General features: G+C 38.7%; 1 long non-coding RNA gene across 1 annotated transcript; it reads right to left on the bottom strand.

Annotated features, from left to right (window-relative positions):
- Positions 1-29,920: 29,920 nt before the first annotated feature.
- LOC133244246 (uncharacterized) lies at positions 29,921-58,913 on the bottom strand. Its single transcript, XR_009735341.1, has 3 exons — positions 58,686-58,913; positions 43,359-43,520; positions 29,921-30,080 (listed from the first exon to the last, which is right to left on the bottom strand). It is a non-coding gene; the product is annotated as an uncharacterized LOC133244246 (long non-coding RNA).
- Between the last annotated feature and the right edge of the window lie 13,176 nt (positions 58,914-72,089).

Below are 72,089 nucleotides of genomic sequence, written 5' to 3'. Positions count from 1 at the left end.
GAACACAATGGTCATAGCAAACACCCTCTTCCAACAACATAAGAGAAGACTCTACACATGGACATCACTAGATGGTCAACACCAAAATCAGATTGATTATATTCTTTTCAGCCAAAGATGGGAAAGCTCTATACAGTCAGCAAAAACAAGACCAGGAGCTGACTGTGGTTCAGATCATGAATGCCTTATTGCCAAATTCAGACTTAAATTGAAGAAAGTAGGGAAAACCACTAGACCATTCAGGTATGACCTAAATCAAATCCCTTATGATTATACAGTGGAAGTGAGAAATAGATTTAAGGGACTCTATCTGATAGACAGAGTACCTGATGAACTATGGACGGAGGTTCGTGACATTGTACAGGAGACAGGGATCAAGACCATCCCCATGGAAAAGAAATGCAAAAAAGCAAAATGGCTGTCTGGGGAGGCCTTACAAATAGCTGTGAAAAGAAGAGAAGCAAAAGCAAAGGAGAAAAGGAAAGATATAAGCATCTGAAAGCAGAGTTTCAAAGAATAGCAAGAGGAGATAAGAAAGCCTTCCTCAGCGATCAATGCAAAGAAATAGAGGGAAACAACAGAATGAGAAAGACTAGAGATCTCTTCAAGAAAATTAGAGATACCAAGGGAACATTTCATGCAAAGATGGGCTCGATAAAGGACCGAAATGGTATGGACCTAACAGAAGCAGAAGATATTAAGAAGAGGTGGCAAGAATACACAGAAGAACTATATAAAAAAGATCTTCATGACCCAGATAATCACAATGGTGTGATCACTGACCTAGAGCCAGACATCCTGGAATGTGAAGTCAAGTGGGCCTTAGAAAACATCACTATGAACAAAGCTAGTGGAGGTGATGGAATTCCAGTTGAGCTCTTTCAAATCCTGAAAGATGATGCTGTGAAAGTGCTGCATTCAATATGCCAGCAAATTGGGAAAACTCAGCAGTGGCCACAGGACTAAAAAGGTCAGTTTTCATTCCAATCCCAAAGAAAAGCAATGCCAAAGAATGCTCAAACTACTGCACAATTGCACTCATCTCACACACTAGTAAAATAATGCTCAAAATTCTCCAAGCCAGGCTTCAGCAATATGTGAACCATGAAATTCCAGTTGTTCAAGCTGGTTTTAGAAAAGGCAGAGGAACCAGAGATCAAATTGCCAACATCTGCTTGATCATCAAAAAAGAAAGAGAGTTCCAGAAAAAGATCTATTTCTGCTTTATTGACCCTACTAAAGCCTTTGACTGTGTAGATCACAATAAACTGTGGAAAATTCTGAAAGAGATGGGAATATCAGACCACCTGATCTGCCACTTGAGAAACCTATATGCAGGTCAGGAAGCAACAGTTAGAACTGGACATGGAACAACAGACTAGTTCCAAATAGGAAAAGGACTACATCAAGGCTGTATATTGTCACCCTGCTTATTTAACTTATATGCAGAGTACATCATGAGAAACCCTGGGCTGGAAGAAGCACAGACTGGAATCAAGATTGCCGGGAGAAATATCAATAACCTCAGATATGCAGATGACACCACCCTTATGGCAGAAAGTGAAGAGGAACTAAAAAGCCTCTTGATGAAAGTGAAAGAGGAAAGTGAAAAAGTTGGCTTAAAGCTCAACATTCAGAAAATGAAGATCATGGCATGCACTCCAGGGCAAATAGATGGGGAAACAGTGTAAACAGTGGCTGAATTTATTTTTGGGGGCTCCAAAATCACTGCTAATGGTGATTGCAGCCATGAAATTAAAAGACTCTTACTCCTTGGAAGGAGTTATGACCAACCTAGATAGCATATTAAAAATTAGAGATATTACTTTGCCAACAAATGTTTGTCTAGTTAAGGCTATGGTTTTTCCAGTAGTCATGTATGGATGTGAGTTGGACTGTGAAGAAAGCTGAGTGCCAAAGAATTCATGCTTTTGAACTGTGGAGCTGGAGAAGACCTTCCGAGTCCTTTGGACTGCAAGGAGATCCAACCAGTCCATCCTAAAGGAGACCAGTCCTGGGTGTTCATTGGAAGGACTGATGCTGAGGCTGAAACCCCAATACTTTGGCCACTTCATGCGAAGAGTTGACTCATTGGAAAAGACCCTGATGCTAGGAAAGATTGAAGCCAGGAGGAGAAGGGGACGACTGAGGATGAGATGGCTGGATGGCATTACTGACTCTATGAACATGAGTTTGGGTGAATTCCAGGAGCTGGTGTTGGACAGGAAGGCCTGGTGTGCTGCGATTCATGGGGTCGCAGAGTCAGACACGACTGAGCGACTGAACTGAACTGAACATTTTTATTGAGTTATCAAACACAACATATAGCTGAGATGAGAAAAATCATATCTAAACTGTCCATGAGAGCAATGTCGATAAAAATAGCAAAAAATAGTTTAAATTGTAAGTAGTATTTCACTTCTGACCTTGAGAGAGGAGGTGGGTCCAAACTCAGTACCTAGAAAACTGACAAAATGCATAAAACAATAGATTTTAGAAACTGAACACTGAGCAACACAGGACTATTATTCCTGAGAATAAGAAAATGAAATGAGATGTATGATGACCTCAGGTCTCTACCTGGAAAGTTTCCAGATCATTGTGCAGGGGAGAGAGAACTCAGGAGACACCAGCATTCGCACAAAAAGGGGAAGATGGGTAGCAGCATTTAGGGAGTCCAAAGAAACAAGAACTTTCAAGGCATAGTATGAAAAAAGGAGGGATATACAGAGTAATAGTTTCAGGAATCTGCAGTCTTTTCGAGTATTTAAGGCTTTCCTGGTAGCTCAGTTGGTAAAGAATCCACCTGCAATGCAGGAGACCCCAGTTTGATTCCTGGGTTGGGAAGATCTGCTGGAGAAGGTATAGGCTACTCACTCCAGTATTGTTGGGCTCCCCTGGTGGTTCAGCTGGTAAAGAATTTCCCTCCAATATGGGAGACCTGGATTCAATCCCTGGGTTGGGAAGAATCCCTGGAGAAGAGGATGGCTACACACTCTAGTATTCTGGCCTGGAGAATTCTGTAGACTGTATAGTCCATGGAGTCACAGAGTTGGACATGACTGAACGACTTTCACCTAAGTGTTTAATGAATGCCAGTTTTCACATGGACTTCCCAGGTGGCTCAGTGGTAAAGAATCTGCCTGCCAATGCAGGAAACACAGGACACTCAGGTTCAGTCTCTGCGAGGGGAAGATTCCTTGAAGGAGAAAATGGCAACCCACTCCAGTATTCTTGCCTGGAGAACACCATGGACAGAGGAGCCTGGGGGCTACAGTCCATAGCGTAGCAAAGTGTCTGACATGACTGAGCAACTGAGCACACAAGCAATTTTCACATGTATAAACTATATGAAGTCAAGCAAAAAACAATTTTTATAAAAATAATTAGAGAGCAGATACAAAACAAATAATTGCTAGAGCTTACACAAAGCAAGAAACCACTCAAATCTCCACGAGCCAGTCTGGGGAGACCTCACTGACTATATGGGACATTCACTTGAGAACTCAGAGAGTGACAATTTATTAGCAGGGCTAAACTTGGCCAGAAATAAACCCTATTCTGGACCTACACTAAAATAAAAACAAGACTCAAAAAAATCAAACTAATATCAGGTAAATTGCTTTTTCTTAAAAGAAATACAATATCCAGCACAATGGTTTGACTTTCAACCAAACATTACTAGACATAAGGAGTAACAGAAAAAAATTGACTCATAACCAGGAAAGACATCAACTGATGACAGTATAATCAGAAATGAAAAGAGATAATTGAAGTAGCACGAAAGATATTGATCAATATGCTCAAAGAATTAAAGAAAAACATAATGTGGAGAAAAATAGATTTTACAAAGACCCAAATGGAGCTACTAGAGATGGAATATAAAATCTGAATTAAAATTTCTCTATTATGTAGAACACAACAGATACTTCAGAAGAAAAATATCAGTGAACTTAAAAAAAAAGTAGCAATAGAAACTTTTCAAATGAGTATCAAAATTTAAAAACTTTGAACAATGACAACAAACCCAAAACTTCAAGAACCTATGAGACAATATGCTCTAACATAAATATAACTAGTCAAAGGAAAGGAGAATGTGAGGTCAGAAAAACAAAAAAAATTTGAAGTAGTGGCTAAAATTTTTTCAAGTTTTATGACAAGATAAACTTAGAAATTTATTGGACTTGGAGGGTATTATGCTAAATGAAGTAAGTCAGAGAAAGACAAATACTGTATGGTATCACTTATAGTAGCATCTAAAAATAAAACAAACTAGTGAATATAACAAAAACGAAGCAGACTCGCAGATATAGAGAATAAACTAGTGGTTATCAGTGGGGAGAGGGAAGAAGGAAGGATAAGAAAGGGGTAGGGATTAAGAGGTGCAAACTATTATATATAAAATAAATAAACTACAAGGATATATTGTACACTATGGAATACAAATAATATTTTATAATAACTATAAGTGGAATATAGCCTTTTAAGATTATGAATCACCATGTTGTCTACTTGAAACATATAGTATTGTATATCAACTATACCTCAATAAAAAAAAATTTAAGATCCAAGAGGCATATTGAACTCTAAGAAGAATGAACACAAAGAAAAACAAACTAAGTGACACATAATCAAATTCCTGAAAACCATTAATAAGGGGAAACTCTTAAAACGACCAATACAAAAGATATATTATACACAGAGGAAAAAATATTTCTTAGAATCTCAGCAATCCAGAAAAAAATGAAATTGTATTTTTAAATTGCTAAATAATAAAGGCTAATGTATGGATACAGTATTGAATAAAACTTTTAAAATATTTGAAAGTAAAGATGAAATAAAGAATTTTTCAGATGATAAACAAAAGCTGAGACAATTTGTCAACTGATCTTCTCTTCAAAAAATACTACAGAAGTTTCTTGAAACTGAAAGCAAGTATTACCAGATGGAAAACTGGAGCTACAAAGTGGAATAAAGAGAGACAGAAATAGTAAACATGTGGGCAAACACAGAAGACTCTTATTTCCTTATTTAAAAAATTTCTCCAAAAGGTAACTGATTGATTAAAGCCAAAAATAATACCAATGCTTTTGTGGAATTTGTGACATATTTTTAAAAATATGAGAAAAATAGCATAAAAGCATACAAAGAAGAGATGATATTAAACTATTGTAAGATTTCTATATTCCACATAATGAGGTATAATATTTGAAGGTAGACTGTAACAAATTAAATATACACCTTTTAAATCCTAGAGGAACGACTAAAAGTATAAAACAAAGAGATACATCTGATGAACCAATAGTGGAAATAAGATATTCATAAAAATGCTCAAACTAAAACAAAAGACAGAAAAAGAAAAATATATATATAAGTAGAACAAACAAAAGAAGTAACAAGGTTGCAGATTTAAACATAACCATGTCAATCATATTTTCACTAAATGTAAAAGGAAAAAACACTGCAATTAAAAGAAAGTGGTTGTTAGGCTAAAAAGTAAGCACAGCCCATCTATATGCAGTCTATACAGCATGACTTGAAGTATAGATACAGATATACATAGAAACAGATATAGACACAACTGCAAAGAGATATACTATGTAAACACTCATCATAAGAAAACTAGAGTGGCTATATTAAAACATTCAATGTATACTTCAGGATAAGAAATAATACTACAGAGAAAGATATTTTATAATAATGAGACATTAACAATCTTAAATGTACATTTGAACACTGTGCTTCAAATATCTGTAGAAAAACATGACAAAACTGAAGAAAGGAATAAATAAATCCACAATTGTAGACATTTCAACATTCTTACTCAGTAATTGATAAAACAAATAGAAAATCAATAGAAATATAAATGATTTAAAAACATTGTCAACCAACTTAGTTAACTGTCATTCATAGAACACTTCACCAACAGCTGATAAGTAAGTATAGATTTTTTTTCAAGAGGACATGGAATATTCCCCAAAATAGAACTATGCTAGGCTATAAAACCAGTCTCAATTATTAAAGTAGTGGAATAATACAGATTATGTTCCCTTACCATGATGCAATTATTTACAAATTAATATCAGAAAGTTATCTCTAAAATCCCAAAATAATAGAAAATTAAATACCACACTTGAATATTGTACCTGAAATCCTAGTTAATGCAACAAAATATAAATAATTAAATGTTACATGTGCACTAGACAAAACCAAATTGTCATTATTTATAAACTATATGATTGCAAACAGATAACTTTAGATAAATTAATCATTAGACTAATATAATAATTCATCAAGATTCCTGTTTATAATGTTAACATACAAAATTCAAAAGCATTTCTATGCAGTCATGAACAATTATAATATTTAATAAAAATTAAGAGTTTCATAAAAAAAAAAAACCCAGGAAATCAAAAATTTTCAAGTTAACTTCCTAGTAAGAAATCATAGAATTTACAAGCTGATGCTAAAATTCATTTGTGTGAGAAAAGGACCAAGAATAGCTAAAACAATCTGAAGAACAAGCTATAGTTACTTGGTCACTATAAACAAACCTATTATATTTCAATAATAATTCAGAAAATATAATATTGAGACAATGATAAATAGACAAACTGAATAGAAAAGAAAGTCCAGAAACAGACCTATGTATATACAAAAATTAATATATATCTGTGATGACATTGCAAATAACTAACAAAAGGATTGCCTGTTATATATATATCATACAATATGCAAACTATAATTGGATCACTGACTCACATTACACACAGAAATTCAATCTGAAATTAATAATTTCCTAATTTGTATTTGGGAGCAGAGTTGCACAGCAGAAGAGAGAACTCCAGAAAAACATCTACTTCTGCTTTATTGACTATACCAAAGCCTTTGACTGTGGGGATCACAATAAACTGTGGAAAATTCTTAAAGAGATGGGAATACCAGACCACTTGACCTGCCTCTTGATAAATCTGTATGCAGGTCAGGAATCAACAGTTAGAACTGGACATGGAACAACAGACTGGTTCCAAATAGGGAAAGAAGTATGTCAAGGCTATATGCTGTCATCCTGCTTATTTAATTTATATGCAAAGTACATCATGAGAAATGCTGGGCTGGATGAATCACAAGCTGGAATCAACATTGCCAGGAGAAATATCAATAACCTCAGATATGCAGATGACACCACCCTTATGGCAGAAAGCAAAGAAGAACTAAAGAGCCTCTTGATGACAGTGAAAGAGGAGAGTGAAAGGGTTGGCTTAAAACTCAACATTCAGAAAACTAAGATCATGGCATCTGGTCCCATCACTTCATGGCAAATAGATGAGGAAACAGTGGAAATAGTGACAGACTTTATTATTTGGGCTCCAAAATCACTGCAGATGGTGATTGCAGTCAGGAAATTAAAAGACTCCTGCTCTTTGGAAGAAAAGTTATGACCAATCTAGATAGTATATTAAAAAGCAGAGACATTACTTTGCCAACAAAGGTCCGTCTAGTCAAAGCTATGGATTTTTCTTTCTTTTTTTTTTTAAATTTTATTTTATTTTTAAACTTTACATAATTGTATTAGTTTTGCCAAATATCAAAATGAATCCATCACAGGTATACATGTGCTCCCCATCCTGAACCCTCCTCCCTCCTCCCTCCCCATACCATCCCTCTGGGTCGTTCCAGTGCACTAGCCCCAAGCATCCCGTATCGTGCATTGAACCTGGACTGGCATCTCGTTTCATACATGATATTTTACATGTTTCAATGCCATTCTCCCAAATCTTCCCACCCTCTCCCTCTCCCACAGATTCCATAAGACTGTTCCATACATCAGCGTCACTTTTGCTGTCTCGTACACAGGATTATTGTTATCATCTTTCTAAATTCCATATATATGCATTAGTATACTGTATTGGTGTTTTTCCTTCTGGCTTACTTCACTCTGTATAATAGGCTCCAGTTTCATCCACCTCATTAGAACTGATTCAAATGTATTCTTTTTAATGGCTGAGTAATACTCCATTGTGTATATGTACCACTGCTTTCTTATCCATTCATCTGCTGATGGACATCTAGGTTGCTTCCATGTCCTGGCTATTATAAACAGTGCTGCGATGAACATTGGGGTACACGTGTCTCTTTCCCTTCTGCTTTCCTCAGTGTGTATGCCCAGCAGTGGGATTGCTGGATCATAAGGCAGTTCTATTTCCAGTTTTTTAAGGAATCTCCACACTCTTCTCCATAGTGGCTGTACTAGTTTGCATTCCCACCAACAGTGTAAGAGGGTTCCCTTTCTTCCACACCCTCTCCAACATTTATTATTTGTAGACTTTTGGATCGCAGCCATTCTGACTGGTGTGAAATGGTACCTCATAGTGGTCTTGATTTGCATTTCTCTGATAATGAGTGATGTTGAGCATCTTTTCATGTGTTTGTTAGCCATCTGTATGTCTTCTTTGGAGAAATGTCTATTTAGTTCTTTGGCCCATTTTTTGATTGCGTCATTTATTTTTCTGGAATTGAGCTGCAGGAGTTGCTTGTATATTTTTGAGATTAGTTGTTTGTCAGTTGCTTCATTTGCTATTATTTTCTCCCATTCTGAAGGCTGTCTTTTCACCTTGCTGATAGTTTCCTTTGATGTGCAGAAGCTTTTAAGGTTAATTAGGTCCCATTTGTTTATTTTTGCTTTTATTTCCGATATTCTGGGAGGTGGGTCATAGAGGATCCTGCTGTGATGTATGTCAGAGAGTGTTTTGCCTATGTTCTCCTCTAGGAGTTTTGTAGTTTCTGGTCTTATGTTTAGATCTTTAATCCATTTTGAGTTTATTTTTGCATGTATGGATGTGACAGTTGTACTTAAAGGAAACTGAGTGCTGAAGAATTGATGCTTTTGAACTGTGGTGTTGGAGAAGACTCTTGAGAGTCCTTGGACAGCATGGAGACCCAACCAGTCCATCCTAATGAAAATCAGTCCTGAATATTCATTGGAAAGACAGATGAAGCCAAAACTCCAATACTTTTGCCACCTGATGAGAAGAGTTGACTCATTAGAAAAGACCCTGATGCTGGGAAAGATTGAAGGCTAGAGGAAAAGGGGACAACAGAGGATGAGATGGTTGGATGGCATCACCGACTCAATGGACATGAGTTTGAGTAAGCTCCAGGAGTTGGTGATGAACAGGGAAGCCTGGTATGCTGCAGCCCATGGGGTCGCAAAGAGTCGGACATGACTGAAAGACTGAACTGAACTGAATTTGTATTTGATTTGCAAAATATTACATATTTAGAACAAGATAAGACTGGACAGAATTTCTTAAACATGATGTAAGATAATACAAACCATGAAAAAAAGTATTAACAAATGTGATCACATTCAGTTCAGTTCAGTCGCTCAGTCGTATCCAACTCTTTGCAACCCCATGAATCGCAGCATGCCAGGCCTCCCTGTCCATCACCAACTCCCGGAGTTCACTCAGACTCACGTCCATTGAGTCAGTGATGCCATCCAGCCATCTCATCCTCTGGCGTCCCCTTCTCCTGCCCTCAATCCCTCCCAGCATCAGAGTCTTTTCCAATGAGTCAACTCTTTACATGAGGTGGCCAAAGTACTGGAATTTCAGCTTTAGCATCATTCCTTCCAAAGAAATCCCAGGGCTGATCTCCTTCAGAATGGACTGGTTGGATCTCCTTGCAGTCCAAGGGACTCTCAAGAGTCTTCTCCAACACTACAGTTCAAAAGCATCAATTCTTTGGCATTCAGCTTTCTTGACAGTCCAACTCTCACATCCATACGTGACCACTGGAAAAGCCATAGCCTTGACTAGACAGACCTTAGGCAGCAAAGTAATGTCTCTGCTTTTCAATATGCTATCTAGGTTGGTCATAACTTTTCTTCCAAGGAGTAAGCATCTTTTAATTTCATGGCTGCAGTCACCATCCGCTGTGATTGGAGACCCCAAAAATAAAGTCTGACACTGTTTCCACTGTTTCCCCATCTATTTCCCATGAAGTTTCAAATGTTTAAAATAAAAATCCTCAAGTAAATTATAAAAGAGTCCTAACCAAAGTTGGAACCATTTGAGCTATAAAATAAAGTAACATTGAATTATAATCTAAATTATAACATTAATATTCTTAAGTCCATCTGATATTAAAAATAAATTAAATAAATAAATGCATGGGGGAGAACAGACAAATATCCAGTGCAAAAGAATTTCACATTATTTATGTATAAATTCTGTCCTTTCAGAGATGGAATCTAACCTCCCGCTTCTTAAGTGTTGACTGCCTATAGTGACTTCCTTCCAAACAGGAGAGAGCATGGAAATGGAAAAAAATTAATTACTTGACAATGGAGAACCTGACACACACTGCCTTAGTCAGGTGACTGGTGCTGACATTAACAATTATAAGTTATGTTGATAGTATGCAACTTTTGCATGTGATGTGATGAAAATGGTACTTTTTGTGATTTTCCTGCCTAGTATAACCATTTGCAAAACATCATGTAAATTCCAACTGACAAATGCTTGATCAGTACTCAAAACTATTATGGTCATCAAAAACAAAGAACCACCACTACCAACAAAAAGCCCTGGGAAATCATCATAGCCAAGACAATCCTAAAAAGATGCAGTGACTAAATTAACACCCTGGATGGGATCCTGGAACTGAAAAAAGGACATTAGTGAGAAATTTGAATTTGCTTAATGATAACATGCAGTATTAGTTCATTAATTTTGACAAGTGTACCATACTAATATAATAATAAGAGAAACTGATTGTGGGATATAAAGGAATTTTCTATACAATATTTATAACTTTTTTGTGAGCCTGAAACTGTTCTTATATAAAAATTTTCCTAAAGAAATAAGATAGCCATACTCTAGGAGAAAATTTTTTCAACATGTAAAATAGATAAAAATTAATATTGAGGCTATTTAAAATGTGATAAATCAATAAGTAAAAAGCATAAAATCCAAGAGAAAACTTGGAAAAAATTATAAACTGTCAATTCACAGAATAGGCAACCCTAATGGCCATGTACTTAAAAAAACCTCAACCTCATAATTCAAAAGGGAAATACAAATTTAAATTACAATGTGATAAAATTGTACATGCACCAATGATTTAAAATTTAAAAATCTGACAATGCAGAAAAGGAGACGGAAGGATGGTGAGTCTCATGTTCTAACTATAGAGTGAAAATTGGGTCACATATTCTGGAAATCTACTTAATAATATTTAACAATGCTGAAGATACATCATACTTTGCAACCCAAGTATTCACCTTAAAGTACATATAGTGGAGCAGTTTTCTTCCCACTGAAGTATACATACAGCTAGGGTTATATAATGACATCATGAGGAATATGTAGGCATAGACAGTTTTATGGGAGCCAACATTAAGATCTTCAATATCCATGGTACCCTTTTTAGAAATAGGTGTCCTCAGAAGAGAGGTCTGCCTATTCTCTTTAAATACTCTTAGGTTCCTACACACTTATCCTTTTCAATAAGAAAGAATACCTCTCTCTTTTTTGAACCTTGCAGTTGTGGACTGCCCAAAGAGACATTTCAAGAATGCATGGCTCATAAGCAAAAGTCCTGGGACTGCAAGCAGTAACCTTGGTTAAAAAACTTTGAAGGGAGCAATGGCTTTTTTATCCCAGTAACCAAACAAGGCAAAGCCCTTTGCCTTTATATTTTCATCTATTCTTTTTTCTTTTCACCTATCTTAGAAATAGAATTCCAAAGTGAACTGGTTGTCATGGAGATGAGTATAAAGCATGTTTATTTGAATTGAAAAATAAAGTCATATATTTCTGACAGAAAATAAGTCTGATAACTGTTTGTTTTGACAACAAAGACCCATTTGCCTTTTTAGTTAAATAATAGACAATTCCTACAAATCACATTAGCCAAATCTGCTCCAAGGTTTTGACCAAAATGTATTTAAAGCACAAATACAACTTAGACTATGATGAAATTTATATATCCTCTGTAACTCTTAACTTTGGATTAAAAAAAACATAGATGTTCACTTAAAAATGTGCTGAGTGATATATAGTTTTCAAACAAACTAAGTGTCTATCAAAAGAAAACCAGATCAATGAATTCTGGCATATTCACACAATGTATAATAAAAAGTTAAAATGAATGAATAGATTTACAACTATCTTCAGCTACATCAAAACTGTGACTTGGAAAAATAAATAAAGCTACAAAATACATTCTTTGAATATCCTGTCAATTAGTATTTATTGAGAAGTTGTTATATTACAGGCATCATTTCAAGTGCTAGGGATAGAGTATCAAGAGAACAAAAATTTCTACTCTTAATAAGACTCGAATTTTCTTTGAGGAGGAAGACAAACAACCAATTAATAAGCAAAAAAACATGTCAACAAGTACACATGATTCTAGAACTATCAAGAGATGGGAAGGCTGGGAAGTAGGATAGAGAGTACCGGCATAGACAGAATGGGTTGAGGCACCAGGGGAGTAAATCAGTTCAGTTCAGTTCAGTCACTCAGTTGTGTCTGACTCTGTGATCCCATGGACTGCAGCATGCCAGACTTCCTTGTCCATCACCAACTCCTGGAGCTTACTCAAACTCATGTCCATTGAGTCGGTGATGCCTTCCAACCATCTCATCCTCTGTTGTCCCCTTCTCCTCCTGGCTTCAATCTTCCCCAACATCAGGGTGTTTTCCAATGAGTCAGTTCTTCCCATCAGGTGGCCAAAGATCTGGAGTTTCAGCTTCAGCATCAGACCTTCCAATGAATATTCAGGACTGATTTCCTTTAGAATGGACTGGTTGGGTCTCCTTGCTGTCCAAGGGACTCTCAAGAGTCTTCTCCAACACCACAGTTCAAAAGCATCAGTTCTTCAGAGCTCAGCTCTCTTTATAGTCCAACTCTCACATCCATACATGACTACTGGAAAAAACTATAGCCTTGATTGGATGGACATTTGTTGGCAAAGTGATGTCTCTGCTTTTTAATATGCTGTCTAGTTTGGTCATAGCTTTTCTTCCAAGGAGCAAGAGTCTTTTACTTTCATGGCTGCAGTCACCATCTTCAGTAATTTTGGAGCCCCAAAACATTTCAACTATAAATGCCTGAAATTAGAAAGCTTCTAAATTAAACAACAAAAAGCTATAGGTGTAGCAGCAGGCTTCCCAGATGGCTCAGTGTAAAGAATCCACCTGCTATGCAGGAGACCCCAGTTTGATTCTTGGGTTGGGAAGATCCCCTGAAGAATGGATAGGCCACCCACTCCAGTATTCTTGGGCTTCCCTGGTGGCTTAGATGGTAAAGAAGCCACCTGCAATGTGGGAGACCTGGGTTTGATCCCTGGTTGGGAAGATCCCCTGGAGAAGGGCATGGCAACCCACTCTTGTATTCTTCCCTGGAGAATTCCATGGACAGAAGAACCTGGTGGGCTACAGTCCACAGAGTCACAAAGAGTTGGACATGGCTAAGCGATTAAGCACAGCACAGCACACATATTTGTGAATATAATTTAACGTATGAAAATATGCATGTAAAAGATGACCAAATTCATAATTGTAGTAATCAATGAGTAGACAGATAGGTGGCTTCAACTGTATACATATTTTAATTTAAACAAAAGATGTAATATTGAGGGAACTTCCCTGATGGTCCAGTGGTTAAGACTCCACACTTGCAATGCAGGGAGCATAGGTTCAATTACTGGTGGGGGAACTAAGACACTACATGCTGCATGACATGGCCTAAATAAATGGATGTTTCAAAAAAACATGGGCAGAATTTAAAAAGAAAGTTATAATATGGTTTCTGCCTTCAAGAAACTTTCAATTCACTCATGAAAAAGACTGGCATACATTAGAAAGTAAAGATACTTGAGACTGAGAATGTACTGGATTTTGTTGTTGTTCAGTTACTAAGTTCTGTCCAACACTATGCAACCCCATGAACTACAGCACTCCAAGCTCCTCTGACCTCCACTATTTCCTAAGTTTGCTCAAATTCATGCTGCTGAGCCAATGATGCCATCCAATCATCTCACCCTCTGTCACCCCCTTCTCCTGCCCTTGATGTTTCCCAGCATCAGAGTCTTTTCCAGTGAGTCAGCTCTTCACATCAGGTAGCCAAAGTATTGTAACTTCAGTTTTAGCATTAGTCCTTCCACTCAATATTCAGGACTGATTTCCTTTAAGATTGACTGGTTTGATTGCCTTAGAGTCCAAGGGACTCTGAAGAGTCTTCTCTAGCACCACAGTATGAAAGCATCATTTCTTTGCCACACAGCCTTCTTTATGGTCCAACTCTCACATCCATGCATGACTACTAGAAAAACCATAGCCTTGACTATATGGACCTTTGTCAATCAAGTAAAGTCTATGCTTTTTAAAAAAATTATTTATTATTTAATATAGGATAATCGCTTTACAGAATTTTGTTGTTTTCTGTCAAACCTCAACATGAATCAGCCATAGGTATACATATATCTCCTCCCTTTTGAACCTCTCTCCCACCTCCCTCCCCATCCCACTTCTCTAGGTTGATACAGAGCCCCTGTTTGACTTTCTTGAGCCATACAGCAAATTCCCATTGGCTATCTATTTTACATATGGTAATGTAAGTTTCTTCACAGTCCAACTCTCACATCCATACATGACCACTGGAAAAACCATAGCCTTGACTAGACAGACCTTTGTTGGCAAAATAATGTCTCTGCTTTTCAATATGCTATCTATGTTGGTCATAACTTTTCTTCCAAGGGTTAGGCGTCTTTTAATTTCATGGCTGCAGTCACCATCTGCAGTGATTTTGGAGCCCAGAAAAATGAAGTCTGACACTGTTTCCACTGTTTCCCCATATATCTGCCATGAAGTGATGGGACCAGATGCCATGATCTTCGTTTTCTGAATGTTGAGTTAAGCCAACTTTTTCACTCTCCTCTTTCACCTTCATCAAGAAGCTTTTTAATTCCTCTTTACTTTCCGCCATAAAGGTGGTGTCATCTGCATATCTGAGGTTATTGTTATTCCTCCAAGCAATCTTGATTCCAGCTTGTGCTTCTTCCAGCCCAGCATTTCTCATGATGAACTCTGCATGTAAGTTAAATAAGCAGGGTGACAACATACAGCCTTGACATACTCCTTTTCCTATTTGGAACCAGTCTGTTGTTCCATGTCAAGTTCTAACTGTTGCTTCCTGACCTGCAAACAAATTTCTCAAAAGGCAGGTCAGGTGGTCTGATATTCCCATCTCTTTCAGAATTTTCCACAGTTTATTGTGATCCACACAGTCAAAGGCTTTGGCATAGTCAATAAAGCAGAAATAGATGTTTTTCTGGAATTCTCTTGCTTTTTCGACAATCCAGCAGATGTTGGCAATTTGATCTCCGGTTCCTCTGCCTTTTCTAAAACCAGCTTGAACATCAGGAAGTTCACGGTTCACATATTGCTGAAGCCTGGCTTGGAGAATTTTGAGCATTACTTTACTAGTGTGTGAGATGAGTGCAATCATGCGGTAGTTTGAGCATTCTTTGGCATTGCCTTTCTTTGGGATTGGAATGAAAACTGACCTTTTCCAGTCCTGTGGCCACTGCTGAGTTTTCCAAATTTGCTGGCATATTGAGTGCAGCACTTTCACAGCATCAACTTTCAGGACTTGAAATAGCTCAACTGGAATTCCATCACCTCCACTAGCTTTGTTCGTAGTGATGCTTTCTAAGGCCCACTTGACTTCACATTCCAGGATGTCTGGCTCTAGGTGAGTGATCACACCATCATGATTTTCTTGGTTGTGAAGATCTTTTTTGTACAGTTCTCCTGTGTATTCTTGCCACCTCTTCTTAATATCTTCTGCTTCTGTTAGGTCTATACCATTTCTATTCTTTATCAGCCCATCTTTGCATGAAATGTTTCCTTGGTATCTCTAATTTTCTTGAAGAGATCTCTAGTCTTTCCCATTCTGTTGTTTTCCTCTATTTCTTTGCATTGATCTCTGAGGAAGGCTTTCTTATCTCTTCTTGCTATTCTTTGGAACTCTGCATTCAGATGCTTATATCTTTCCTTTTTTCCTTTGCTTTTCACTTCTCTTCTTTTCTGTGAAGAAAGCTGAGTGCCGAAGAATTGATGCTTTTGAACTGTGGTGTTGGAGAAGACTCTTGAGAGTCCCTTTGAGGACTCTCAATATGCAGGTCAGGAAGCAACAGTTAGAACTGGACATGGAACAACAAACTGGTTCCAAATAGGAAAAGGAGTATGTTAAGGCTGTATATTGTCACCCTGCTTATTTAACTCATATGCAGAGTACATCATGAGAAACGCTGGGCTGGAAGAGGCACAAGCTGGAATCAAGATTGCCAGGAGAAATATCAATAACCTCAGATATGCAGATGACACCACCCTTATGGCAGAAAGTGAAGAGGAACTAAAAAGCCTCTTGATGAAAGTGAAAGAGGAGAGTGAAAAAGTTGGCTTAAAGCTCAACATTCAGACAACTAAGATCATGGCATTCGGTCCCATCACTTCATGGGAAATAGATGGGGAAACAGTGGAAACAGTGGCTGACTTTATTTTTCTGAGCTTCAAAATCACTGCAGATGGTCATTGCAGCTATGACATTAAAAGACACTTACTCCTTGGAAGGAAAGTTATGACCAACCTAGATAGCATATTCAAAGGAAAGCTATTACTTAGCCAACAAAGGTCCATGTAGTCAAGGCTATGGTTTTTCCAGTGGTCATGTATAGATGTAAGAGTTGGACTGTCAAGAAAACTGAGCACCGAAGAATTGATGCTTTTGAACTGTGGTGCTGGGGAAGACTCTTGTGAGTCTCTTGGACTGCAAGGAGATCCAACCAGTCCATCCTAAAGGAGACCAGTCCTGGGTATTCATTGGAAGGACCGATGCTGAGGTGGAAACTCAAATACTTAGGCCACTTCATGCGAAGCGTTGACTCATTGGAAAAGACCCTGATGCTGGGAGGGACTGGGGGCAGGAGGAGAAGGGGACAACAGAGGATGAGATGGCTGGATGGCATCACCAACTCAACGGACATGAGTTTGGCTGTACTTTGGGAGTTGGTGATGGACAGGGAGGCCTGGTGTGCTGCGATTGATGGGGTCTCAAAGAGTCAGACATGACTAAGTGACTGAACTGTACTGAACTGAATATTCCATTGTGTATATGTACCACAACTTCTTTATCCATTCATCTGTCTGTGGACATCTAGGTTTCTCCAAAGAAGACGTACAGATGGCTAACAAACACACAAATGGTTGCTCAACAGTGCTCATTATTAGAGCAATGCAAATCAAATCTACAATGAGTTATCACCTCTCACGGGTCAGAATGGCCATCATAAAGAAGGCTACAAAGAATAAATTCTGGAGATGTTATGGAGAAAAGGAAACGTTCTTGTACTTTTAGTGGGAATGTAAATTGATACAGCCACTATGGAAGACAGTATGGTGATTCCTTCAAAAACTAGGAATAAAATGACCCAGCAAAAAATAAATAAATAAATAAATAAATAAAATAAAATGACCCAGCAATTCCACTCTTAGGCATATATACCAGGGAAACAAAAATTGAAAAAGAAATGTGTATGCCATTGTTTATTGCAGCACTATTTACCATGTCCCTGCTTTGTAACAGACTAAGTTCATCCTAACTTGTCTTCCAAGGAGCAAGCATCTTTTAATTTCACAGCCGCAGCCACTGTCCACTGCAATTTTCAGTTCAGTTCAGTTCAGTCGCTCAGTCGTGTCTGACTCTTTGTGACCCCATGAATTGCAGTACACCAGGCCTCCCTGTCCATCACCAACTCCCAGAGTTCACCCAAACTCATGTCCATCGAGTCGGTGATGCCATCCAGCCATCTCATCCTCTGTCGTCCCCTTTTCTTCCTGCCCTCAATCCCTCCCAGCATCAGGGTCTTTTCCAATGAGTCAACTCTTCACATGAGGTGGCCAAAGTATTGGAGTTTCAGCTTTAGCATCATTCCTTCCAAAGAACACCCAGGACTGATCTCCGTTAGAATTGACTGGTTGGATCTCCTTGCAGTCCAAGGGACTCTCAAGAGTCTTCTCCAACACCACAGTTCAAAAGCATCAATTCTTCAGCACTCAGCTTTCTTCACACTTCAACTTTCACATACATACATGACCACTGGAAAAACCATAGCCTTGACTAGACGGCAATTTTGAAGCCCAAGAAAATAAAGTCTGTCACTGTTTCCACTTTTTCCCCATCTACTTGCCATGAAGTGATGGGAACGGATGCCATGATCTTAGTTAATGTTGAGTGTCAAGCCAGCCTTTTCACTCTCCTCTTTCACCCTCATCAAGAGGCTCTTTAGTTCCTCTTCACTTTCTACCATTAGAGTGGTATCATCTGCATATCTGAGGTTGTTGGTATTTCTCCTGGCAATCTTGATTCCAGCTTGTGATTCATCCAGCCCAGCATTTTGCATGATGTATTCTGCATATAAGTTAAATAAGCAGGGTGAAAACATACAGTCTAATTATTTGGTATTAATTTTAATACCAAGGAATCCAAAGAGTGAAGTTATATGTGTTGACATTGTCTAGTATGCAAACTATGTCCACAAACTCTTACTTATGCCTTGAGATTTATTTGAATACCTTGATTTACACTAAGAGTAACAAACTTGGGATGAGATTGAGGAGATGGAAGTAACATGTCGACAATAACAACACTGAAGTTCATAATCATACCAGATTGACTGTGTGTGTGTGTACATGGCTCAGGGCAACAGAATCAGTTTTTTTAAATAAAAAGCACAGTTTTAAACAAACTCTTGCAGAAAACAGAAAATTCTTCACAGATTATTTTATGAAACCAGATAACATTGACAATGAAATCTAACAGTGACATTACAAGAGAGAAAAATTTGGGCCAATCTCTCTAGTAACATACTTCGAAAGATTCTTAAATAAATTATCAGCTAAGTGGATCTAGCAATATGTAGAAAGGGTCATTTACCCCAACAAGAATGTGGGGAAGATTTAATATTAAAAATTCATATATATATAACTCACCTTGTTAAGAGAAAAAAGATCATTTGTGAACATCTTAATAGATGTAGAAAACGTACTTGACAGAGTTGAAATCTATTTATAGTTTAAAAAAGTTAAAAATTAGATGTAGAATGGTCCTCTCTGAATTTAATATGTACTATTAACCAAAAACCCTACAGAAAACACCATACTTGATGGCTTTGACACTTTAGTGATTCTGTGATAATTGAAAATATCAAAGATCAGCAGTGATAGTTGTACCATGACTTCATTCAAAATGACACCCTGGTTTCAGAAATTCTGATCACAAGTTCTAAACAAAAATAAAAAGAAAAGCAGGAAAGCAGGAATTGTAAATAGTGCATAAAAAGATGGGAGGAAGTTGGATCAGCCAAAGAGAGAAGGGAAAATATTAAAAGATACAGTTTAAAATAGAGTGGTGAGGAGAGGAGGAGAAAGAGCAAAAATAGTAGCTGTCTTTAATATTATATTCTGGATAATTTTATTAAAAATATTAATGGAGCTTATTGATCATCCTTACACAATATTTTTAACTAGTATACACTCACCAAATATTTGCTAAATAAGTAAACTGACCAATGAACATGCTAGTAATTAATTTTGGTCATCAAAAACACATCTCATAATTCTCAAGTTGTTATTTACTTTCTTGGAAATACTTTCATAAGAGCATTATTGGGCTATCCCAATTGGATAATTATAAACAGGGATTGACCAGCTCTTTCAAATTCACAAATAAGTCAATAAAGCATTGTAACTACTACCTGAAAGTACAATGTAAGGGATGAGGAAGATTTGACCAGATCAGTTATTTCAGGCTAGAAATTCCCCTAAGAGCTACAATACATTTTTCACTGTTCTACTCCCTTTTTCCATGTCCAGTTTCCCCCCTTCTATTTATTCTTCTTTCCTATCTACCAATTACTTTCTTCTTTTTCTTATGTTTCTTGATGAGTATTCCCATTATTCTGGGTATATTTCTTCCCCCACTGTTTCCCCCACTACCTTTCTGTCTCTCTTGCTTTCTTTTCTGTTTCTCTACTGTCTCTTTCTACTTAATCTCTTTTAACAATATACTCCTTTCCCCATTTAGACCAGTCATTATGTAGAAACCAAGTGGATATTTTAAAAGATGCTGTATTTTTAAAATATAGTTTGTGTTACTTCTGGATTTAAGAGCAGCCCAAATATTTTATCTGATTTTAAGGGAAACTATAAATTAGTTGTATTCCAAGAGCCAAAGGAATGGCCTTCTCAATATCAGAGTCAGCACAACTTCTTCAGGAAACTCCTTAATGTCTAGATAGAGCTAATATCCTCTCCTTACATAGCATATACTATGAAACAAAATTCAGTTATTAGTTTCATTATTATCTTCTTTGCATGTAGTGACTTTTTTCTGCTAATGTGTAAATTCTCTGAAGTCAGAGACTATATTATTTTGCACACTCTACAAGCCCTAGTACCTAGCTTAGTGTCTGGAGCATAGAAGGCAGTTAGACTATGTTTGTTAAATGAATGAAGTAATGAATAAAAATTTTCATTACTTTATTCATTTATTTAACAAACATACAGTAATGTATATGCTTCAATGCTAGTCTCTCAATTCATACCACCCTCTCCTTCCACAACTAATGTCTGCATCTCTATACCCTGCAAATGAATTCATCCGTACCATTTTTCTAGATTCTATATATTAATATATGCATTCATATACAAAATTTGTTTGTTTCTTTCTGACATGATAACTAATAGGAAGTTGCTGTATATCACAGGGAGCTCAACTCACTGCCCTGTGACAACCTAGAGGGGCGGGATAGAAGTTCAAGAGGGATGGGACGTATGTATACTTACGGCTGATTCCTGTTGCTATATAGCAGAAGCCAACACAATATTGTGAAGCAATTATCCTCCAATTAAAAATAAACAAATTCCAGCCCATCTCCATTTCCATGTCTTCAAAAATAGCCCTCCTTCCTCATTCTTTGTAACTCATCTAAAACTTTTCTGCTCGTTCCACTGTTCCCTGAAAGTGTGAAGACCAGAAGTGGACTGTGGCAAGTGGGATAATGAAGCTATTCTCATGGGCAGTGAGTTCTGAAATAAATTCTATAAATTTTAAGTTTCTTGCTGTGATCTCATTTTTAAACTATAATGTGCTACACATTCCTCTATTTTCCCTTCAGCTCTTGATGCTCCAAGAATACCTTCTCTATCACTGCTTAACACATTGAGGTCTCCTAGACTTTCCACCCTATCAACCACAATGGGCCTCTTTGACTCACAGTTTAGTGCCTAGAGTCATTAGTGCCTAGTATTTCTCGTTTCCATCCTGCAATGTGTTTTTTAAAAAAATTTTTCCTGAAAGGGTAAAACACGAATAAGTGAAGATAAGTTGTTGGCTTTGTTCCAAAACAAGCTTGTTGTTTTAGGACCCCAAACAGTCTGAAACACCATTAAGATGCTGCAGGCCACCCGAGGTTGTGCATCAATTAGCAATTAGGTCACACGTTGGGTAGTTGAAGCCACTCAGCCTTTGGCCTTGTTCCTCACAGCACACCCAAGCGGGGCACTGCTATCCAAACAATGCCCACCCTGCTGTCTCTTGTTCCTTAATTGGGATGACTTAGAGATGCTAATGTGCACAGGCAGACCCTGTCGCCCCAATTAGGCCTCATTAGTGGCTCTGCCAGCGGTGACCACTGCAAAATGATATTTGCTCTTGGGAAGGCTTTGTGAGATGCTCCCAGTTCCTGCAGAGAAGGAAAAAGTTCACGCTTTACACCCGCCCCAGCAGCAAACTCCTTCCCTCCATCTTCCACTGCCTCTGTCAGCTTGGCTGTGTTACTCTCCGGGTCTCAGCTATAACACCTTGACTACGGGGCCTAGGGTGGCAGATGGAAATTCTTACAGACAAGCGCTAGTTTACGAGAAGACTGGTTTATGTCTCCTCCTTCCCCTCCCCCACAGATTTTCCCATGAAATACAGAAAATGTGTTCAGAGACAGGCTTCTGGAGCCCAGAGACAACACCATCCTGAACTCTGAAGTGTCCCCTATGTGATTTTAGCTGACTAAAACATGAAAAATAGAGAACAACAATCTCGAAAAATGCATAGGGAATGAAGAATGCAATAGTTTGCTATTTTTTAAGTCAGGCATATTTCAAAAAGGCAGGTTCTGAAAATATTGCCATTAACTCTTCACAAGGGAAAACGTTTGTTGGTCTAAGAAAATTGAGGAAAGATGTTCATGCCCAACTAGCAGAGGACTTTCTGTAGGTGCTTTAGTCCCTGCACATTTAGCTTAAAGAGAGACACAGTGTGATGCTTCATTAGGGCCACTGGCACAAACCCATCTGGGTTATATCATAGTTAGAGTTTACCTCACAATCCGCACAGACAAGAGTTCTGTAAAGGCCAGGCAGCCAAGGCAATACCCCCTCCACTGGGATGGGGCCAGGGTTGAAAGGGATGTGGTTAGATGCTCCTGCCGCTGTCCCCTCAGTTCACTCAAAGGTCATTAGAGTGCTTGTTTTAGCATTTTCTTTATTTTTTTCCATAAGAATTGGAGGGAATGAAATAAATATTACACTTGAATGAATAAGACTGGAGGTAAACAGAATGATCAATAATAGAAGACATTAAAAAATGTTGAATCCAAGTGTCACTTGCTTGCAATTAGTTCTTTAAAAAAAATCCTTTTTCTATTTTTTGCTTTTGATCATTCATGTTCCAACAGCTGCCTAAATGCCTGGAATTGCTGTATGTATCCAGACATATTAGATATATCCCCATCTAATGAGACTTTAGGAGAATAATAAGAGCAGGGCTTTCCTAGTGCCCATTTCCATCATGTGATTTCCCGTCCCCACCCCCGCCCCATCCCTTGCACCCTTGCATCCTTCTTCCTGCCCTTTGACTTGTGTGAGCAGTAGCTGCAGAGATGGCAGGATGTCAATGCCCCCAAAATTGAACCTGTGATTTGTTTTTCTTTGATTTATGTTCTTGTAGTCAATAAACTTTATAAAGGAAAGTATCAGACTGAACAATCAATCAAAGATAAACAGATTCCTGTCCTTTAAAAGCATTTCAGCCCAGTAGGTGAATGCCTCATTCATCTTTTGCAGGCAGGCTTTCGGCCTTTCCACTGAGACACAACTGACTGCTCACTACAGGCAGTTTTCCACCAAAGGGCTGCTGCAGTGGAGCCGAGATTTATCAATTTCATGGCACCAGTGGTCCTGATATGGTATCATTTTCAGGATCTAAATGGTTAAGCATGCTGTTTGCGTGCTGACTCGGGCTTTCCAATCTACCAGAAAGGAGAGAGGGACAAGGAGTTTTAAACACTTTGGGTTTACACTGAATAGTTCTATAAAAATTCATATGGTGCATTTTTTTTTTTTTAATTCTAAAAAGCCAACTCCCTTCCTTGCAAAAGAGAATTCCCTCTTCGTTTTATTAGTAGGTTTCTGAATCTTCCTTCGAATAAGGCAAATGTCATCCTGCATTTTTTTGCTTCTCTGCAGCACAGATGGTGTGCATATGCAGATTGGTGATTTTCTAATCAATACAGTGGCACTTGGGAATATCTGTAAGTATTGTAATAATGCATTAGTCAGGAATGATGTTGTAACACACTGAGATCATACACATAAATCTAAGACACCGTGTCTAGACACTCCAGGGAAGATGGCATGGCATGGGTTAGAGCAGGCATTAAGGGAGGGCAATATTTCAAATATGATGGGAAAATAATGCAATTTGCAGACTTTAATAAAACCATCGGGGAATTAATTTCAGTAGGGGTACATTCTCTCCCCAAACATTCTCGTTCTTCTGTTTGCTTCCTAGACACTTGTAATGAGATACTTTTCACCTGTTATCTCAGGCATAAACACAGAATGGGATCTGTGAATTGAGCTAGATTTTTAATGTGCTGCATATGAAAATAATCCCTTTATAGGTAGCGCTTTAGCTGTACAAAAGTGCATTATGCAAACAACACAGAGACAGAACAAACCTTGGAGATTCAGAGTTAGAAAAGCTTATAAATTAATCTCCTAAGCATACATTGAGCATGCTCAGAGAGCCCATTCACACACAAAATGACCAACCAAACCTGCAAAGTTTTAATAGGGCTGAGCTTGATAACAAAATATTTAAATAATACTAAACGTATGACCATTTTAACACCACCCAAAAGTTACAGGCTGGTTTATTCTCTGCTGCCTCCAATGCCATTTGGGCTTGAGCCTTTTCTTTTAATCAACCAGACTCAGTTTAAATTGTTCAGGCTGAGAGCAGTCCTGTCTTCGGGTACTCACACCTGATGGAAAAGCTGTGATAAAAATGTTAAATTAAAAGTAGCCAGAAATGAAATCTGTGAGTATTCTCAAGCAAAAAAAAAAAAAAACAACCAGGTACAGAATGTGCCACCCCTGCCCCCTTGCTGGTCAGTTTCCAGCAGCCACATAAGAGGCTCCTGGTCCCACACACTGCTTAGGCTGTCTTCTGGTTGTCATTTTGGTCCATTGCTGCCTAAGTGAAATATCCTCATGTCTCAGGCCAGCTCTGTGCTTCTAACACTCGGGAGGCTTTTCAATTAAAATGCGAGAGAAGCAGAAGGCTAGATGGAATCAACCCAATTATCTCTGTAGCCATAGAAATGCACATGATAAATGAACTCCAACCTTTTCCTTTCCGATGACAACTTGGGCTCTGAATAGAGGTGTGATTTTTTTGTGTGTGAGTATGAGGAAGAATGTGGCTTTCTTTAGTATAAAATGAAACACCACTGCCTTGGCAAAATATCTCAAGGCATAATGCTTCCAGCACCTGTACAGTCAGTTCCATGAAGGCTTAGACTTAGAGGGAAAAAAAAAAAATTCTCAGACGGCTGTCTAGAGGAAAACTATATTGCAGCATCTACATTGCAGCATCTCATTCCTCATTCACAGGAGTCTTTTCCTGCAGCTTTAGTGATCCGCTTCCTTATTACATTAATTTTTAAATTTGTGTTTCTATATATTTTACTCTTTCTTTCAAACGTTGCTTTTGAAGGAGGAATAAGTATATACACTGGACTTCCTAGGTGGCGCTAGTGGTAAAGAGTCTGCCTGCCAATACAGGAGACGTAAGAACAGGGGGTCAATCCTTGGATTGGGAAGATCCCCTGGAGGAGGGCATGGCAACCCACTCCATTATTCTTGCCTGGAGAATCCCATGGACAGAGGATCCTGGTGGACAGCAGTCCATGGGGTTGCAAAGAGCTGGACACGCCTGAAGCGCCTTAGCATGCATGCAAGTATATACACAGAATGTATTAAGTCTCTTTTATTTCATAAACCCCTCAACTACCCCCTCTTCATGGAAGGTCATTTTATCAGCATTACTAATACTGGATACACCTGTTATGAGAAAAACTGGAGAGCTCAACAAAAGCAGAGGGCACTCTCTTTTTCACATTCTTCCAGCAGGCAGTGCTCACTCAAAGCACAGGAGATAGTTGCCCTCTCTTTCAAATTGCAGAAATACAGAAAATTCTGCCTTATATTACTTCTATCACACCTACTCAATGCCACTGTACTTTTTCTTAATTTCGGCAATCTTTCTGCCAAATGCAAAGTATGTAAGTTGGTGTGTCCTTTTTATTTTGTTAGTCTACCATAGTCTACAATACTACTGGAGTTTCAGTTCAGTTCAGTCACTGAGTCATGTCCACCTCTTTGCGACTGCATGAACCACAGCATGCCAGGCCTCCCTGTCCATCACCAACTCCTGGAGTTTACCCAAACTCACGTCCATTGAGTCAGTGATGCCATCCAACCATCTCATCCTCTGTCGTACCCTTCTCCTCCTGCCCGCAATCTTTCCCAGCATCAGAGTCTTTTCAAATGAGTTAGCGTTTTTTCACATCAGGTGGCCAAAGTATTGAAGTTTCAGCTTCAACATCAGTCCTTCCAATGAACACCCAGGACTGATCTCCTTTAGGATGGATTGGTTGGATCTCCTTACAGTCCAAGGGACTCTCAAGAGTCTTTTCCAACACCACAGTTCAAAAACATCAATTCTTCTGCACTCAGCTTTCGTTATACAATGGAGTTTATCCTGTTCGAATTCTTAGTCATGCAATAATCAAAATTTAAATCATCATATTCCTTTTGCTATTTTTTTTCCTTGTCTTATTCTTAGGGTTATTTGAAATCCCTAATTAGAAATTTAAACATTTTATGACAGTGATCACCAAAATGTGTGTTTAAGCATATATCCTCTGCAAACAGTAACAATTTGACTCACTTTTTATAATTCACTCTACCATAATCTGTTTACCTAAGGTTAGTTTCTCCTAGAGCCAGAAAAATTTGAAATGACAATATGATCTTGGAGACAATGTGCATTCACTTTTATTTAATATTTTGTAGTTTACAAATTACATTTGGGAACATGATAAATAGAGCCTGTTTGGGAAGAAAGGGTAGAAAAAGGGAATAATTATTAAAACAGCGTTTAAGAGTGATCTTTCTGATAACTCAATGCTCTGAGATTCAGCCTGAAAATAGAGGATGAAATGTCTGTGTGGGGAGTTGAGCATCAAGTTATTGGAAGGACAGGATCTCGAAAAAAGAGACCCTACCCCTCAGCATGGGGTCAATGAGGGGATAGGAATCTTTCAAGCAGAAAGCAAAGTTAAAGAGTTTTTCCTATCAAGATAAATAACCAAAATTATTTTTCAAGTGATGAAGTTTGCTTCTACATTTATGATGGAATCTCTCATGACCATTTCCTCCCCAAATCCGTTAAAGTTGTTTGATTTACATGACGACAACCTTTAAGTTTATACTTTACTATCTTCCCCTCTAGGAAGATTGGATCCTGAGTATGATAGAAGTTCAGAGAGAAGTTTAGTGAAGACTAAAACATCTGTGTCACCAATACAACCCCCAAACTCCTGATTCCCGAGGTTTATGGCTTTGTGCTTATTAAAATGCAAATATCCCAGTGGAAGGTAACATATATAAGTCACTTCTATTTTAACATTAATGGTATTATTGGGTCTTTACCTGATGACAAATTTTAATACATGAGGTCCCAGAGGCCCATGGCAGAGGCGATTCCTCTTCCTTCTCAGAGAAATGAAGAGTTTGTCTGTCCCCAAACTTGGAGAGTGGAGAAGGCAATGGCACCCCACTCCAGTATTATTGCCTGGAAAATCCCATGGACAGAGGAGCCTGGTAGGCTGCAGTCCATGGGGTCGCGAAGAGTCGGACACGACTGAGCGACTTCACTTTCACTTTTCACTTTCATGCATTGGAGAAGGAAATGGCAACCCACTCCAGTGTTCTTGCCTGGAGAATCCCAGGGACGGGGGAGCCTAGTGGGCTTCAGTCTATGGGGTCGCACCGAGTCAGACACGACTGAAGCAACTTAGCAGCAGCAGCAGTGGCAGCAAACTTGGAGAGTGAGGTAAAGGGAAGGGGAGAGGGAGATGGAGAAGCAGAGGATGGGGAGGAAATGAAAAAAATAGAAAGCTGATGATGCTGGAAGCTCACTCTTTGCTTACCAGTGATATCAGGACAATCCCAACCTGAAGCCGAAACTATGAAACATGTATTTCGAAAACAAGAAACAGGTATTGCTAAAACAAACCATCCTTTGTGTATACTCCCCATTGACTCAAAACTGAAAACAGCATGAAGGACTGTTTCCCTGGTGTGGGACAACATGCCCAGAGGTACACAGAGAGAAAGCACTGATTTACCGTCTTGTGATGTTTAGTAGGAATGTGTATGCCCTCTGTCCCCTAGTTCTCAGCCTTCTCCTATTTCCTCTTAAGAGTCTCTTGGGACTACAAGGAGATCAAACCAGTCAATCCTAAAGGAAATCAACCCTGAATATTCATTGGAAGGACTGATGCTGAAACTGAAGCTCCAATACTTTGGCCATCTGATGTGAAGAGCCAACTCATTAGAAAAGACCCTGATGCTGGGAAAGATTGAAGGTATAAAGAGAAGCGGGCAGCAGAGGATGAGATGGTTAGATAGCATCACCGATTCAATGAACATGAATTTGAGCAAACTCTGGGCGATAGTGAAGGACAAGGAAGCCTAGTGTGTTGCGGTCCATGGGGTCACAAAGAGTCAGACATGACTTAGCGACTGAACAACAACAAGTTTTCTACAGTAGATCTATTCATCATCAGATGACAGACAGATTACTGATTAAACCAGTCTTAGACTTGGGAATATACACACTGAGAGCTCTAGAGACAGAATCTGCTATTTCACAGGCTGTAGGTCTCATTCTCCCTCACCCCTCCCCAACCATTTTAAACAACTGAGATTATGAAGTGCTAGAACAATGATGAAATTAATTTGATTATTTAGAAAATAGTATTTCCTATGCTGTATCTGCTTTTTTGCAACTCTTTTTTAATTAATTCTGTTTGATAAATAGAATTTTTATCCCTGTTTTTTTTTATCCCTATTTTTATCCCTGGTTTCTCTTCTGACATTATTGGGATAGATAATGATTATATTATATTCTATATCAATAACACCATGCAAAAATAAAATGGCATTTTAAAGGATCTGCATTTAATTAAATTGCCTAAACAAGAGAATAGATGAGCATTGAAAACTAGTACAGCCACTATGAAGAAGAGTGTGGAGATTCCTTAAAAAACTGGAAATAGAACTGCCATACATCCCAGCAATCCCACTGCTGGGCATACACACCTAGGAAACCAGAATTGAAAGAGACACGTGTACCCCAGTGTTCATCACAGCACTGTTTACAACAGCCAGGACATGGAAGCAACCTAGATGTCCATCGGCAGATGAATGGATAAGAAAGTAATGGTACATATACACAATGGAGTATTACTTAGCTATTAAAAAGAATGCATTTGAATCAGTTCTAATGAAGTGGATAAAACTGGAGCCTATTATACAGAGCAAGGTAAGTCAGAAAGAAGAACACCAATATAGTATATTAACGCATATATATGGGATTTAGAAAGATGGTAACGACGACCCTATATGCAAGACAGCAAAAGAGACACAGATGTAAAGAACAGACTGTTGGACTCTGTGGGAGAAGGAGAGGGTGGGATGATTTGAGAGAATAGTGTTGAAACATGTTTATTATCATATGTGAAATAAGATCACCAGTCCAGGTTTGATGCATGAAGCAGGGTGCTCAGGGCTGGTGCACTGGGATGACCCTGAGTAATGGGATGGGGAGGGAGGTGGGAGGGAGAGTCCGGATGGGGAACACATGTACACCCATGGCTGATTCATGTCAATGTATGGCAAAAACCACCAAAATATTGTAAAGTAATTAGCTTCCAAATAAAATTTTTAAAAAATTTAAAAAAAAGAATAGATGAGCATTGGATTTGTAAGTCAGAGCAGACCCACGCCTGATTCTGCTTTACCTTGACAAGTCCTATGCCTTACTAGGACTCAGTATTCCCTTCCTTATGATAAAGAGGTTGGACATTCAACAACAATTCGATGGTTTCATCTTCTCTGTCAACTCAGACCAGTTGCCAATGATTATCTGAACTGCTGTGTTAAGAGCTATCACTCGCAACCCTGGCTCTTCAGAAAAGACTTTCACTGTTCAGCAACATCTGCCGGAGGTAAAAAGTTAGGGATTGGAAGGATCTGAACCAGACTCTACCAGCCTAGAACTAGGTGATCTCAAAATGCTCCTCCTAGTTCTGGAATCTTCATCCTCAACTACAGAATAATTTACTTTCGTTATTTAAAACAAACAAACAAAAAACTAAACATACACAGGTATAAAAGTGAAAATTATCAATTACTTTATATTCTTTAAAAAAGCTGAAAATTATTAATACATTATATATATATATTTAATATCTGCAGATTTCTGCCCCATTATTTTACCCATTTGTCAATCCCCAGTGATTACAGTTGAAAAAAATCATATAGTTCATTTTTCTTTCTTAGTGCTGATGGTGAAGTAATGATGATGAAGTAATTCCATCTGAAAAAAAACAAACAAACATATTTTGAGGATTTCAGATAGTCTTATGTGTTTTCAGATGAACTATACTTTTCACCTACAAGTTCAATATAATTGTCGAATTGTGACAGGCAGTACGTAAGTTTCATTTTATACCAGCATATTCGATATGAAAGACAATCATTGTGTGGTTGGTATTAAATTAGCAAATCCGAAGAGATTGCACCATATCACAAGTTGGGAATGCTGTGTGTTTAAGGAACTTAATTATCATCTTGTCTCTTTTTAAAAGAAAAAAAAAAGTGTTTCTTTTCCTTAATGGGCAATATACCCTGTAAATAATGCTGTTCCCTTCACACTGAAAACCATTTAATTCCCCATTATCTCACTTCATTAGCCAAATGTCCTGTTTAGGCACACTCTGAATATGAAGCACATTATAATGTGCTGGGCAAATAATATTTAGAAACATCTTTGAACTGGAAAGAAAAACCCAGGAAAACAGAAGTCAACACAGATGATATGTATTCATCGTATTCTGGGCTATTTCAGGGATCTAGTTCCTATTATGATTGACCTTGAAAATCAACTAGGAGCAATTTTCTCACACTGTAGTAAGGAAACAATTACTTCTGGGACATAAACAACAGTAACAAAAGTTAGAAATTGATTTTTCAACAAGGAGTTTGAATATATGTAAAACCTTAAGCCAAACCAGAAGGGCCTAAGGGACCAGGAAATCCTGTGTATCACCAGCTCATGTCTCCATCCACTGTTGTCCTCTTCCCTAGCAAAATATCCCTTGAAATGTGTAAAATATGAACCAAGAGTGCCTTTAATAGGGAAGAAAGAGGAATGAGTACAGAAGGAAGGCCATCTCAACGGAAGAGATGTGGAAGAGGCCATGGGCCACAGGCAAACACCAGCACTGCAGAGATGAGACTTTGCTGGCAGTAGAGTGGTTAAGACTCATGCTTTCACTGCCTTGGGCCCCAGTTCTATCCCTGGTTGATATATCCTACAAGCTGCATGGCATGGCTTGAAAAAAAAAAAAAAACAACAAATAAACAAAAAACCAAACAACACTTTAGAAGTGTATTGTTCTCTGCTAGCAAAACCATTCCCTTCTCCCTCTCAGGTTCCATTCTCAGTTCACGGCTCACTCACTCATACCAGGTGCATGCTGTCCAGTTGCTTCCGTCGTGTCAGACTCTTTGCAACCCCATGGACTGTAGTCCATAAGGCTCCTCTGTCTGTGGGATTCTTCAGGCCAGAATACTGGAGTGGGTCACCAAGCCCTCCTCCAGGGATCTTCTCAACCCAGGGAATGAACTCACGTCTGCCTGCTTCTCCTGCATTGCAGGCAGATTCTTTACCCTCTGAGCACCTGGGAAGCCAATTAACTAGTATCAGGAGCCTCACCCTAAAACAAAGAAGCCTAAGAAGCCATTCTAATAGTAATGGCTCCTCATTGTCAACTCAAGCAGTTCCTTCAACTAGGAGCAGAGCAGCAAGAACTGTTCTGGAAGCTCAGAGAAGGAGAGACTGAGAATGTCAGAGACAACTTCTTGCTCCAGATATTTCCCCTTAACACAATTGAAGGGATTGTTTTAGCTCCTTTTCAGAGGTGAAAACAAGATCATTGAAAAGTGCTGCCCCCACCTCCCAACAAACACACACTATTAGATGAACTTTCCATTTCTTACTCAATCCTGTAGTAGATAGCATTACCATCATAATCCTGCTGCTCCTTCCTTGTTAGATCTGTCTCTAAGAGAGGGTTCCATCTCTTATCCCACCAATGGCAGAATTAGTAATGTGTCTTTTTAGTCAATGTATGAAGAATAGAAATGTCAAATGCTGCTTGTAAGCAGAAGATTTAAAAGCCTTCATGAAGTCACATCATTTATCTTTTTCTTTATTCATGAGTCTAGCAAAGAGTTACCAGAAAACAAACAGGACATGCATTGAAATCTGAACCAGATAAATTGCAAATAAATTTTTAGTGTAATTATGTCCCAAATATTGCATAGGATATAGTTACACTGAATAATAATAATAATTTGTTATTTATCTGATATTTAAATCTAATGGGAAGTTTTATATTTTTATTGGCTATGTTTGGTAATGCTAGTTTTGCAGGATCCCATATAATAGTTGCTCCTTTAATCTGTGTTCCAGAAAAGAAAAGCATATGGATAAGACCTTGGTGGACTTGCAGCCAACTTGAAATGTAATCAAGCTTTATGGTCTCAAGCCACTTAGATTTGGAGTTCATCTCTAAGTGACACCTAGAGGAAGGTGACTGATAAAATCAGCATCAGTTTCTCCCTGAGATGCTCATGACGCCTTTAACTAGGAGAAGCTGGGGAACATCCTTCTGATTTTAGTTGAGTCCTTTCTCAGCTGCTTGTCACATCGGCTTCTACATACTCTACTCTCTGCATTGGTCCAATCTCACACTGTCTGTGCTGGTTTGATCACTCCTTTTTACCAAAGTCCTTTGTTAGTGGCAGCTGTCAGTCTTCCTGCTGGCAACTAATGTGAATTTAGTGTCTATGGCACAGAGGTTTTACTCCCCTGACCATATACATTTCATCAATGATATTTCTAATACTTTGCTTATGTCAGTTAGTCCCTGATTGCCATTGCAGAATTTGGGTCCATATTCTGGAAATTCTAGAAAGTACATGTGACCTCTACAGAAATACTTAATAAAAAATGCATTCTGATTATGCAGTTCACTCATTACAGAAATGTTCATTGAATCCCACTAGATTGAGGTGGCTGTACCATGATGAACAAAGCAGGTGTGATAAATGGCTTGGTGGAGTTTATAGTCTAGAAGATGAGAAGGGTACATGGATATCCCTAGATTTAGAAAAAAATAATTAAATAGGGCTTGGTTATTTTTCCCTTTTCTTTAGCCATCATGCCTTCTAATTTATTCATATGCTTGTTTCCTTTAAGATTTATAGCTATCATTCATCCTCAAATGTCCCTGTATCTGTAGCAGCTGTTAGTTAAACTTTTTTATCTTCTGCCAATATGAGCTTTTTCATTTAACTTTTAACACCCCTTTATACAAAATTTATAATTGGTTCCCTTAGGGAATATACCATATTTTACTCTCATATGTGTTAATTCAAATAAAACACTACCAAATGCTCACTCTCAGTGGACTCAGGACAGGAGGAGGGTATAGTAAAAATAAGTAAAAGGCATGGTCTTTACCCTCAAAGAGCTTTTATATATTCCCCTAGGAGGAATTAAAACCAACACCTCTGAAATAGTGGATTAACTATACATGTCATAAATAGTAACTGGGGTTAGCAAGATGTAAGGTAATATATATAAAATGGATTAACAACAAGGTCCTACTATATAGCACAGAGAACTATATTGAAAATCCTATGATAAACTATAATGGAAAAGAATATTAAAAAAGAATGTGTGTGTGTGTGTGTGTGTGTGTGTGTGTGAATAACGGAATGACTCTGATGCGCAGCAGAAATTAACACAACAATGCAAATCAACTGTACTTCAATAAAAAAAAATAGTAGCTGGTCAGGGATGCAGTTGGGCTCAGGAACTATCAGGAATACCAGGGAATATAAGAGTGTCAGGATTCACTTTGTCTCTACTCAAGGTAACTATTTATTCATCTGTTCCATTTTTCTTTTTGTGTAAACCAATTGGTTCCATTTCATGGCTTAAAACTGACTGATGAAGAGCTCCCAGGTTAATTGACATTTGACATCTTTGGTTACAAGTGAGCAAGTGAGTGAAGTTGCTCAGTTGTGTCCGACTCTTTGCGATCCCATGGACTGTAGCCTACCAGGCTCCTTCATCCATGGAATTTTCCAGGCAAGAGTACTGGAGTGGGTTGCCATTTCCTTCTCCAGGGGATCTTCCTGACCCAAGGATCGAACCCAAGTCTCCTGCATTGCAGGCAGACACTTTACCATTTGAGCCACCAGAGATTGCCAAAACTCCCGCTCTGAAGTTCAAAATCTCAAGAAAGGAATTCGGAGGCCTAGTTTGGATCAGATTGTCACTACTAAGTCAATCAACTGCAATCTAGGGGAAATTTTATAGTGTATAAAATAGGTGTTTGCATGATAACAATGTGGATATGAAGAGTGGATGTCCCTAGAAAAGTTAGGGATAGGACACACACAAAATATGTGTCTTATATACAGAGTGACCTTTCTAACCATATATATTGATGCTTTTGGACTCTGGTGTTGGAGAAGACTCTTGAGAGTCTCTTGGACTCCAAGGAGATCCAACCAGTCAATCCTAAAGGAAATCAATCCTGAGTATTCATTGGAAGGACTGATGCTGAAGTTGAAACTCCAATACTTTGGCCACCTGATGCAAAGAACTGACTCATTGGAAAAGACCCTGATGCTGGGAAAGATTGAAGGCAGGAGGGGAAGGGGATGACAGTTGGATGGCATCACCAACTCAATGAAAGTGACTTTGAGTAAGCTCCAGGTATTGGTGATGGACAGGGAAGCCTAGCGTGATGCAGTCCATGGGGTCACAAAGAGTCGGACATGACTAAGGGACTGAGCTGAACTGACTGAAGTTTTTTACAGTTTTGTGTTGTTTTCTGCCATACAAAAATGTGAACCAGCCAAAGTTAAATGTACAACCCTGTCCCTCTGTCCCCTCCTTCTCCTCCCCCCATCTCATCCCTCCAGGTCATCACAGAGCAGCAGACTTGGCTCCCTGTGTTACATAACAACTTCTTACCAGCTATCCATCTTACACATAATAGTGTATATATATGTTGATACTACTATTTCCGTTCATCCCACTCTCTCCATCTTCCCCTGTGCCCACAAGTCCATTCTCTACATCTGTGTCTCCATTCCTTTCCTGAAAATAGGTTCAGCAATACCATTTTTCTAGAGTTCATCAGTTCAGTTCAGTTCAGTTGCTCAGTCGTGTCCGACTCTTTGAGACCCCATGAATCACAGCACACCAGGCCTCCCTGTCCATCACCAACTCCCAGAGTTCACTCAGACTCATGTCCATCGAGTCAGTAATACCATCCAGCCATCTCATCCTCTGTCATCCCCTTCTCCTCCTACCCCCAATCCCTCCCAGCATCGGAGTCTTTTCCAATGAGTCAACTCTTCGCATGAGGTGGCCAAAATACTGGAGTTTCAGCTTCAGCATCAGTCCTTCCAAAGAAATCCCAGGGCTGATCTCCTTCAGAATGGACTGGTTGGATCTCCTTGCAGGCCAAGGGACTCTCAAGAGTCTTCTCCAACACCACAGTTCAAAAGCATCAATTCTTCGGTGCTCAGCTTTCTTCACAGTCCAACTCTCGAATCCATACATGACCACTGGAAAAACCATAGCCTTGACTAGACAGACCTTTATTGGCAAAGTAATGTCTCTGCTTTTGAATATGCTATCTAGGTTGGTCATAATTTTTCTTCCAAGGAGTAAGCGTCTTTTAATTTCATGGCTGCAGTTACCATCTGCAGTGATTTTGGAGCCCCCAAAAATAAAGTCTGACACTGTTTCCACTGTTTCCCCATATATACATTAATATATGATACTTGTTTTTCTCTTTCTGATTTACTTCACTCTTTATAACAGGCTCTAGGTTCATCCACCTCACTAGAACTGACTCAAATTTGTTCTTTTTATGGCTGAGTAATATTCCATTATATATGTGTGTGTGTACCACATCTTCTTTATCTGTTCAATTGTCAGTGAACATCTAGGTTGCTTCCATGACTTGACTATTGTAAATAGTGCTGCAATGAACATTGGAATACATGTGTCTTTTAGAATTGTGGTTTTCTCAGGGTATATGCCCGATAGTGGGGTTGCTGGGTCATATGGTAGATTCATTCCTAGTTCTTTAAGGAATCTCTTTACTATTCTTCATAATGGCAGAATCAGTTTACATTCCCACCAACAACGTAGAAGTGTTTCCTTTTTTCTGCATCCTCTCCAGCATTTATTGTTCATAGATTTTTTTGATGATGGCCATTCTGACTAGTGTGAGATGATACCTCATTGTTTTGATTTGCATTTATCTAACAATTAGTGATGTTCAGCATCTTTTCATGTGTCTGTTGGCAATCTGTATGTCTTCTTTGGAGAAATGACTATTAGCTCTTTTGCCCATTTTTTTGATTGGGCTGTTTTTTTTTTTTTTTTTCCTACTATTGAGCTGTAGGAGCTGCTTATGTATTCTGGAGATGAATGATTTGTTAGTTGTTTCGCTTTACCATTATTTTCTTCCATTCTGAAGGTCATCTTTTGTTCTTGTTTATTGTTTCCGTCTTTGTGCAAAAGCTTTTAAAATTAATTAGGTCCCATTTGCTTATTTTCGTTTTAATTTCCACTACTCTAGGCCAACTGTATTTTACATATAACTTTAACTGAAAGGATATCTGTTACACATGAATGCTAAATCACTATTCAAATCTTAGATCCAACCGAGGCAGTTCTGATAAAAAGATTCATAGTCACCCATCTTTCGGTCTTGCTACTGTACATTTAATGGTCTGAGTTTCATTTCTAACATGAGGACAAAAATGTAAACTGAGAACACAGACACTGGTGGAGCAATGTCTTATGAAAATATGTATTCAGTTGGTAAGTCATGTCCGACTCTTTGTGACCCTATGGACTATATCCCACCAGGTTCAGATTTTGTCCATGGGATTTCCTAAGCAAGAATACTGGAGTGAGCTGCCATTTCCTTCTCCAAGTATGAATGAATAACCTTGAGTATATATTAGTCTGAACCAATTGTTTCTGAAAAACTAGAAGGGTCCCTTTGAACTGGCCCTAGCCTAGTGTTCACTGGCCAGTTTGAGTATGTGATATAATTGCCTTTCAGGCTTGCAGAGAGCCAGTGGTAACTGTGAAAGTGCTGCACTCAATATGCCAACAAATTTGGAAAACTCAGCAGTGGCCACAGAACTGGAAAAGGTCAGTTTTCATTCCAGTCCCTAAGAAAGGCAGTGCCAAAGAATGCTCAAACTACTGCACTCATCTTACACACTAGTAAAGCAATGCTCAAAATTCTCCAAGCCAGGCTTCAACAATATGTGAACCATGAACTTCCAGATGTTCAAGATGGTTTTATAAAAGGCAGAGGAACCGGAGATCAAATTGCCAACATCTGCTGGATCATCGAAAAAGCAAGAGAGTTCCAGAAAAGTATCTATTTCTGCTTTATTGACTATGCCAAAGCTTTTGACTGTGTGGATCACAATAAACTGTGGAAAATTCTAAAAGAGATGGGAACGTCAGACCACCTGGCCTGTCTCTTGAGAAATCTGTATGCAGGTCAGGAAGCAACAATTAGAACTGGACATGGAACAACAGACTGGTTCCAAATAGGAAAAGGAGTATGTCAAGGCTGTATATTGTCACCCTGTTTATTTAACTTATATGCAGAGTACATCATGAGAAATGCTGGGCTGGAAGAAGCACAAGCTGGAATCAAGATTGCCGGGAGAAATATCAATAAGCTCAATGTGCAAATGACACTACCCTTATGGCAGAAAGTAAAGAAGACCTAAAGAGCCTCTTGATGAAAGTGAAAGAGGAGAGTGAAAATGTTGGCTTAAAACTCAACATTCAAAAAACTAAGATCATGGCATCCAGTCCCATCACTTTATGGCAAATAGATGGGGAAACAGTGGAAATGGTGGCAGACTTTATTTTTGGGGGCTCCAAAATCACTGCAGATGGTGATTGCAGCCATGAAATTATAAGACGCTTACTCCTTGGAAGGAAAGTTATGACCAACCTAGACAGCATATTAAAAGGCAGAGACATTACTTTGCCAACAAAGGTCCATCTAGTCAAGGCTATGGCTTTTCCAGTGGTCATGTATGGATGTGAGAGTTGGACTATAACGAAAGTTGAGTGCCAAAAAATTGATGCTTTTGAACTGTGGTGTTGGAGAAGACTCTTGAGAGTCCCTTGGACTGCAGGGAGATCAAACCAGTCAATCCTAAAGGAAATCAGTCCTGAATATTCATTGGAAGGACTGATGCTGAAGCTGAAACTCCAATACTTTGGCCACCTGATGCAAAGAGCTGACTCACTTGAAAAGACCCTGATAGTGGGAAAGATTGAAGGTAGGAGGAGAAGGGGATGACAGAGGATGAGATGGTTGGATGGCATCACCAACTCAATGGACATGGGTTTGGGTAAACTCTGGGAGTTGGTAATGGACAGGGAGGCCTGGTGTGCTGCAGACCATGGGGTCTCAAGGAGTTGGACACAATTGAGTGACTGAACTGAACTGAATTGAATGGTGATTTCAGCTGCTATTGCACATCGGTTGATAGCACTGCAAAACTGGTTTTATAACCAGCACATATGGAGAAGAACAGTGTGGAGATGATCACAAATGGGATTTTAGCATCTTCACAAACTATCATTAAGATTTATCTTTAAACCAAAATTTTTCAAAGATTAATCATCTCGGGAATTTGAAACAGAAATCACAAGTTTCTGTACTTACCTATTTGCATGTATGTGTGATCTTGCACTAAGACTTTAGTTAAGTCGCTGGGAGGGATTGGGGGCAGGAGGAAAAGGGGACAACAGAGGATGAGATGGCTGGATGGCATCACTGATTCGATGGATGTAAGTGTGAATGAACTCCAGGAGTTGGTGATGGATAGGGAGGCCTGGCGTGCTGCTATTCATGGGGTCACAGAGAGTCAGACGCGACTGAGCGACTGAACTGAACTGAACTTCAATGTACATTTCAACTGAAACATAAATTCTGAAAGTAAGGTCCTGATCTAAAACTTCTTTAGCCACAAATCCTTCCCTCTCCATGACATACCTCAGTACTTCCACCTAGCAATTATGCCTACACCATTTCCTTAATTCAGGAATTGTTCCATGAATATTTATTGATAAATTCATTATATAAAACTCTGCAGAGGAATCCTCAGGTGGTCATCGGCAAGGTGGGTTTGGTAGTAGATGTAAAAAGGAGTAAATATGGCAAAATAAATTTGGCATCACTTGTTGGTCTATATACATATTGATAGGGACTATTATGGTGTGCTAACAATGAATATGAAAAGAAAGAATTGTTTTTCAAAAATATTATGAAGAAAAGTAGTAAATAGGATATTGAAATTGTTTAGAAAACAAACAATAAGAAATAAAAAGATAAGAAAAGGCAATGTTAGTTTTTCAACTAGAAGACTCACAGAGTTATGAAAATCTGGAGGTAGATTTGAAGAAGAGATAAGTTTCAGGAGATGAAGAAATATTTAAGTGAAAATATCTAGTAATATTTGATTACTTATGCCAAGGCATCTTCCAGAAGAATACAATAAAGTACTTTAAAGTAGATTTCAACTTGAATATGCTTAGTACTAAATTTAAGATCAAGTCTAGGCGAACTATCATCTGAGATGATAAAGTTATAAGGTCTTGTGCTTAAAAATTTGAAGCAAATTTTATTTATACTATCACCATCTTTTAAATTTTCGTATAAGAATGGGGCTGGAAAAAGTTCCATGAGTAACCTGCAATCTACCATAGTCAATAGATTCACATTTTAGTATACAGAGAAGAATCTAGAGTCAGAGTTCAAAGATATGGTTTCTTGTTTCTGTTACTAAATAGCTGTGTGATGTTGGGCAAGTCTTATATCCTTGCTAGGTTCATTGCGCAGCTATAAAGAGAATGCTTTTAGAGATGCACTCCAAGTTTCCTTCTAGCTCTAAAATTCTAAGGTTCTACTCTCAAGACTTGGAGACTTAGCTTTTAAGGGATTCTGTTTTGTGTTTTCACTTAGTAGAAATCTGAGGATGTCAGAACTAAGGCTCAGTTAATAAGCAGAGTGAACATCTTTGGCGGCTGTGGCTTAATAATCTTCTTTTTGCGTACAGTAATCCAAAATGGCCATTGATTTGGTCAGTCTGTCATGAGTATAGTGATAGATGATTTTGCAATATTTCTTGATGTTTTACGAACAATGCTGTATCTTGGTATGACAATTCTGTTCCTCATAAGACGTTTGGCAGTCTCTGAAGGTATTTTTCTTGTCACAACTGGGTAGGGGGTACTACTAGCATCTTGAGGGGCAGAGGCCAGGGAATCTGCTAAATAGCCTCTAATTCACAGGGGTACCCCTCCCCCTCCAACAAAGAATTATCCTTCCAACTATTAGTAGTGCTGAACTTGAGAAATCATCTCTCTTATTTCATATTTCCTAAGTCCATTACAAATTAGCCTTGAAAACATCACACAATACAGCCAAGTCACAGATGTCCTGTTCACAGTCCCTTTTAAGACCCGCCTGGGAAAATTGAATGACAAGGTACATGACCCTGTTTTTCCTAATTCTTGGAAGCAAAGAGGGAAAATTGGGAAATGAACCTGAAGATGAATTTACAGATGTGTCTAAACTTACAAACTAAGTGCTTATATTACATTTTCAAAAGGAGTTTGAAGTTGATAAAACAGCAGGCTTCTTTCTCCCTACCACATTTTTCACTTTTGAGCTGGTTATTTTGGAAAACAGCAACTAAGACTTGTAGGGGAAGTTAATGAATTTATTCAGGAAACACAATGTGAAATTAGTGGCACAGTTTTAAAAAATTAACTCTCTTAGACAAAGCTTATAAAAATTGATTAACAAGCTAGTAGTGGCTATTCAAAGAACATGCATGCTTTCACATCTTTTAGAAAACCGCTTTAAATTATTATGAAAGCTTATATGCATTCTGAATTAACACAAGTCTAAGTATTTAAGTGGTTTTTTTCTCCTATGTTCCATTTTCAGTTTATTTTCACTTTTGATTCACTATTATATAATCTGAAAGAGAAGGAACTGGCAGCAGCAAACTTCAGCTAGTGATAAAATGATCTGTGTTACCTGCTCCATTTGTCTTTTTCTTTCTTCCCTTTTTGTTATTATTTATTGGCATTTTGCCTGTGGCAAGACAGAGGTTTTAAATGTGGACCTTATGATGTTTGTGAGTCAATCTAGAGACAGCAGAGTATTTCAAGGGCAGCACAAAAGATAAGTATTCTTGAATTTTAATTTGAAGCATTTTAGCATACATATGCAATGGAGGTTTATTTATTGAATTTGAAAAATTAATTCCTTACAGCCCTGAGTGTATTTTGTTTTGTCTGCCTCTGGGTTTGTACATATTGGTATTTTTTTTTTCCTTTTTAATATTTCAACAGGTGAGGTTAGCAAGACAGCTGATGATGCTGTTTTACACCTAGAGGTCTTATGGAACCAGGACTGCATTCGTAAGCGGAACAAACAACTTTGGGGGATGGTTTAATAATTGCCTTTGGTAGAACTTGTCTCACATTCATTAAAAAGCCCAGGCAAGGCTGCTTCTTGATCTTCATTTCTTTTCAGTTGCCAAGCAAACAAACAAAAATCCCTTCCTGAAAGCTGCTTAGTTATCTAACCTAGAATATCTTTGACTACGATGAAAGTTATATATCTCAAATATCTCAACATTTAGATGTTGGAGCTTGGCAGACATTTGGATAATTGCTGGAATGTATGACTTGTCTGCTTTTCAAGCATTTAAAATAGCCTAGAATTTTAAACTTTATTTTCTGTCAGATTTTTACTCTCAAAAATTTTGTTTTTGTGATCTTGTTTAATCATCTCTGATGTAGGAAATGACTAGAGACTAATTAATACAAAAGAGCATGATTTTATTTTTTGGGAAATTATAAATGAATATTAAACCTCTGTCTAGCTTATACTTACAGATTACTGAAGCCCATCTATCTTTTTTCTTCATTTAGTTTTATAACTAGATCTGAACTTAGGCTTGTAAAAGTGACATTATACACGAACACCATAAAAATGTATTTTGTATAGAAAGGAGATAGTGAGTATTCACTTTTGCCTGTCAAGGGATGCCCATAAGAATTGTTGGTAGGCGTCTAAATGTGGAGGTAAGTAATAAGCAGGTATTGACTTCTGTTGAGATCAATATCAAGATTTGTTGACCCAAAGAGGATAAAATTGACTGAAGAGTGGGACAATAAATCTTGTTATTGACTAGAAAGCAGAAGTCAATATATGTATTATTATAAACATTTTTCTTTTAGTGTAGATGATAGGGGTGGAGTCATTTTTAAGACTTTAAGTATATATAGCCACATGCTCTTTATATCGTGGTGGTGGCCATATAGGTTCCTTGACTTACTAAAAGTGTGTTTATTCACATGACATCAGTAATAACACTCCTAGATCATTGTTTCTGATGGCAACTATCCTTCTCCCTATACTTTGGGTCTCTTATTCTGATTAACTTTTCACTGAAATGTGGAATACCCAAACTTGCATAATGAAACTTTATTTGAAAGGAAAAAGGTAGAAAAGATACAATTTATTTCCCTAGAGTGTGCTTCAGATCTCTTTACAGACCTCTGAATGCTGCTCTAGTTGTGTGTGTGTGTGTGTGTGCACATGCGTATGTATTTTCATGTATACAATGCCTATGTTCTGTGTGCCGGATCAACATTCTTTCATTTTGGGGCAAAAGAGAGACTTTCTTTCAGGTTTCCAACTGCTATGACTCTGCTCTTCACTTGAGTTATCATATTTACTGTATAGTCTTAAAAGCATATCAAGATTAAGACACTTTTAAAATGTATATTTAAAATTGTTTTTCCCAAACCATAAAATACATGCAAGCTGGATGTTACTAGGTCACTTCAGAGTTTTTCTCTTCACCACCAACCACCCAATTGTGCACAAGCCAAACAGATTTTATTATACCATAGTTGAGAGAAGTGGAAATGGAAAATGATTTTCCATTGTCCCAAATAGCTCTCATGTTGATAAGAAATCAAACTCTGTACATCCAAGCTGAACAGAACTTACTGGGTTACACTAAGTCTCTGTTTGTCCAGTAGCTTTGCCCAAACTGAGGTCTGTACACATGGATCAGGAATGCATGAAATCCTGGAGGAATACTCAGCCAGGACATGGATATTTCAGATTGCTACTGCTGCTACTGCTAAGTCACTTCAGTCGTGTCCGACTCTGTGCGACCCCGTAGACGGCAGCCCACCAGGCTCTGCCGTCCCTGGGACTCTCCAGGCAAGAACACTGGAGTGGGTTGCCATTTCCTTCTCCATTGCGTGAAAGTGAAAGTGAAGTTGCTCAGTTGCGATCAACTCGTAGCGACCCCATGGAATGCAGCCCACCAGGTTCCTCCATCCATGGGATTTTCTAGGCAAGAGTACTGGAGTGGCTTGCCATTGCCTTCTCCAATATTTCAGATTACTCACTCCAAATTCTTTCATGTGATATGAATTCACCCTCATACCTTCATCCCCAGCCTTGTTGCAATAAGGAAGGAAAAACACTGTTTTTCTTTTCTTTTCTTCCTAACCATATCCCCAAAGATGGTACTTTACAAGGAATATTCAAATCCATAAATGCTCTGAAATCTGCAAGTAAGAGATGAAACATGAACAATGCCTTCAATGCCTCAGACTATGGGGTATCTCAAATTCCTCAATACACCCCATTGTGCTTCACTGCTAGAGAAAGCACTGCACAACCCATTTCCTCCTTTAACTGTGAATTTCCTCGCTTCTATGGGTTTAGATTTTAATGGTTGAATTACATTTACATCTACTTGTCCATTTGCCATCAGCAGCCAAGTTCCTGCCTAAAATCTTTACTAACTTTGAGAACAAGTTTCTCATAAACAGCCTCATTTGGTCTCTCTATATAAATTCATACAATGGCTCTTAACTCTTAGGAAGCTCCAGAGATAACTCTTGGTATACTAAATGGCAGATTATCCTGGCTATCTGTTGGTGGTGGTGTTTTTGTTTTTGTGTGTGTGGAGTGGGGAGGCACAGATAGGGCGAATTCTTTGGTTGTTTTTTTAATAATAGCTAAACTCTTCTTTTTTAAATTGAAGTACAGTTGATGGCTAGTATAAGGTGCAACCATACAACATAGTGATTCATAACTTTTAAAAATATTTATTTATTTGGCTGTGTTGGGTCTTAGTTGCAGCACTCAGGATCTTCAAGGCATCACATGGGATCTCTCCTTACTGGTGGAGGCCCTCTAGTTGAGACACATGGGTTTAGTTGCTCAGCAGCAAGTGGGATCTTAGTTCCCCAACCAGGGATTGAGTCTCCATTCCCTGCACTGCAGAGAAGATTCTTAACCACTGGACCATCAGGGACATCCTAATTCATAATTTTTAAAGGTTACACTCCATCTATGTGTGTATGTGTAGTCACTCAGTCACGTCTGACTCTTTGCAACCCCATGGACTGTAGCCCACTAGGCTCCTCTGTCCATGGGGATTCTCCAGCAAGAAATACTGGAGTGGATTGCCATGCCCTCCTCCAGAGGATCTTCCAAACCCAAGGACTGAACCCAGGTCTCCCGCGTTGTAGGCAGGTTCTTTACAGTCTGTGACACCAGGGAAGCACACATTCCATCTATATTTACTATAAAATATTGGCCATATTACTTTATTATACAATATACCCTTGTGCCTTAGTTAATGCATAAGAGTTTGTACCTTTTAATCACCTACCTCTATGTGGCCCTTCCCCTCTTCTCTCCCCACTGATAATCACTAGTTTGCTTTCTCTATCTGTAAGTTGTCTTCTTTTTTGTTGTATTCACTAGTTTGTTGCATTTTTTAGATTCCATATATAAGTGATATCATCAAGTATTTGTCTTTATCTGACTTATCTCACTTAACATAATGCGCTCCAAATCCATCCATGGTGCTGCAAATGTCATTATTTCATCCTTCTTTATGACTGAGTAGTATTCTATTGTGTATATATACCACATCTTCTTTATCCATTCGTGTTAATATACATGAACCTCAGTGTTCATAGCATTGTGTGTGCTAAGTCACTTCAGTCACTTCCAACTTTGAATACTGGAGTGGGTTGCCATTTCCTTCTCCAAAAAGGTATGTTTTTAATATAACTCTCCCTGTAATGAAATTTCTATTTATCTCCATATATGTATATGAATTTCCCACAAAAAGTTAAGAAATTTCTACTTGAATATTTGTGGTTATTGCAAATATATAGTCTTACCTCATGTATATTCTGTATGCAAAGATGAGAAAAGGACACAGTCTAAGTCCTTTGTTTTCTAATGCTGATAGGCTTATAGGAGCAGCACAAACTTTCTCATTCAATCTACTGTCTAGTTGGGCTAAGTCTGTCACGGACGTCTGAGGGTAGTGCTTTCACCACTGGAAGCTCACAGAAGATGGACAGAATGATGCCCACAGATGTGAAAAAGGCATTGCTTCAAAACATTTTTGACTAATTGCAGAGATGATTTCCTACCCTTCTGAAACTATCTAATTGCCAGAAAAGGCATTTATTAGGCATAAAATCAAGTATGGGGTGGCTTGGAGAGAAGACAGCAGAAAAAAACATGAAATCTTAATCAGTCTGTTTGTAACAGCCATTCTTAAAGGTGAGTCATTAAAGATTATGACAATGGAAGATTGTAGGAAAATGTGTATTCTAAAGAAAGTTGGAAACTATTTAGAGGAAATAGACATTGGAAAGTTAGAAGAACTTGAAGAGAAAAAATATTCCAATTGCCACTGCATATAGTCTTACTGTATGCACATTAATGTAAAGTGTACCATTTGATCAATTTTGACATGTATATGGACCAATGAAACAATTGCAATAAGATAATGAGCACATTCAATCATTCTCTAAGTTTCCTTTTGCCCTTTGTAATCCTCCACTTATCCTTTCCTTATTCCTTTCCCCTAAACCTGATGAAATTCCAGTTGAGGTAATTAAAATCCTAAAAGATGATATTGTTAAAGTGCTGCACTCAATATGCCAGCAAACTTGGAAACCTCAGCAGTGGCTACAGGACTGGAAAAGGTCAGTTTTCATTCCAATCCCAAAGAAAGGAAATGCCAAAGAATGTTCAAACTACCGCAAAAATGTACTCATCTCACATGCTAGCAAAGTAATGCTCAAATTCTCCCAGCCAGGCTTTAACAGTACATGAACCATGAACTTCCAGATGTTCAAACTGGATTTAGAAAAGGCAGAGGAACCAGAGATCAAATAGCCAACATCTGCTGGATCATCAAAAAAGCAAGAGAGCTCCAGAAAAACATCTACTTCTGCTTTATTGTTTGTACCAAAGCCTTTGACTGTGTAGATCACAACAAACTGGAAAATTCTTAAAGAGATGGGAATGCCAGACCACCTGACCTGCCTCCTGAGAAATCTCTATGCAGGTCAAGAAGCAACAGTTAGATATGGAACAACAGACTGTTTCCAAATAGGAAAAGGAGTACATCAAGGCTGTATATTGTCACCCTGCTTATTTAACTTATATGCAGAGTACATCATGAGAAACACTGGGCTGGAGGAAGCACAAGCTGGAATCAAGATTGCTGGGAGAAATACCAGTAACCTCAGATGTGCAGATGACACCACACTTATGGCAGAAAGCGAAGAGGAACTAAAAAACCTCTTGATGAAAGTGAAGAGGAGAGTGAAAAAGATGGCTTAAAACTCAACATTCGAAAGAATACATTTGAATCAGTTCTAATGAGGTGAATGAAACTGGAGCCTATTATACAGAGTGAAGTAAGCCAGAAAGAAAAACACCAATACAGTATACTAACGCATATATATGGAATTTAGAAAGATGGTAACAATAACCCTGTATACGAGACAGCAAAAGAGACACTGATGTATAGAACAGTCTTTTGGACTCTGTGGGAGAGGGAGAGGGTGGGATGATTTGGGAGAATGGCATTGAAATATGTATAATATCATATATGAAACGAGTCGCCAGTCCAGGTTCATCCAGCACCATACTGGATGCTTGGGGCTGGTGCACTGGGATGACCCAGAGGGATGGTATGGGGAGGGAGGAGGGAGGAGGGTTCAGGATGGGGAACACATGTATACCTGTGGCGGATTCATTTCGATATTTGGCAAAACCAATACAATATTGTAAAGTTTAAAAATAAAATAAAATTTTAAAAAATTTTAAAAAAAAAGAAAAATGAAAATCTTGGCATCTGATCCCATCACTTTATGGCAAATAGATGGGGAAACAGTGGGAACAGTGTCAGACTTTATTTTTTTGGGCTCCAAAATCACTGCAGATGGTGACTGCAGCCATGAAATTAAAAGACGGAGAAGGCAGTGGCACCCCACTGCAGTACTTTTGCCTGGAAAATCCCATGGACGGAGGAGCCTGGAGGGCTGCAGTCCATGGGGTCGCTAAGAGTCGGACAAGACTGAGCGATTTCACTTTCACTTTTCACTTTCCTGCATTGGAGAAGGAAATGGCAACCCACTCCAGTGTTCTTGCCTGGAGAATCCCAGGGACGGGGGAGCCTGGTGGGCTGCCATCTATGGGGTCGCATAGAGTCAGATACGACTGAAGCGACTTAGCAGCAGCAGCAGCAGCTCCTTGAAAGAAAAGTTAGGACCAACCTGGACAGCATATTAAAAAGCAGAGAGGTTACTTTGCCAACAAAGATCCATCTAGTCAAAGCTATGGTTTTTCCAGTAGTCATGTATGGATGTGAGAGTTGGACTATAAAGAAAGCTAAGTGCCAAAAAATTGATGCTTTTGAACTGTGGTTTTGGAGAAGACTCTTAAGAGTCCATTGGATGGCAAAGAGATCAAACCAGTCCATCCTAAAGGAAATAAGTTCTGAGTATTCATTGGAAGGACTGATACTGAAGCTGAAACTCCAATACTTTGGCCACCTAATGCAAAGAACTGACTCATTTGAAAAGGCCTTGATGCTGGGGAAGATTGAAGGCAGGAGGAGAAGGGGATGACAGAGGTGGATATGATTGGATGGCATCACGACTATGGACATAAGTTTGAGTAAGCTCGGGAGTTGGTGATGGACAGGGAAGCCTGGGGTGCTACAGTCCCTGGGGTGGTAAAGAGTGGACACAACTGAGCAACTGAACTGAACTGACTGAAACCTGCTTTCTGTCACTATAGTTTGCACCTATTTTCTAGAGTTTTATATTAGATTCACATAGTGTTCCTTTTTGTCAGGATTCTTTCATTCAGCATAACTAAGATTCATCCATTTTGTGCCATTCTTTTTAATGTTGAGTTGTATTTCATTGTATTTATACACCATAATCTGTTTATCCAGTCACCTGTTGAGTGGCATTTGGGCTGTTACCAGTTCAAGGCCACTACAAATAAGGTTGCTATGAGTATCTTGTATAAATTTGTACTAGCATGCTTTCATTCTGGTGTGTAATATCTACAAATGGAATGACTAGACTGTAGGGTAGGAGTATAATTGGTGTTCTGAGAAACTATCATATTATTTTCTAGAGTGGCTATACCATTTTACACTCCAACCAGCAATATATGAGAATTCTAGCTGTCCCACACTCTTGTGACACTTTTTCATATTAGCCTTTTACTATTAGTCATTTACTGGATCATTTCAAAATTTCCAAAGAAATGCAGTTTTCTTATAACTTGCACACTGTTGACTGCCCACCCAAGGGTGATGTCCTGCATGTCCCTCCACTTAGGATACTAACTTTCCCATTCACCCTTGTAATTGGAACATGCTAGAAAAACAAATCTATGAGAAAATCCGAGAAGCTTCTGAGAAAGGTTTCTTTCTCTCTAAAATAATAATAATAGAGAAAAATGAAGAGAGGCACTCATTCTCATGCTAGAAGTGGTTATGTGAGGATATATGATGCTTAAAGCACAACAGCTGTGCTGCTTATCATCTGTTTACACTTCTAGAAAAATTCTCTTTCCTTCCCTATTCTGCTTTCTGGGAGACTGGCCTATCAGAACAAGTTAAATTATTCCCTTGCTCTCTGATTTCCTACTGGGTTTAACCAAAGAGCACCTCTGACAGGATTGGAGGAAGAGAGGACAGTCAGGAACTCAATAATTCCTCTATTTCCCTCTCTACATGGTGTCCTGGTGGTTGTGTCTTCATGCTGAAAGTCACAGCTCTTTTCAGGCTGGCTTCTCTACACATCTCCTTCCTGGCTCTAGTAGCTGCTCTGTCCCCCTGCCCCTTCATGCTTAGGGATGGTGGCTGTTCTCCTGCTAGTACCAGCCAGCCCCTTGGCTAACAGTACCATCCCTTGTGGTTGCCTACAATCTTCATGCATTTTTGCAAATAATCTTGAGTTATGCTAATTTAAAGTTCATCTGTTTTCCTTGAGACCCTTTCTGACTCAAAATCCATGCTAAGTCAAGGCAAAAGTCTGAATTTAAAGGCCAACCATGAATGAGAAAAGAGTTGGAAATCACCTGAGCTATATTTTTGCATCTTTTAAATTAACCAATACTGAAACTTCTTTTTTTTTTAAGTTTAAGAAACTTTTTCTTTTTTTAAATTTTATTTTATTTAACTTTACAATATTGTATTGGTTTTGCCATATATCAAAATGAATCTGCCACAGGTATACATGTGTTCCCCATCCTGAACCCTCCTCCCTCTTCCCTCCCCATACCATCCCTCTGGGTCATCCCAGTGCACCAGCCCCAAGCATCCAGTATCGTGCTTCGAACCTGGACTGGCGACTCATTTCATATATGATATTATACATATTTCAATGCCATTCTCCCAAATCATCCCACCCTCTCCCTCTCCCACAGAGTCCAAAAGACTGTTCTATACATCAGTGTCTCTTTTGCTGTCTCGTATACAGGGTTATTGTTACCATCTACTTATTTGCTATATAAGACATAATTATAAGTACAATTATAAACATTATAAATACCTTCTTGATCTTATCACTTTTCCTAATTAGAAGATTGAGCTTGCATTTTGTGACTTGGACATCTCACTCACCTCTCCGTAGACCCAGCCAATCTACAGTGGTAGGTCTTCCATGTATACCTTTCTCATCTTCCCTTGTTCTCATCTCCCTTCCATTCTCCTAGAACTGGAATCCTAGATTCTGACCACTTGACTGTGGATTGTTACAAAATGTCAGTGCTATTAGACTCCTCTTAGTGAAAAGGAGCTTCTTGAGCAATATAGAGTGTTTAGCTTCATACTTTTCCTTCCTTGGGAATCTCTAGGTGGTAATGTTACAGTTACTTTTCTTCTCCTTATAGGCAACCTCCACTCTTTTTCCCTGGCCACCATCACAGTTAATTTAACTGGCCAGTTAAATTAAATACCTCTGCTTTGAGGAATGTAACCATGAGTGCACATACATTAAATGAGGTGGGAGCCCAAGTAGGGTAACAGGCTTCCTTGAGTAGATGAAAGTCAAGGATACTTAGATTATGAGATCAACCTTTTCTTTTGTTTTTTAATGTTTTCATGCCTGTGACATAATGACTATGAATAGTCACAGAGTCACACTATGTATAGGGCTCTATATATCCCATCAGGTCACTAGAAATAATTTATTCATCATGTTAGCCCTTATCTCCTGATATATACTCATCTGCAAGAAATTATCCCCAACAACTGCTTAGGATAAAATATTTCATTGGTAGCATTTTATTGAACTGAAACTTTAGAAATAATTACAGATATATTTAAGATAATCAAATACATAGTGTTAATATTTAAGAACTCAGGAAATATGCTTCACTTTTGAGTATTTATAATGTTTAAAATATTTTAGTTTATTAAAGAATAGGTAAAACTTATGATCCAACTTAAAATGTATAATTAGCAGTTGGTTTAAGCCTGTGCAGTTAAGCAGAAATTTTATTTAGCTTAAATAGTAATTACAGTAAGTGTATAAAATATTAAAACATTTTAGAAAACTTAAGGTCCATATTATTTCTAGGTTTAATTTATCAGAGTCATTAGAGGTATTTTAAGTATTCTAGAAAATTTGTTTTTAAATCACCCATTTGAAGTGTCTAAATAAGAAGTCAAATATATTTAACTTATAAATTTAGTTTAAAATGTTCAAAGGAGTTTAATTAACTTAATTTGTAAATTGGACTAAACATTAATCAAAGACCTCATAAAAGTGATTGCTAAATTTGCCAGACTTATAAATATAAGATTATAGAAGAGCTAAGTTTTCAAATTTTTGCATTTAATGACTCAAATATACTTTTAACTAAACTCAACTTCTGAATAATCTTTCCTGTGTACAAATCTGCCCTTGAAAATATTGACATTGACAAAGCAAAACAGGCCAAAAGAAGAAAAAAATTGACATTGACAAAGCTGGCATGTAGCAAGATAAGAGGCATTAAATTACTGTGATAGTAAAGACCTTCCAAGAATATTGCATACCACAAATGTCTTCAAATACTCTTAACTTCAAGCAAGTTTCATAGCATTAGTACTGACAGTAGAGAATGTAGTGGTCACAAACTGAGGCTTTGGAGTCAAACCCATGTGGTTTGTGCTCCATATATAGCTGTAGGATTCTGGATGAGGACTAAACTTTCTAAGATGCATTTTCCATATTTGAAAACTGGAAATATCAATAGTTCATAAAGTGTAGAGAGACTTGAATGAGATGATGCTTACAAAGTACTCAGTGCAGTACCTGGCATCAAAGTAAAGGCTAAATAAATGTTAACTTTGGAGAAGGCAATGGCACCCCACTCCAGTACTCTTGCCTGGAAAATCCCATGGATGGAGGAGCCAGGAAGGCTGGAGTCCATGGGGTTGCTGAGGGTTGGACACGACTGAGCGACTTCCCTTTCACTTTTCACTTTCATGCATTGGAGAAGGAAATGGCAACCCACTCCAGTGTTCTTGCCTGGAGAATCCCAGGGACGGGGGAGCCTGGTGGGCTGCCGTCTATGGGGTCGCACAGAGTTGGATACGACTGAAGCGACTTAGAAGCAGCAGCAGCAGTAGTAGGAAGAGGAGATATCTCCTACAGGAACTACTCTCACCTTGTTTTCAAACAGATGCCTAGAAACACTACATAATTATTGCAAATTCAATGAAATGCTGTCTAGAAAGTTTTGAACTTGGTAGTGGGTGGAGAGAGAAAAGAACAGCTTTGTTTTCCGGTGACGAGAACCCACAATAATCAAAGATTAAAAAAAGGATATTGTTTATCAACAATATCAACTCTTATATGTCTTGTAGTAAAAACTCTTACGTATCCATTCTCAAAGAAATTATAGTTTCATAAGTGCACTCAACAAGTTCATGACTTATTTAGCTTAGTTCCTGCCCAAGTGTATTACTATAAAATGAAGTGAGAAAAGAAACATCATATCAGTCCTCAAAACTATACATTTTAAAATACTTAGTGCTCTATCTTTACAATAATAGAAAAAAATGGAACCCAACTTACATTAATAACAATAACTGATCTATTAAATAAACAATGATACATTTATAAATGAGTATGCTATTCAGCCACTAGGATGAATTATTATAGAAATTTATATATGTTATCAGAAAAATTAATTTACAATAAGTGTGTGTAATATGCTGATGAATAGATTTTAAAACCAAGTTGCAAAGGTTATAAATAAAAGAGGCTATTTTTTGTTTAAAAAATGGGAGAACATATCCCATTTTGCCTATGTATACCAGCTGTATCTATAGGGTATATAAGTACATAGGAATAATCTAGATAATTATATATGGTTACTTGTATTGTTCAGAGAAGGCAATGTTAAGCCACTCCAGTACTCTTGCCTAGAAAATCCCATGGATGGAGGAGCCTGGTAGGCTGCAGTCCATGGGGTCGCTATGAGTTGGATGCGACTGAGCGACTTCACTTTCACTTTTCACTTTCACACAATGGAGAAGGCAATGGCAATCCACTCCAGTGTTCTTGCCTGGAGAATTCCAGGGACGGCAGAGTCTGGTGGGCTGCCGTCTATGGGGTCGCATAGAGTCAGACACGACTGAAGTGACTTAGCAGCAGTAGCAGCAGCACGTGTATTGTTGGCAAAAAATTTAACATCCATATGTATAAGGTTGCAAAGAAAGATCTCCCCAACATTCATTTGCTAATAAAGGAATTGCTACACCAGCCTAAAAAATAATGTAACGGTTTTCTATTGAAATGTTGTATGAGAAATACTACTTTTGGCAATTGACATAAATAAAAATGTCAGCACACACATAGGTAATTTTTATCACCTTTGTGTGTTAGCAAAGAGGAGAACAACTTAGATGCTTCTTAACTGTACCATGGAAATGATGTTATGAAACTTCCAGGGATAGGTCATAAAAAAACACAGATTCATTCACCTCATTCTCTGCTGGATTAATTACCCAGGGGAAAACCAGACACTCAAGCAGCCCTATGTAGAGGTCTACATGTATAAAAATAGATGTGGTCTTCCAACAACTGGCAAGGAACTGAGAACTCCAGCCAACAGCCATGTGAGTAAGCTACTTTGGGAGCAGATCTTCCCATCCCAGTGAAATTTTCAGGTGACTGTAAACCTAGCCAACACCTTGACTGCAGCCTCAAGAGAAACCCAAAGCCAGAACAACCAAACTAAGCTTCTCCCAGATTCCTGACACAGAGGTCATGGGATAATAAATGCTCACTGTTTTGAGTCACCGCAAAAACGGTGCACACTCATACAAGCAAACATTATACTTCTACCTGAAAAAGTATTATGTAAATACATACACACTAAATTTAACAGTAACAGTATCAAAACTATGATTACAGAATAATGTATATAATATGATTCAACTTTTGCCTAAAAATGTAAAATTGTCTATATGTTTATATATATTTTTTGAGAGTAAGGAAAGTGCTAAATGATTTACTGTTGTTGTTTAGTCGCTAAATTGTGTCCAACTCTTTTGCAGCCCCATGTACTGTAGCCCACCAGGCTCCTCTGTCCATGGGATTCTCTAGGCAAGAACACTGGAGTCGGTTGCCATTTCCTTCTCCAAGGGATTTTCCTGACCCAGGAATCAAACCTGCATCTCCTTTACATTGCAGGTAGATTCTTTATGGACTGAGCTATGAGGGAAGCCCAAACTGCTAATTTTGGTTACCTCAGTAATTTGGGAAAATTATAAGTGTTTTTTTAATATACCTTATAACTATTTATATCATATGAAGAAGAGGTATTATTTTTTTATAATTTAAAAATATTTATTGAACAAAGTGAGAAAGATCAGTAGCTTTATCTGGATTTCAGGATTTTTAACTTTTTAAAAATTTACTTTTTTCTTTATGTCTCATTTTTTCAATGACTATAAATAAATTAGATAAACTTAGATTTAAAATGTTTTTAATAAATTTTAAAAATTGAAAAGTAAACTATAAAAGACCCTTCAGAATGTAAACAAAGAACCATTGTTCTCAGTGGAGCTTCACTCACCAACCTGATTGTAAAATTTTCTGAGACTGCTATTTAAAATGTGAAACTTGTCCAGATTCTTTACATCAAAATAGAGCAGGACATTTTTTAGTGTATGAAATGATTAGTATTTAAAGCATTCTTTATGTTTTGATGGGTAAGATGACAGTCAAGTCCTATCCCTGGGAAATGCAGTCAAAGAAAAGTAAAGAGGACCACCCAGGGTTATCCAACAGTAAAGTAGGGTTAGGGCACATCTCTCACCTCTGTGCCAGGTCATTGACATCTTACTCCCATCAACACAAATTGGTAGAACTGAAAGAATTATTTGTGCACTTAAACGTATCTGCATAAAACAAACACCAAACCTCTTTGTTTGGTCATTTTTTGGTCACCATGGTGGACCATGTATACAAAACCCAAAGGCCATCCCTTTGACCCCAGGCTGATGAACTGGAATTCTACTTAACTTCCATGGCAAACTGCAGCTTTTACCTAGTAAATATACACAATGGAATTTAATTGTCTCATGTCTCCATTTTCTCTCTGCCTTGACAAAATTAGAGTTGTCAAGTCAACATAATGTACCAAGTTGAACTATAAAGATATAAGTAGCCCTGCTCTTCTTAAAAGAAAAATTTGTTTTGAAGAAGGCAGGGAGGAAAAATCACCAATCTTGATCATCTCTCCCAAGCTAAGATGTTTGAGTCAGAGCAGCAGCCTTTAAAGTGAGGGGAAAGTGATGAGTATGAAGAAATGTACACATGCTAACCTCATTTTAAAAATATTCTCGAAGTATCATATTCCTAACAGATAAATACACCTTTAAAAAGAAATAAATTTGCTTTGTTTTTTTCTTTTTAATGGGTTCACTGCTGGGACTGATTCAAACTCATGTCTTTCTTAGGCTTCAAATGGCAATGTGTTATTTGCTTTAAAAGATAAATCATTTCCATATTTGGAATCTATTTAACTCTCACAACAACCTTTTAAGGCCAGTTATCAGTCCTATTTAACAGAGCCAACAGCTCAAGTGCAAAGAAATTGAATGATTAACTTGTAGCCATTAAGTGGCATAAACAGGGCTCAAAGTTGTATCTGTTTCACTCTTTAAATGCTATATATTTTTTTCTTCTTTGCATCTGCCTCCCATGCTACTGTCTCATTTACAGGCTTTGAATGCTTCATAGGAATACCTCAGCCCCACTTCACCTCTGAATACCACCCTCAAAGCCTAAAATGGAAAAGCCAACACATTAGAATTGGTGATTCAAATAAACATTGAGCCATTGCTCTAATTACTGGCAACTTGCCTACACATTTGATATGTGAGCAATTATTCAGTCTACACCCATGACCTAAGAGAAGGGCTCTTGGGAAAAGGGTGACTCATTCCATGTCTTGTTTGGGTAAACAGAAAGGCCGAAGAGGCACATGCATATAGTAATCAGGAGGTATTGACTTCTGCTGAGATCAGGAGCAAGATTTATTAACCTAAGAGGTAAATATTGACTGAAAATTTGGACAGTTACTCTTTTTCTTCCCAGAGACCTGGTAAATTACTCAGACTGCCATTCAGACACTAGAAACTCAGAATTTCCCTCCCAATTTTATATCTCCATCCTTTAGTTATAGACCTCCTGAGGGAGGAAAATCCTGGTAGTCTATTTTAGAGGGATATTTAAAATGCTGCTAATTATTGCTTCATTTTTATCTATTCTAAGACTCACTGGCCAGAAGCCTTTTATTATACAGTAATAGGTTTCCACATCCTTAGGGCTTCCCACCCACCCCCCAGCCCTGGTCTGCAGTGTCTGGCTGTGAGTCTAAAATTCAATTCATCTCATGTGACAGTTTCAATTCTCCTTCCCCTCCCCTGCAGTTTTCTCTCCTCCTTAAAAAGTGGTTTGCCTCCTTTGGAAACACCTCCTATGCTGCCAGGTCTTCCCTGGTAGCTCAGCTGGTAAAGAATTTGCCTGCAATGCAGGAGATCTGGGTTCAATTCCTGGGTCAAGAGGATCTCCTGGAGGAGGAAATGGCTACCCACTCCAGTATTCTTGCCTGGAGAATCCCATGAACAGAGGAGTCTGGCGCACTACGGTCCATGGGGTTTTAAGAGTCGAATGTGACTTAACAATTTAAACCACTACCTATGCTTGCCAATTGAGCAGGAGATGCCTTAGGAATGTTAAGTTCTGAAAGTTCCTTGTAGTGACATGTTATCACTCAGGCATAGTAAGTGCTGATCTCCTCAGATTTCCCGCTCCTGAGGCCTGGCTTGGATTGTCAAACATCCAGGTCTCCGTCCTTCTGTCCGCAAGGTTTGAAAGCGTTTACATATGTCTTCAGATGTTAGTCAGGTTTATTCTCTTCTTGGTCTTGATGACATGTGACAATCACCTCAGGTAACACGCTTTCCTTTTCAGACTTCTTTCCTCAGTATTTCTTTTCTTGGAGCTCATCTCTCAGTAAATTTAGAGGTACATCCCCAAATTATATTAATAGCTTCACAACTGTAAATCTGTGAGTCTTCATAAATGTACTCTATTCATTTTAAATATATTTCTCCCTGATCAGAACCATCAACACCTTCCACAGCCTGTTCCTACTGAGAACAAGAGTGTTCAAGGCTCTTATCTCTTTGACTCCAATAAATTACTCAAAGTATTCATTCTAGTTACTCTCAAATACCTTAGAAACATTTGTGGCATTAACACAATGTATTGCATCTTTTGAAGTTTTATTACTTTTCAGTTCTTTTTTCTTACGTATTTAAACCCTAATCCCCTTTCTTTTCTTGAGATGATTGTGTTTGCCAGAGACCTGCTTGGAAAAAGTCTGCCTATATTTACATGCATTTTTTATCCTTCAGTCTTATTCCTTTGGAGGCTGTTAGGGATTTATAATTACAGAAGTTACTACTATCTTTTCTCATTCTTTCTGAGAGTTACAACCATGCTTTGACATGTCTATAGTAACTACAAGGTACTGTGTTCAGCGTGTTGCCTAGGGAACAGGTGGGAAGTCTTGTTAGAAATGCTGAATTGCGACTTCAGCAAGCAAGACCCACTTTCTATTAGTAACACATTTTCTTAGCAAGTAATATTTGAGTATGCGACAACTGTGCAGCATCCTAAAATGGGTTCTAGACTGTGTTGAGCTGAAGTTTGTACAGCATTCCTTCTGCTTCAACACTTTCCATTGTGTTGGTGGCCACTAAGTTCGGGAGAGCAGAGTTGAAGAATGGGGTAAGCCTGGCCATGAGGAGTGACATGCTGGACAGGTCATGCAATTTGTGAATGGAAAACATCCCTAGACACACACACACACACACACACACACACACAGAGAGGCTGATTCTCAGGGCTAAGTTCACATCAGCATCTTTGCCACAGAAAAGAGCTGGATATTACCAATGCCCAAGAAGCCCTTGAAATTCTCCATAAACAGAGATCCAAAGAGGCTGAAAATCAATCATCTGCCACGAGGTGGCGTAATCACATTGATGTCCTTACTGCTCCATCTCCCCATAGAAACCTTCTAATGTCAACTATTTGAGGACAAAGGTATCATTTTTACGTTTAGATAAAAACTACTTATCACTAAGATTTACAAAGCATTTCAGTGCATCCAGACATTCATTTGCATGTACTGGATAGTGCTTAAAGAGGAAAGGTTACAGCTGCTGAATAAGAAAGCACAAAGTTATATTTTGTTTACTCAGCTTCTTGTGGGAACCTGCGTTCTCCCCACATTTGATGACCCTTTTCCTTCTGGATTTAGTCATGATATGGCATCTCTTAAAAAATATAATATAAAGATTAAGAATAGAAAACATATAGAATATATTTTATAGTGTATCATAAAACTTTTGTGAAGTTCAGTGTACCTTAGGTATGGGGGGGTGGTATGAACAAGGATGTAAATGTTATACAAAATATTTTAAGTGCCATCTCAGGAGGAAAAAGGGGTAGCTTCTAGATGCAGTCATGGCACAAATATTGCTGCTACCGTTCACTGGGGTGTGGGTTTTGCTCTGACTTCAGTGTTCAAATCCTGGCACAGTCACTTATATTCTTGGGGATTTCATTAAATTCTCTGGGCATTTACTGCCTCATATTTGAAAGTATTTGAAAACAATACTCCAAAGAACTGTTGTGGGGATGAAATAGAAGAGTTCATATAAGCATAGCTGCTAATGGTTTGTAGCACATTGTGGAAATTAGACAAAGGGGCCCGTTCAGGGTGGACACACATCCCCTCTGTAGGGTACACAGCACGGCAAGCAAAGCTACCCCCTAGATTTCAGCCCATTCACCACCAGCCCTTACCTGGTCAGCCTTGCTCAGGGAACACCCTGCACAAGTGTATGTCTAGGTTTTACACGGAAAACACTTAAACCAGAGTTGGCACAAGTCAGACGAGCCTTCTAAAAATGTTTGCTGTCATCATCCTCTTCATTGTCATCGTCATCATCATGTCCTCTCATTGTGCCCTCATCTCAACTGCGTCTAGTTTATTCTACACAGATGTCAGAATTGGTACTTATGGGTGGAGTAAGGTGAAGCAAGGGCTCAGATGGTAAAGAATCCTCCTGCAATGCGGGAGACCTGTGTTCAGTCCCTGGGTTGGGAAGATCTTCTGGAGGAGAACTTGGCAACCCAGTCCAGTGTTCTTCCTGGAGAATCCCCACGGACAGAGGAGCCTGGTGGGTTATAGCCTCGTGGGGTCGCAAGGAGTTGGACACAACTGAGGGACTAAGCACAGTACAAAGTGAAGAAACATTTATTTTAAAAACTTTGTAAATTAACATATTGACTTGATGGTAAAAAATTATGATGAAAACTTGTTCCTGGAAGGAATATGGAGAAAGACCTTGAAAGAAGCAGAGAAGTCCTAAGCAATGGGACCAAGTTCCCCCTTGTACAAGTTCCCCCGGTAGCCTGAGCTCCCTGCCTAGCCCAGGGCTCCTTCCACTGAGACTGGGACTGGTTATACTTTTAAAACAGGTGTTTTGCCTTGTTTAGAGATTTGGGCCCTCATACCATCATGTTGTTTCCCAGGTCATGACCATTCTGCAGGGTCCCAAGGTATCAGCCAGCTCCAGTCGACTCAGAATGACCAGTGTACTAATTGGTCAAAGGCCCCATGGCACCCCTGCCTGTCATTAGTGTGCAGAGGAGACCCGGGCAGGGAACCAGTTGGCACAATCAAGCTCTGACAAGCCACAGGGTTTCAAGGTGCCTTTTTATTAAAAGAGCATCATTATTTGCTTCAATTGTGGCAATAGAAAAAATGCAAATACTTTGCATTTGAGAGAGTACATAACATAGGCAAAGTGTCTGACCAGGGATCTTTCAGTCTAAGTAAAACAAATATTAACATAGGAATGGTGATCAGCGAGACAGGTTTGCTCTTACAGTTTGCATCAAGTTCAGGGGAACTTGAATCCCTGTCAGAAGAGGAATAAAGAGTATTCATGCCGTATGTGGCCACTAGATACAAGTCCTGTTTTACCAATTTAACCTCAGAAGGCAATTGGTGACAAATACATATGTTTATTTCGCAAAATGAAGATTTCTAAGCTACAGGTAGAACTTTTATGGGGGAAGACCTCACTTAGAACTTTAACTTAAATTAAATGTCTTAATGATATAGCAATTAAGTCAGTTTTGTTGTTTTGGAACTGCTAAATTTTGTACTCATTCAAGGGAGAAGGGGCCTTTGTTTTCTAAGATAAAAATGTTCCAACTGTTAGGTTTTATACTCCGGACCTCAAGCCCTTTGACATCATCTTTCTGTGAGACGCTTTTGAAGTAAATGTGTTATTAGTACAAGAAAATTACGACTCTTGTAAACAAACAATAACTACTTCTTTCAGTTGCGTCCGTTTGACACATGGTTATGGAGCTGTTAAAGCGCTTAAGCCACTTGAAAAGTCATTGATCCAAAGCACAGTATTTTGGGGGAATCTATTGTAAATTCTTCTATAACCGAATCATATTGGGTAGTTTATGACAAGCTCTGAAGCAGTCACTGGTAATAACCTGGAAAATTCACAGAGCAAAGGAAAGAATATTATTTTGGGCTGCAGTAGAAGTAGGAGCCCTATCCACAGGGACAGCTTGGGACTAACCTGAAGCTGGACTAAGGGGATCTCCCGTAGGAGTTATGGGGCCCCCATTTCAGCCTGCGGAACTGTTGCCATGGTGTCTTTGTGACATAACATTCATTCTACCTTGCCCTGATGGAATGGCAGCTCAAAGAGGAGATGGGAGTGTAAAATTGGGTGAGGGAGGAGTACTCAGGATGGGGAAGAGTGACATTCCAGTATCTCTATCCAACTTTAGAGCAGAGCTGAACATCTGTTTTACATATCAAACTTCAGAGCAAGATTCTATTTGAAAGAGTCTTGTTGTTTAGTTGCTAAGTCATGTTTGACTCTTTTGCAGCCCCATGGACTGTATCCTGCCAGGATCCTCTGTCCATGGGATTTCCCAGACAAGCATACTGGAGTGGGTTACCATTTTCTTTTCCAGGGAATCTTCTCCAGGGATTGAACCCTCATCACCTGCATTGCAGGCAGATTCTTTACCAGTGAGCCGCCAGGGAAGGCTACTACTTACAAACAGAAAAATGTTAAACTGATGTTATAGGAAGAGTTAGTGCTGGGAAAACAGAAAAATGAAGATGAAGGGAGAATGAAACAAAGTCAAAACAGAAAGCCTGATTAACAGGGTCCTAGGAGCATCATTCCTGAGAAGTAGATGAAGATGGGATGTGGAAGCCAGGTTAGAACGTCCTGACAACTTTACTGGTCCTGAGGATAGAATTAATTTGAATGATAAGGAGCAGGAATAGAAACAAAGACCAAAAACACAAAAATAACTTTCTCTCAAATGGAATTTTTCATCCTAGATGTACCAAGCTAAGAATTTAGATTGCTATTTTATCTATTTTTATTTTCAACTTTTCTTAAGAGCATTTATTTTGTAGTCATGGTTAATTTTATGTTGCACCTTGGCTAGGCTATTATGCCCTGTCATTTGGTCGTATGCTAGTCTGGATGTTACTGTAAAGGTATTCTGTAGATGGGATTAACATTCACAACCAGCTGACTTTAAATAAAGCAGAATAATGTCCATAATATAGGTGGGTCTCATCCAGTTAGTTAAAGCCCTCAAGAGAAGCACAAAAAAAAAAAAAAAAAAGAAAGAAAGAAAGAAAACTAAGATTTTCAAAAAAAGAAGAAATTCTGCCTTAGTAATTTAGAAATCCTGCCTGACAGTCTTCAGGCCTGGCCTATAAACTTCAGAGTTGCCAGTCCTCATTACAGCTAGATAGATACATAAATATATATCCTATTGATTCCGTTTCACTGGAGAACCTTAACAGTCATCCCAGAGAGGTTCTGGCCAACATCCTAGTCTTATCCTAGAAGAAAGGACATGAGTTCAGGGGCCACACAGCTCAGATATAAACCCAAGCCATGCCACTCACTAACAAGGTTGTATGTAAGTTATTCAATTTCCTTGATTTCTGATTTCCTCAAAAATTACAAAATGAGAGTCTACAAAATGGAAGTCATGTTGCTTGTCTTTCTGGGGTTGCTCTTTTGAGCACTAGTTGGGAAAATATATATGAAAATAGATGATACAAGATTTGGCATTTAGTAGGTGATCACAAATGACAAAAATTGTAGATTATCTATTTTATCTATTATACTGAAAAAGTTCAGACTGCATTACCAGCTACTCAAGTCCGTGAACACCAATCCTTTCTCAGTTCCTATTCATAAACATAGTCAATTAAAAATAGCCTTTAGGGTATATAAAAAATTCCTGATTTGGATTCCACGAAATGATAATGATAATTTTTTTTTTTTTTGATGGAAAAAAAAATGGTCCCAGATTCAGAAAAGAATGACAGTCTGCATACTATAACATCTTCTGGGAAATTTGTATTTTACATCAATATGTTAAAGAATGAGAAATTCTGCAGTCTCATTTTAATTGTGTAATCTAAGTATGGTAGTCATTAGGCTTGTTTACAAATATCCAAGTTTTCCTCCCCATCCCCAGGCACATAGTAAGTTTTCTTTCCTCACATTTGAAATTAGATGTGGTCCTATGACTTGCTCTGGACAAAAAAGTGTGAATGAAGTGCCACGCAGCCTTTCTTGGGGGAACCATGAAAGTCATCCTTCCCTCCTTGGCCACAGCAGAAGCGTGACTTAGACAGAACTTCCATCTGTCTGTTGCAGAGTAACAACAGAGAGCACCGTCCCCCCTTCACCAGAGTTCTGGACATGGTTCACATGACTGAGAAATCAATTTTTCATTGTTCTAAGCCAGATTTTGTGGTTGTTGCTGCAGCATAACTTGGCCTAGCTTGTGTCATACAAGATTTTTTGGGGGGTGGGGGAGGTGGGCAGAAGCCATACTGTAAGAAAATTCTGCAGTATGACATGTGTTAGTAGTTAGGTTGCAAATATTAAGAAAACTATTAGAATATTAGTAGAATCTGAAATGGAGAAGGCGATGGCACCCCACTCCAGTACTCTTGCCTGGAAAATCCATGGACAGAGGAGCCTGGTAGGCTGCAGTCCATGGGGTCGCAAAGAGTCGGGCATGACTGAGCGACTTCACTTTCACTTTTCACTTTCATGCACTGGAGAAGGAAATGGCAACCCACTCCAGTGTTCTTGCCTGGAGAATCCCAGGGATGGGGAAGCCTGGTGGCCTGCCATCTCTGGGGTCGCACAGAGTCGACCACGACTGAGGCAACTTAGCAGCAGCAGCAGCAGCACAATCTGAAAGGATAAAACAATGCTTTGCAATATCAATACCTATAGGACTACTAATACCAGGAATCCCTATCAGTAACATATTCTGGAAAATGCTGATCCAGGACAGTGTACTGCAATCCTTTCCTTTCTCTGCGTGTAAGTTATTGCCAAAACACGTTATTGGCTAACTATCAAAGTAAATACATAGATAAATATACAATAAAATATTAAATGAATGGGAAATAATCATCCAATATTGCTTTCATAAGCTATTTATTTTTATGTCTTCTACTATTTACTCAAACTGCAGTACTCTTCCTTCCTTACAGTCTCATTTGTCCTGTCTTATTCTTCACAGTTGAGTTCAAATAGCACTTTTTCAGTAAAGCCTTACCACATTCAACCATTCATGATTAACTGCTCATGAGTAATTAATTTTGGATTGTACTTCATGTCTAGCATTTACCACCTTCTGCCTAATAATATGGTTAGTTGGCATAAGTATCTCATTCCCATCAGATTCTACTCTCCTTTAAGCTTCATACCTTATCTTATACATCTTAATATTTTCTATAGGACTTAGCATGGGATTTTACACTTGAACTCAGTGAGCATTCACGGAGCAGGATTATGTTAAGTAATGATATATTTATTAATAATAACAACAATAATAACTAAGTAAAAGTTATTCATTTCTATTAAAACAAACTTCTTTGGCATTGGCAATGTAACAGAAACAGTAATAAGATGCTTATACAATTATCAATTTAATTTTCATATTGTATCTATGTGGTGTGTGTGTGGATGTTAAATCATTTCAGTGGTGTCCAACTCTGTGTGACCCCATGCATTGTACCCCTACCGGCTCCTCTGTCCATGGGATTCTCCAGGCAATAATATTGAAGTGGGTTGTCATGCTCTCCTCCAGGGGATCTTCCTGACTCAGGCATTGAACCTGCATCTCTTAACTCTCCTGCATTGGCAGGCGGGTTCTTTTCTACCAGCACCACCTGGAAGCCAATCTATGTGGTATGTACTGTTATTCTCATTTCATAGACAAGAAAATTGATACTGAAAGAGATTAAGCAACTTGACCAAGTTCACACATCCAATAAGCTACTTCCATATTCAGCAAATGTCACCTCGCTATCGGTTTCAGGTACAGAAAGTTAGATATTTACAGTTACACATGCTGTATCGACACGTGCCAGCAATCTGTTTTCCAGTTTAGGGTAGTCAGCCCCATAGTTTGGCAGATTTAGCTTAGAACAACACAAAAATAGGATTTGGGCTGCAGATAAAGAAAGGAATAGAGAGAAATTGTAAAAGACAAAGGAGCATACTCTGTAGAAACAGATAATAAGGCCGTGATAGCCACCGCTCACCCTTCCCCTCTCATAAATATGGAGGAGCGGCAAAAAGCAGCAGAAGAGGGAATAGAGGGAGGAAGGAGAGGGGATGTGTGTCGTGTGTGCTGCACATTGTCCTGGGCCAGAGATGAGGGTGAAGCTCAGTGAGCCCCTGGCTTCAAAACCTTAGAGTTACTGGTGGGGGAGATATTCAGATAGCATCTTTGGATATTTGATGTCAAAAGAACTAAGATAAGCAGCAGATTACTTTTTAATAAAAGTAGCTTTGGATGTTGTCTTTGTCTCTTATCCTTCTTATTTGCTGTATTCTTTGGAAACCCTGCCATTAGCATTGATTGAAAGAAAGCACCCAGTGTCCTTAAATCTTTGTCAGGGGAAAAAAAGTCTCCACCGATCAAAGAACCAACATTATGCTCTGATGAAAAAATAATCCTACTTCTGTGATTTGCCACAAGTGACTTCTTTGTGAACCAAATTGAGAATCCCATTCACACATGACAGTTGCTGCTCAAAGTTATTGTGTTACAGCAACTGTTTAATGAATGCCTACTATGTGCTAGCTCAGGTCAAGCATTGTAGGGGACATGAGAACCAAAGAAAAAGTATCCCTTCCCTCTGAGAGTGTGGAAAGATAAAATGCAGGCATCTGATACATTTGAGACAGTATGGGTAACACAGGATATTGCTGTTGTTTAGTCACCAAGTCATATCTCATCTCTTGTGACCCCATGGACTGTATTTCACAAGGCTCCTCTGCCCATGGAATTCTCCAGGCAAGAATACAGGAATGGGTTGCCATTTCCTTCTCCAGGGGATCTTCCTGACCCAAGGATTGAACCTGAGTCCCCTGCATTGGCAGGCAGATTCTTTACCACTGAACCATCTGGGAAGCCCATGGAATACATATGGAATCTCAAAAGAGAGCAGAGTAAGTTGGTCCAAAGTAATGTTGGTATAGTTAATGTGGGAAGATCCACAAGAGCAAATACAAAACTGTAAATGAGAGATTATCAGCATGGGCAGAGAAACTTCAGTTTATTAAAAAAAAAAGAAAAGAAAATTAAACTACAAGCCATACATACAAGAGCCAACTCATTGGAAAAGACCCCAATGCTGGGAAAGGAGAAGAGGGCAACAGAGGCTAAGATGGCTGTATGACATCATCAGCTCAATGGACATGAGTTTGAGCAAACTCCAGGAGAGGCCTGGCATTCTGCAGTTCATGGGGTTACAAAGAGTCAGACACGATTTAGGGACTGAACAACAACAGCAAGCCACTCATGCTACAGAGCAAAATATGGACTCTCCATTCTCATCCAAGGTTTTCTCCTGTTTCCCACAGAGAGTACATAGATCTAGGAGGAATAGAGAAAGGGAATTTAGATATGTAAGGTAAGCCTTATTAACAAGCATTGCTTCCTAAGGCCCAGTTGATGTCACACTCCAGAAGGTCTGGCTCTGGGTGACTGACCACACCGTTGTAGTTATCTGGCTAATTAACTTTTTTGTAAAGTTCTTCCATGCATTATTTCCATCTCTTCTAGATCTCTTCAGTGTCTACTAGATCTCTACTGTTTCTGTCCTTTAGTGTGCCCATTTTTGGATGAAATATTCCCTTGATACTTCCAGTTTTCCTGAAGAGATCGCTAGTCTTTCCCCTTCTGGGAAGGGGAAAAGACTTGTTTGTTGTTTTCCTCAATTTTTATGCACTGTTCATTGAAGAAGGCTTTTTTGTCTCTCCTTGCTATTCTTTGGAACTCTGTGTTCGGCTGGATGGAGAAGGCAATGGCACCCTGCTCCAGTACTCTTGCCTGGAAAATCCCATGGACGGAGGAGCCTGGTGGGCTGCAGTCCATGGGGTTGCTAGGAGTTGGACACGACTGAACAACTTCACTTTCAATTTTCACTTTCATGCATTGGAGAAGGAAATGGCAACCCACTCCAGTGTTCTTGCCTGGAGAATCCCAGGGATGGGGGAGCCTGGTGGCTGCCGTCTATGGGGTCGCACAGAGTTGAACACGACTGAAGCGACTTAGCAGCAGCAGCAGCAGTTCAGTTGGATGTACCTTTGGAAGGATTGATGCTGAAGCTGAAGATCCAGTATTTTGGTCACTTGATGCATACAGCTGACTCATTGGGAAAGTCACTGATGCTGGGAAAGATTGAGGGCAAGAGAAAAAGGGGGCATTTGAGGGTGAGATGGCTGATGGCATCATCAATGCAATAGGCATGAACTTGGGCAAACTCTGAGAGATGGTGGGGGACAGGGAGGCCTGGAGTGCTGCAGTCCATGAAGTTGCGAAGAGTCGGACATGACTGTTAACTGAACAACAACAAGGTAAGCCTGGGTATGCCTTATCCAGAGTTTATGAATCTCGTTTTATAGATATAGCTTGGTTTCAAGGATGTTAGCGAGTTTGTCAGTTATTACACAGATGAACAAGCTGAAATTCAAGCAGAGACCATCAAAGCCCTAAAACTGTTTTGTTTTGTTCGTTTTTCTCTACATTACTCAGCTTTTCCTGACATAGTCAGGGAAATGGCTAAGATTGTATGCAGGAAAGACAGAATAGTATACAGCTACTAAGCTGTCCCACCTGGATTCTCATGATCTCTCTGAGTAGCCCAAAGGGCTCTCACATCTACATGGTAACATCAGTTTTCTCCTTTGGCCATTTTACCCCAGTAACCCTCTCCTTGCAGCCAAGATTGACCAGGCCAGAAATGGCACAGGATGGTATTGGGGACAATCAGTGACCTTTTTCTCTATTTCATCTTTTGACTCTACTTGATTTCCTCAGAGATGATTGGCCCTTGAACCAAACTGAGTGAGAAAAAGAAAGTCAGTCAAAGTGACAGGCCTTTATTATATAACTAGGAACACTCAGCTCTATGTCTTAGTAAAAGTCTGTCTATAGATAGAAAATACAGACTAGAAAGAGACTCAGAACTGCTGGAGTCCCAGCTGTGTCCCTGACTTGGACACCACGAGATACTCCATAAGTATTGTGAATTCCCTCTTTCTGCTTAAGCCAAGCTGGTGGATTTCAGTCAAATAAAAATAATTTGACCCAAGATCTTAGTGGAGATTATTGGTGAAGTGAGGATACAATATTGAGAAAAGAAAATCAGCTGATAACCAAAGTGATTTAGAGAAATAGGACAAATGGTGAAATACTGACGGAGTGACATGGCTTAAGAAGTTATGGTCCAAACACAAAATAAGCATCTTTTTCTACCTCACCTATCATGTGATGAAAGCTTTTCTGAGCAGGTAGAATCATTAGAAAATGTGATTCTAAACTATCAGTAGTAGATTATTTGTTGTTGTGCTCATAGAGGGTCTCCTCGTGCTTGAGACACAGATGGAATAGACGCTTACCACGGCAGCCAACAACATAAATGGTGAAGGGTAGCAGAATATGCCATCCCAAAATACACAGTTTTGGACTAAGGATTAGTTTGAGCTGAAGGTAATTTCAAAGGGGGCAAGAAAAGCTCTTTGCCCTCCTCCTACTTGCCTAAAAGCAGGACATAATTTTGTAAAGTTTTCTAATCACTTCTTTGAGATACTCTATGTGCTGTCACATGTATGAGCAATGTACATGTTAATAAACATCTGTTTCTTTTTCTCCTGTTGATCTGTTTTATTGTCAATCTAATTCAGAAGACCCCAGTCAGAGAACCTAAAATGGGTAGAGGCAAAGGATTTTAGACAAACTCTGAACCATGGTTGAGAAAAGTATTCAGTTAAGTGGAATGGAGATGAGGTGAGGCAATAAATGAAAAGATGGATCACAGACTTAAATCTGAAAGTGGGAAGAGATGGGAACTTTTTATTTCATTTTGTTACTATAAACCATTCAAGACTATTGGGATGGATGGAGGATGGCAAATTGTTGGCTGTTCATCTTTATGAAGTCATGTGCTTCACACTTGGCAATTTTTAATGGAATAATGGCATAAGAGCATGGAGGATATAGTTGCAGTGTGAATGCTAAGTCACTTCAGTCGTGTCAACTCTTTGCGAACCTGTGAACTGTAGCCCACCGGGCTCCTCTGTCCATGGGGATTCTCCAGGCAAAAATACTGGAGTGGGTTACCACGCCCTTCTCCAGGGGATCTTTCTGGCCCAGGGATCAAATCTGCGTCTCTTATGTCTCCAGCATTGGCAGGCAGCTTCTTTACCACTACTGCCACCTGGGGCTTCCCTGGTGGCTCAGATGGTAAAGTCACAGTGCCTAGGTTCAAATCCCATATCTGCTACATGTATTTTTGGAACTGTGAGCCAGTTATTACACCACTCAATACCTCAGTCCCTTATTTATAAAAGTGAGTGTATAACTTAATTTAGTTATCATTATGTCATATAACAAACCTCAAACTCTTCAGTTTAAAACAAAGAGCATTTATTCTTGCTTCAGTTATATTGAGGCAGGGGGTAGATGCTCCCTTTCCCCTGCCACAGGATGGATACCCCAAGACAAAAATAGCAGGACAACGGAGGAAAGAACCTGGGTCCTGCCCAGATTGAAGAGACCACATATTTCTCATTCTCAAAGTCAGGAGGCCTCCCCGACTACACATTCACAGGAAGACTCCTTGGAGGTCAAAAGAGAAGTGATGCTAAGTTCTCATAGGCTTCTTCAGTAGAATCCGTCTTGACCAGGAGGTGTGGGTGCACATACAGGAGGATCCTGAGATATAACAATTACAGACTTTGAACCAGGCAAATCAAAATGCTTGGCCAAAAGAAACCCGGAAGAAATGCCCCATATAAGCAATTTAAACTGCCACAAGGATGCGACTCTGTCTCTGAGCCCACCCACGTGCCTATCCACATGTGTTGTACTCTTTCTCCACCTAATAAACACTTTACTTATTTCACTACTTTCTGTATTTGGGAGAATTCTTTATCTGCAAAGCTGAAGAGCCAGGACCTTATCACTGACCAGGGGTCTAGTGGCTAGGATTCAGTGCTGTTACCGCCATGATGCAACCTCAGCCTCTCGCTGGAAACTGAAGCCCCACTTCAAACTGTGTAGGCCGAGGCCACCTGAGATCAATATGATTCAATTGGATGGGCTTTTATGGTCTCAAATCCAGTATTTCTTTTGATTTCAAGTGGCCTTGTTTGTGACTCTGGCATTCATGCTCTTGAACCAGTGTCCTATGTAGCTTCATAACCATAAACTATACAGCCCGCAATCTTGTTTTGATTCTCTCACATATTTTAGATGTGGTCTATCCCCTAAAGGGCTTCCCAGGTGGCACAGTAGTAAAGAATCCATCTGCCAATGCAGGAGACTCAAGAGATGTGGGTTTGATCCCTGGATCAGGAAGATCCCCTGGAGTAGGAAATGGCAACCCACTCCAGTATTCTTGCCTGGAAAATTCCATGGACAGAAGATGTTGGTGGGCTACAGTCCATGGGGTCACAAAGAGTCAGACACGACTGAGCAGACATGCACACACTCTCCCCTCAAGTAGGCTCTCAGGCTCAGGCATATGGTGGTGACAGGTTTCTAAGCACAAAAGCACAAAAAAGTGCAAGCCTTTGTGTCCTGGACTCAGAACTGCCGTGACATCACTCTCATTGCATCCTATTAGCCAAAACAAATCACAAGCTCAGCTCAAAAAAGACCTTACTCTTAATGGAAGAATCTGCAATGTCGTGTTACAAGGGGTATGGTTACAGGGAAGGACTATCTAGTGGGAGGGTATTTACTCTCACTTTGGGGATGGCAGTGTCTCCTACACTGTGAGGATTAAATGAGTTCAACACAGTGCTGGGCTGGTTGTCAGAGCTGCATAAGTTTTCAATTTTATTACTATCCTAATGCCCAAAAGAAACCAAATAGAATAGCACATTATCCACCTTCTTAGCATGGAGCAACAATGTTAAAATCATGTTTTTTTAAATCAGATTTTAAAACTTAAGCCAAAGAATGGAGTGATTCTCATTCAGTATTTAAAATTATAGGAGAAGATGAGGTCTAATCTCCAGTTTTTTCCTTATGGCCTTTGTTTTAAAGGCCATATTTTGTCTAATATGAGTATTGGGATCCCCACTTTCTTGTTATTTCCATTTGCATGAAATATCTTTTTCTATCATACTGGTCAAAATAGCCATCATTTAAAAGTCTACAACTAGCAAAGAGGGTTGAGAGGGTGTGGAGAAACAGGAACCATCCTACACTGTTGATGGGAATGTAAACTGGTGCAGCTTCAATGAAGACCAACAGTACAGAGGTTCCTCAAGAAACTAAAACTAGAGTTGTTATATGATCCAGCAATTCCACTCCTGAGCACATATCTAGACAAAATTATAATTTAAAAAGATATATGCAACCCTATATTCACAACAGCATTATTCACAATAACCAAGACACGGAAACAACCCAAATGTCCATCGACACACGCATGGATAAAGAAAATGTGATACATATATACAATGGAATACTACTTGGCCATAAAAAGAATGAAATAATGTCATTTGCAGCAACATGCTTAGACCTAGAATTGTCGTACTGAAAGAAGTAAGTCAGAAAGAGAAAGACAAATATCATGGTATCATTCATACATGTAATCTAAAAAATGTACTTATCTAAGAAATACTGGTAGACATAGAGAACAAATTCATGGTTACCAAGGGCAAGGGGCATGGAAGAGGGACAGAATGGGAGTTTGGGATTTGCAAATGCAAGCTATTATATATTGAAAGGATAAAGTCCTACTGTATATCACAGGGAACTATATTCAATATTCTGTGATAAATTTGAGAAGGTCATGTATACATTGTTATATTCAAAATGAGTAGCCAACAAGAATCTATTGTACAGTACATGGAATTGTACTCAATGTTATTTGCCAGCCTAGATGGGAGGGAGGTTTTGGAGATAATGGATACATGTATATGTATGGCTGAGTCCCTTTGCTGTTCACCTGAAACTACCACATCATTGTTAATAACTATACATCATACAAAATAAAAAGGTTAAAGTTTGGAAAAAAGAAGAGTATGAAAAGATGTATATATATATATATATATATATATATATATATATATATATAAAACTGAATCACTTTACTGTATAGTAGAAATTAACAAATTGGGGAGGGAGGAGGGAGGAGGGTTCAGGATGGGGAACACATGTATACCTGTGGTGGATTCATTTTGATATTTGGCAAAACTAATACAATTATGTAAAGTTTAAAAATAAAATAAAATTAAAAATAAATAAATAAATAAAAATCTCCAGTTCCACTTTTTTATTTGGTTTACAGTGACTTGTGTCAGGAAATCACAAATGTCCAGACTTCTCTTTTCTCAGCTGAAAAGGGAGGGGCTTGGACTGAATGATTTTAAGTGTCTCCCAACTGTTAACTGTTGATGAATTCTTGTAAGAATTTTCTCCCTTATTTTATTCCAGCAACTAATGGGAAAGTCTTCCTATTGAATCAATGGCTTTTAACAAGAAAGAATGCCAGAGGGAAATGGATTGCTGAGAAAAACCAAGAATTTAAAGTGTATTGTCAAAAATAAATTGACCTAAAACAATTTTCTTGAAGTCAAA

The sequence above is a fragment of the Bos javanicus genome, chromosome 3 (genome assembly GCF_032452875.1).
Source record: "Bos javanicus breed banteng chromosome 3, ARS-OSU_banteng_1.0, whole genome shotgun sequence".
Lineage (NCBI taxonomy): Eukaryota > Metazoa > Chordata > Mammalia > Artiodactyla > Bovidae > Bos > Bos javanicus.
The sequence above is the reverse complement of the archived record's forward strand: the minus strand, read 5'-3'. Positions and strand labels throughout refer to the sequence as shown.